The sequence below is a fragment of the Helianthus annuus genome, chromosome 2, assembly GCF_002127325.2.
Source record: "Helianthus annuus cultivar XRQ/B chromosome 2, HanXRQr2.0-SUNRISE, whole genome shotgun sequence".
Classification (NCBI taxonomy): Eukaryota; Viridiplantae; Streptophyta; class Magnoliopsida; order Asterales; family Asteraceae; genus Helianthus; species Helianthus annuus.
Window position 1 is genome coordinate 127,183,011 of NC_035434.2, and position 72,089 is coordinate 127,255,099.

The 72,089-nt window shown below is 38.1% G+C and overlaps 1 long non-coding RNA gene across 1 annotated transcript; it reads left to right on the forward strand.

Annotated features, from left to right (window-relative positions):
• Positions 1 to 34,853: 34,853 nt before the first annotated feature.
• LOC110921571 lies at positions 34,854 to 36,782 on the forward strand. The gene is made up of 2 exons (XR_002582464.2): positions 34,854 to 36,073; positions 36,198 to 36,782. It is a non-coding gene; the product is annotated as an uncharacterized LOC110921571 (long non-coding RNA).
• Positions 36,783 to 72,089: the final 35,307 nt, after the last annotated feature.

Consider the following 72,089-nt stretch of genomic DNA (forward strand, 5'->3'; position numbering starts at 1 on the left):
AAAATGATTGCACATAACCACACAACTTTTACAACACGTATAGCCAAAATTGTCGATTTCTCGACTTCCATTTTTTTATAAAATTATATTAGGCGTCAGTACACACTGTTTATCTTACAACGTTTTATTCCTGGGCTATTTTACAGAGTTATATTTTGTTACTACTGTTATTATACAAATACAGTCTCCCAACCCTCTATTCCTTTGTCAACTGGCATTTTAATAGCGACGTTCCCTTTCGTCGTATTTCCAGGAGATTTGTTCTCCCATTTCCCGGATCCTATTCCCTGTGCCTATCAGTTCTTCGCCAAACTGGCGGAGTTCAGCTAAGTTTTCGTTGCTCATTGGTGGGTTTGGTATAGGTTCTGGGTCGAACTGAGGGAGAAAGGTATAGGGACTATTTATTATGTTTTCAAAATGCAAGTCGTTAGTCCACCACTCGTCTATTCCTCCTAAAGGTTGAGTGTGGATTAGAGGGTCTGGAATAGCTGGTTCTAAATTCACTGGAAGTTGGGTTTGAGCAGATAAGAGTAGAGATTGTTGTTGATAGGTCTAATGAAATCACAACTTGCCAGTAGGCGATCTATTTCTTCTTGAAATGTTATTTCTTCAGTTTTCTTAGAACTTTCTTCGATTTCTATTTCCGTTTGCCTAGAATTTTCCCTGATTTCTATCCCTGCTGGCCTAGAACTCTCTCCGGTCTCGATCCCTTTTCCTTTATCCATAGGGTTTTCTATTTTGGGAAGTTTCCTAGTTGCTGGTTTCCTTCTGCGTACTTTCCTCCATCCTACATATCTTCTTCTTTTCTTAGGTTTTGCTTTTTCCGGAGGTGGAGCTTGAAATTCCATGGGTTCCTCCACATTAGCAAAGTAACCAGTAAAGTCGTTGGAGACTTCGATTGGTACTGGATAGAGATTGAGATTCTGAAAAGCTTCAGATAGCTCATTCATGCTGTTTAGCATATATGCAAAATGCAAAAATGCTAAGTTAAAATCTTATTAATAAAATTTGAAATAAATATTCAATTTTATTGTATACCGTAAGACTAATTTTATAAAAGATAACAGAAAATTAGAAAATACTAGGATTTATTTATTTATTTACTGGGAAATGGTTTTCTGGATAGGAGTGCTAATACTAGATCAGGATACTGGTAGTTTAAAGGTTCGCATTTACTGCTACAGTGGCTAACATGTAAAGATCTGCCCATTTTTCATCTAATTTGTCTTCCCAAGGTGGATTATTACCTATTTCCTGGGTTTCTGGATTAAACCTCACTTTCTTTGGTTGGTTTTCTTTCCTTTCTCCTGGCTTTTTCTAATAATCAAACTTCTTTTAGTGGGAGAAAGTGACTTTTCAAACTGGGCTTTACGGACAAATATTCCTTCATCCATATCTGCTGGGTATTTTGAGGAAATTCCTTTTTCTTTGGGTGGAGTATCTAATTTATGATAGATAGCCAAGAGTCTTTGTTTACCCATACTGTAACTAACAAATAATCAGTTAATAAAACACAAAATCACAGAATGAAAAATCAGAAATTTTAAATATTCCTTAAATACTTTAATAAGCTTAAATCAATGGGAAGCTTAAATCAGTGGCTCTGATACCACCTTTTTTTTCCTGTCACGGCCCTCGACCCCGGTTTGACCCGGTCCAGAGCCGTGGGGCAGGAAATCCTGTGGTATTTAATTTAAGCGACAGCGGAAGTTTTTAATACATGATCTTTTAATATTAAAAATTGCCCGTTACATAATCTAGGGATAAAATCCTGTAATTGACAATAAGGTGATGTAACACCTCGAATTTTTGTGTCCAATGATGTGTTAACACGTGTCATTTGATTACACGTGGCATCTATAATAAATAAAGGACTAATTTTGACAAACCTTGAAAGGATATAAATTCGAGGGTTATAAATGTCAACAAGGGTAAATATACTGTATAGTAACCCTAAATAAATGCTTGTACCTTCAAACGAATAAATCATAAATCATACGGAAGCGAAACGCGGAAGAAAGTGAGAGATTACGAGCTACAGGGGTTAACTGTGTCAACATGTTTAATTACACCTCTGAGTGACCCTTTAACGTTCCCAAGGCTTCGTAACAGTATTATACGCTCACTAGAACATACTGTATAAATTCCGCGAAGTTCCGTCTTAAAACGAAAGAGTTATACTCAAATTCGTATGAGAAGGGTTAAAAGCGTCAATAATGAAAGTTAAGGCTTTCTGTATAATTAATAAATAAACCGGGGACTTAACAACACGGGTAAATAACACGAGGCCCCTATCGGTAAATAACCGAGGGCCAAACCGCAAAGTTACCCTTTCAAACCCGAAAGGTCAGGTAAATCATTACGAAAGATTTCGTTATTAATTACCAGGATTTCGCAATCATGACAAAAGATTTAAAATTTCTGAAATCTTAACCTCTCGCGACCCGCGTGAAGGTTATGGTTAAGTTGAGGCGGGCCGCGAGCCTCCTGTATTACGCGTCTGATATTCAAATCCTAGGCGACCCGCATTAAAATGGCATGGAACTCCCATGCGGGCCGCGTGGGACTCCCAGATGCAGAAACATTGTAACTACTTGACCTTTGGACCCTTTGAACGACCAACAACCAATTAATGGGGCATGGGCACTCTATGCTCGACCCATAACACTTAGGGGACATCTGCCCATCATCCACACTCAGTGTAGCATGAGTTGTAATGATCTTGGAGCCTAAGTTTCACTATAAATAGCCACATTGGCTCATAACAATTCACACAACACAAATCAACTTCTCTGGTCATTCTAAAGAAGCTCCAAGCATCTTTCTCTGCTCTATAAGCAAGAACACACTTCTGTAAGTCGTTCATACTCAATTGGTCCTGCATTTCCATAGTTATAGTTCATAAACGCAACCGTCGTAACTAACGGTTGTCATTACCATAACTTGCAAATGGTTCAGTCTTATGACGAATCAAAAGTAGTTTTGAGAAGGTAATTATGTGGGTAATAAACCTCTAAAAAGGTTCCCCCTGATCACCACTCTAACTATGTCAAAAATCGAGTCAAACGTGCGGTTAAAAAGTCAACAGAAAGCTATTTTAGCGATTTATGCATAATCTGTAATGTATATGTTATGAAACCTGTTTTGACACTTATAAAACATGATATTAAGTATATAAACTTGTTTGCGCTCGTTTGAATCGATCATTTGCTATATTGACCCGGTTCGGAGCCGAATGTCGCAAAAGTTTGACTTTTGCTTTGACTTCAGTTCTGACCCGTTTTAGTGAGGTATAAACATACCTTAGGACTCTCTTAGGACCAGGTTACATGATGGTGTAAACCTCTGTGATCGGTTCATGAGTTATCCGAGTCTTTTGCGCATTTCTGTCATTCGCCTAAAAGTTGACCGTAACGGCCTTTATAAAATAAAACGAGTATTTCGGACACGTGAATGGACCATAACCTTGCTTATTAAATTATAAGCATGTCCTTAAAGTTTCACGTCAATCCGAGGTCTAGAATGAGAGTTATGCTAAAAGGCGCAATTTAAATAAACTTTAGTAATAAACGGCGCAATTAGCATAACACCTATCTAAACCAAGATTTTGTCACCAAAACTTTTACCCACTGTATTAAAATAATATTTTAGGAATTTTAAAGATTTTTAATAATTTTTGCCTCGCTCATAACCTGCGGTTATGGCTACGGTTCGGTAAATACCGAATATGCCCTTTTCGGCCAAAACATGAGTTCTACAAGGTCTTTTGACCCGATTCCAGTTGCTACTGGTTTTAAATAATAAATAAAGTATTTTAAGCTTTATAAGCTGTTCGGGAAACTCAGATTTCCTGTAGAACTCGAAAAGCCCTTTTAAAGTCTTTAAAATGACCGAAAAGTCCCTACGGGGCATAATACTAACTTAAACTCGTTACGGGCATCACGGAAGGTATCCTACTGATACCACAACCCATTTAAGGCATATTGACTTAGGAAATAAGAGTACGACTCTCATGGTTAACCGTTTCGCCTATTGCGCGCACGGTTCGGCTTATGAAACTAGTTTTCATAAATTAGCCGATACGGGTCAAATTATATTATTTGAACCCCAAAATTCAGAGCGTGAACCATAAACCCGTATAAAACAAGTCTCTAAACTTGTTGGGTCAGAATCACACTCCATTCTCGGTTTTCGCCTTTCACGCGATTAAACCATATATATATATATATCGGAACCAACCGGTCTAGGCTACGGCCATTATAACGACTCGTTAGGATTCTAAGAGGTTAATTAAAACCTTCGTTCCAGATTAGGAGCCCCAGTAAAAGCTATCGGTGATTTAATCCAAATTAAGGAAATATACTTGCAAAGGTAAATACTTTAACTTATTTCCCCTATATGGGCTTGGGTTACGGTATATTAATACCGCTTGATTGAGCATTATATAATTCCATCGCTTAGGTGGTTAATTGATTAAATATGATCGGCTCATTTAAACAGTTTTGTTGCTTATAAGCCTTTGGGGGGTTTAATGACCGTTGTCCCGGATATCCTTGGCATCATTTTACGAAATGGCCACGACCATCGACATCCCGGTGTAGGCGTACACCCGGTATAAAGTGTCGACATTAAAATTAAAAGACGTAGCCGTTGGTTTTTATACTACGGTTTTACGCAAACGTGGTGTGTCTATAAATCTTTAACCCGGCACGACCCGGGCTACTGAACGCATAAAAGAACATGTAAAACGTTCACAAGATTTTATTATAATTTTCCCAAGTTATAAAAGAGTTTGTGCCTTGTGCATTCAAATCAATTTTAATAAACATTTTCAAATGTGTCAGTTGAATGTATTTACCAGTGTAAACTGACGTATTTTCCCCAAAAAGATTAAGTGCAGGTACCTAAACGTAAATTGGCTGGTATTAGCTCCCTAGCGTCGTGATAAGTCTCGCAAGCTTGATTGCAGTATCTGATGGAACAATACTTTATGTTTATTTACGATCCGCTGTGGATATATTCAACTTCTGTAATACATTTGATATTACAACCAGAGGTTGAAGTTTATATATTTATCTTTAAGCTTCCGCTGTGCATTATATAATTGTGTGGTTTGACTATATTGTTGCCAACATCATCACGGTAATCCCCCACCGGGCCCACCGGTGAGACACGTGGAAATCGGGGTGTGACAGGTTGGTATCAGAGCCAACATTGAGTGAATTAAACACTACCCTATTGTGTTTAATCTCAATGACACAATTTGCACATACTTGAGTCTAGAAAATAACTTAGGACAAATTCGAATTGTTATTCCAATTTTGTCTTTTCTTTTATTATTTGTATTTAAAGTTTTATTAAGCAGGAAAATGCCACCTGTTATATTCCGAGGAAGAGGAAGGGGAAGAAGAGGCAGAGGAGAAGTCGTGACACATCACGATAAGGAAGCTGGACCATCTGGTACAAGACATCCTTCGATGACAAGGAGCGAAGAGCCACAACGACGAAGAGATCTTTACGAACCCGCGAGGCATTCCACTTCGCACAGCTCGACGCCATCCTACCGGCACTCCTTTGGGCCAAACTCAGAAAATGATCCCAACAACCCACAACCTTCCTTCATACCTCTACAACGTTCGGTATCGACCCGGAATTATGACGACCCTACTCCATACTACATAGGTCAGTTTAATCCGGCTGACTACATACAGGAACCTTCAGGATTTGTCCCACTAGGGCCACAAGACCACTTTTCTGAAGATCCCATGGAGGAAGATGAGGATCCTACTGAACCAGCTCGTGGTACGCCCACGCATCCGATAGAAGTCTCTGATGGGTCATCCTTCCATGGAACGCCCTATCAAGGACCAGACAGTTTCCAAGCGTTGTTTGACCGACATGAGTGGTACTACATGCCACCTCAACAGACAACTCAACAACCGCGACATCCACAGGATCCCTCTAAGGATTCACGCTTTGAGGCAGTTACGCCACCACCTCCGCCACCGGCGCAACCAGTAATACCTGATCCGCCAAGGCGTAGGAGGACAAATGCTCGTATGTCTACACGAGGAGGAGGGGGTATCCACTTCAGCACTCCTCGACATTCTAGTAGTAGCCACTATCCGCCACTACAAGAAGAAGGACCTTCAAGTCCTATACAGGAGGCGAACTCCGCACCAGCTGCACAAAATTCGCCACCGTTTGGGTATGACCAACCCATACCAGCTTACACGGGTCCAACGGCTTACAACCCGTTCGAACCGTCACAAGCACAATACAACTACGGCTATGAGCGCGACCCATATGTGGTGTCGGCAAGATATAATGCGCGCTACCCTGACGGAGCACATGGAAACATGGGACCACCGGACTACTCAGCTCATGGGTATCCAATACCTCCCAGACCTCCAGTTCCGCAACAAGCGCCACAACCACGATTCTCTCCTCCTGAACAGGAAGAAATACTCCATCGACTAGATCGTGTGGAGAGAGAGTTCGAAGAAGAGAAAAAGAGCCACCGAGGATTTCTCAAAGGCTTGGCAAACCTACTAAAGGGCAAAAAAAGAAACGTGATCATTAGCCCTTAATAGTTGTACTAATGTAATTTCTACTTTAAAATAAGTCCCTGTGTGGACAACTTATCGTATTTCAGTCCCTACGTGGACTTATCTTTAGTCCTTGCATGGACATCTATCTTGTATTAGTCCCTGCGTGGACTTGTCACTTATTTTTAAACCTCTATGGAGGTATGTACTATTTGAAAGACCCGTTTAGGGCAATATGTAATTGTATTTGAGATTTTAGAATGTATGTTATGAGTTTTGTTTTAATATGTATAAATAAATCAAAACCATTCCTTTTATATTGATCTGCCTAAATAAAGAATCTTAAAAGGTGAAACCTAGCTTGGTGTCTTCTAAGATCCAGTCAAGATGGTATGACCTAATTAAAAAGATTCTGATTCCCTGTTAACCTCTGTACGCATGTTAGCAATCATCGCAGATGTGATTCGTTAGAATCACGCACGTCATTCTTATACAATAATCCTTTAAGGATTTCAAAACCCAACTAAATGATTTATAAATCGTGGGTTAAATCACCAATAAAGGTGATTAATATTATAAAAACATCCATTAGTGATGTAGTGCCTACGGGCCAGTATTATAAAAACATCCATTAGTGATGTAGTGCCTACGGGCCAGTATTATAAAAACATCCATTAGTGATGTAATGCCTACGGGCCAGTATTATAAAACATCCATTGAGTGATGTAGTGCCTACGGGCCAACCATATTAAAACATCCATTAGAGATGTAGTGCCTACGGGCCAACTATATTAAAACATCCATTAGAGGTGTAGTGCCTATGGGCCATAATAATTGTCTTATAAAGACAAAAGGCAGTGGTAGTCTATGACTCTCTGTCAGAAAGAGGTAAAAAAAAAACTACGGTTCAAATCTCTATGCCTTTGATTCTCTGAAATCTCGGCTAATATTATAAAACATCATCATGATTAGGCTTTATGCCGCCAATACTATTTATATAGCTGAAATAGGATATATTCAAATCCTAATATGTAATGAAATAATAAGTTAACCAAATATGGTCTCTGTACCATGGTTGACAAATTGTCATAAAAAGACAATTGTATAATAATCTCCTGAATAAAATTTTGTTATCTTCTGTAACAGATTCAAGTTACAATGGCGGATCCCAATGGAGAGAACAGCCACACAAATGAAGATAACTATGACAATACGCCAGTGCATTTGACAGGCGCACAACTGAAGGCTCTAATTGACAATGCTGTTCAGGCAGCTATTGATCGTCAATATACTGAGTCCCAAGGCAGAACCGTGTCAAAACCACCCTCTAAACCAAAGACACACTCCAAACCACCCTCTGAACCCAAGAAAGATGACGACAAGCACTCGTCCACTGAGCACAGCGTTCATCGCGATAGAGAATATACTGATGCATCCAGTGCTAAGGGTTGCACCTACAAATACTTTGTATCATGTAAGCCCCGGGAATTTACAGGGGAGAAAGGTGCTGTTGATTGCATCACCTGGCTAGATGAGATGGACACTATTGTGGACATCAGCGGGTGTGCAGCGAGGGACGTGGTGAAGTATGTGTCCCAGTCTTTTAAGGGCGAGGCCCTGGCATGGTGGAGGGCGTTGGTGCAGGCATCTGGTAAGTCTGCTTTGTACAAAATGACATGGGAGGAATTTATTGCTCTCATTAAAGAAAACTACTGCCCTCAGCACGAGGTTGAGAAGATAGAGGCTGATTTTGTCTCTCTGGTGATGACGAACCTGGACTGCCAGGCGTATTTGACGAGTTTCAATACCATGTCTCGCCTAGTTCCATACCTGGTGACACCAGAACCCAGAAGAATCGCCCGTTTCATTGGGGGATTAGAGCCTGCAATAAAGGCTAGCGTAAAGGCTTCTCGGCCAACGACCTTCAGGTCAGTTACTGACCTCTCCTTGTCTCTTACACTTGATGCTGTCCGTCTGAGGACACAAAGGAGCAAGGAGGCTGAAAAGCGAAAACGTGAGGATGATACCTCACGAAAGTCTGGGAAAAAGCACCGTGGAAACGGTGAGGGCAAGAGAGGGTCGGAGGCAAAGAAGGAGGGGCAAGCTGATGGAAGACCTCACTGCAAGGTCTGCAAGAAACCTCACTCCGGGAAGTGTAGGTTTGCGTCTGGTTCACAGTCGCAACAAAAGACTCCATCCTGTGGGCTATGCAAGTCCAAGGATCATAAGACCGTGGAGTGCAAAAAGATAAAGGATGCAACCTGCTATGGTTGTAACGAGAAAGGGCACATAAAGAGTAATTGCCCTAAATATGCCAAGAAGGCGGAGGAGACTAAGAAGTCAAATGCGAGAGTTTTTCGCATGGATGCAAAGGAAGCGGTTAAGGACGACAATGTGCTTACAGGTACTTTTCTCGTAAATAATGTATTTGCAAGAGTACTATTCGATTCTGGCGCTGATAAATCCTTTGTAGACCAGAAATTTTGCCAACTACTAAATATGCCTATCAAAACCCTTGATATGAAATACGAAGTAGAGTTAGCAGACGGCACGATAGAAACCGTCTCTACTGTTCTAGAAGGATGTGAAATGTCCATTAAGAACCATTCTTTTCCTTTATCTCTACTTCCCTTCAAATTAGCAGGTTTTGACATTGTGCTAGGCATGGACTGGTTATCCCGTAATCAGGCCCAAATCATTTGCGGCAAAAGGCAGATAGTCTTAAAGACTCCGAGTGGTGAATCTCTTACCATTCGAGGGGATACGCAGTACGGATTGCCCGAAGACGTATCTATGCTGAAAGCTTCAAGGTGTTTAAACAGAGGCTGTGTAATTTACATGGCTCAGGTGATAATAGAAGAACCAAAGCCGAAGATCGAGGATCTTCCCGTCATTTCTGAATACCCCGAGGTTTTTCCCGAAGAACTACCTGGTTTGCCACCAGATAGACAAGTGGAGTTCAGAATAGACATTATTCCTGGAGCAGCTCCGATAGCAAGAGCACCTTACAGGATAGCTCCAACGGAAATGAAAGAACTGAGGACCCAGTTGGATGAACTGCTGGCGAAAGGTTTTATCGTACCTAGTTCATCTCCCTGGGGAGCTCCTGTCCTGTTTGTAAAGAAGAAGGACGGATCAATGCGGTTGTGCATTGATTACCGTGAGCTGAACAAAGTTACCATAAAGAATAGATATCCTTTACCAAGGATCGATGATCTGTTCGATCAGCTGCAAGGAGCGAGCTACTTCTCAAAGATCGACTTAAGGTCGGGCTATCATCAACTAAGGGTCAGAGATGAAGATGTACACAAGACAGCATTTAGGACTCGCTATGGTCATTACGAGTTCCTAGTGATGCCTTTTGGGCTCACAAATGCACCGGCTGCGTTCATGGATCTCATGAATCGCGTTTGCAAGCCGTACTTGGACAAATTCGTCATAGTCTTCATCGACGATATCCTTATCTATTCCAAGAAACAAGCTGACCACGAGAAGCACCTCCGTTGCATTCTCGAATTACTACAGCGTGAGAAACTCTACGCCAAATTCTCGAAATGTGAATTCTGGTTACGAGAGGTTCAATTTTTAGGACACGTTGTGAGTGAGCGTGGTATCCAAGTGGATCCCGCTAAGGTAGAGGCGGTCATAAACTGGCAAGAGCCAAAGACGCCTACCGAAATTCGTAGTTTCCTGGGGTTAGCAGGATACTACCGGAGGTTTATTGAAAATTTTTCGAGGATTGCTGCGCCCTTGACTTCCTTGACCAAGAAGAAAGAAAAGTACATTTGGGGCCCAAAGCAGCAAGAGTCCTTCGAAATACTGAAGCAAAAGCTAAGCAACGCACCTGTGCTGACATTGCTAGAAGGTACAGATGAATTCGTAGTTTACTGCGATGCATCACACACGGGCATGGGGTGTGTGCTTATGCAGAAGGGCAAGGTGATTGCCTATGCTTCAAGGCAATTAAAGGTGCACGAAAAGAATTACACCACCCATGATTTGGAGCTGGGTGCCGTTGTGTTTGCACTGAAGTTGTGGAGGCACTACCTTTATGGTATTAAATTTGTGATTTATTCTGATCACAAAAGCCTCCAGCACCTGTTCAACCAGAAGGAGTTGAATATGAGGCAGCGCCGTTGGATGGAGACCCTGAATGATTATGACTGTGAAATCAGGTACCATCCCGGCAAGGCGAATGTGGTCGCCGATGCCTTGAGCAGGAAGGAAAGGGTAAAACCCATTCGAATCAATGCCAAGAGCATTGAGGTTAAGAATAATTTGATGGAAAGGATATTAGCTGCGCAGCGTGAGGGTGTGCTGGAAGCTAATTATCCTAATGAAAAGCTGGGAGTAACTGAGGAGCAGTTGACTCTTAGCAAGGATGGAATTCTTAGGCTGAACGGACGTATATGGGTTCCGATTTATGGAGGACTACGAGATGTTGTTCTCCAGGAAGCCCATAGTTCCAAATACTCAGTCCATCCTGGTGCTGACAAGATGTACCAAGACTTAAAGGCAAATTATTGGTGGATAGGCTTGAAAAAGTCTGTAGCCGCCCACGTAGCAAAGTGCTTGACTTGTGCTCAAGTCAAAGCCGAGCACCAAAAGCCGTCTGGCTTGCTACAACAGCCTGAACTTCCCAAGTGGAAGTGGGAATGCGTAACTATGGACTTCATAACCAAGTTACCCAAAACCAGGAAAGGAAACGATACAATATGGGTCATAGTCGATAGGCTGACTAAATCAGCTCATTTTCTACCCATCAAGGAGACGTATAGCTCCGATATGTTAGCCCAACTTTATGTTGATAAGATTGTAGCCTTACACGGCATACCTGTGTCTATTATCTCCGACAGGGATACTAGATACACATCTCACTTCTGGAAAAGTTTCCAGCAATCTTTGGGCACGCGTCTAAACTTTAGTACGGCTTACCATCCACAGACGGACGGTCAAAGTGAGCGTACTATCCAAACGCTAGAAGACATGCTTCGTGCATGTGCGATCGATTTAGGCGGTAACTGGGATAAGAACCTACCCCTAATCGAATTCTCCTACAATAATAGCTACCACACCAGCATAAAGGCTGCGCCTTTCGAGGCATTATATGGTAGGAAATGCAGATCGCCTGTTTGTTGGGCGGAAGTAGGAGAGGTCCAACTATCGGGACCAGAGATTGTTTTCCAGATGACGGACAAGATTGTCCAGATCCAGGAGCGTCTCAAGGCTGCCCGTGATAGGCAGAAAAGCTACGCTGATCCAAAACGTAAGGATCTTCACTTCGAAGTAGGTGAAAAAGTGTTGCTTAAGGTATCACCCTGGAAGGGGGTGATGCGTTTCGGCAAGAAAGGCAAACTGAGTCCGAGATACATAGGACCTTTTGAGGTCGTTGAACGGGTCGGATCAGTTGCCTATAAGTTGAACTTGCCTGAAGAGCTCAATGGAATTCACAATGTGTTCCACATCTGCAATCTCAAAAAGTGCTTCGCCGATGAATCATTGGTGATTCCACACACAGATGTGCATATAGATGAGAGCTTAAAATTTATAGAAAAACCTTTGTCGATTGAAGATCGACAGGTGAAGAAGCTTCGCAGAAAGCACGTACCAATTGTAAAAGTCAAATGGGATGCTCGTAGAGGTCCTGAATATACGTGGGAAGTCGAAGCTACAATGAAAGAAAAGTACCCCTATTTATTTGAGTAAATCTCGGGTCGAGATTTATTTTAAGGGGGTGAGGATGTAACACCTCGAATTTTTGTGTCCAATGATGTGTTAACACGTGTCATTTGATTACACGTGGCATCTATAATAAATAAAGGACTAATTTTGACAAACCTTGAAAGGATATAAATTCGAGGGTTATAAATGTCAACAAGGGTAAATATACTGTATAGTAACCCTAAATAAATGCTTGTACCTTCAAACGAATAAATCATAAATCATACGGAAGCGAAACGCGGAAGAAAGTGAGAGATTACGAGCTACAGGGGTTAACTGTGTCAACATGTTTAATTATACCTCTGAGTGACCCTTTAACGTTCCCAAGGCTTCGTAACAGTATTATACGCTCACTAGAACATACTGTATAAATTCCGCGAAGTTCCGTCTTAAAACGAAAGAGTTATACTCAAATTCGTATGAGAAGGGTTAAAAGCGTCAATAATGAAAGTTAAGGCTTTCTGTATAATTAATAAATAAACCGGGGACTTAACAACACGGGTAAATAACACGAGGCCCCTATCGGTAAATAACCAAGGGCCAAACCGCAAAGTTACCCTTTCAAACCCGAAAGGTCAGGTAAATCATTACGAAAGATTTCGTTATTAATTACCAGGATTTCGCAATCATGACAAAAGATTTAAAATTTCTGAAATCTTAACCTCTCGCGACCCGCGTGAAGGTTATGGTTAAGTTGAGGCGGGCCGCGAGCCTCCTGTATTACGCGTCTGATATTCAAATCCTAGGCGACCCGCATTAAAATGGCATGGAACTCCCATGCGGGCCGCGTGGGACTCCCAGATGCAGAAACATTGTAACTACTTGACCTTTGGACCCTTTGAACGACCAACAACCAATTAATGGGGCATGGGCACTCTATGCTCGACCCATAACACTTAGGGGACATCTGCCCATCATCCACACTCAGTGTAGCATGAGTTGTAATGATCTTGGAGCCTAAGTTTCACTATAAATAGCCACATTGGCTCATAACAATTCACACAACACAAATCAACTTCTCTGGTCATTCTAAAGAAGCTCCAAGCATCTTTCTCTGCTCTATAAGCAAGAACACACTTCTGTAAGTCGTTCATACTCAATTGGTCCTGCATTTCCATAGTTATAGTTCATAAACGCAACCGTCGTAACTAACGGTTGTCATTACCATAACTTGCAAATGGTTCAGTCTTATGACGAATCAAAAGTAGTTTTGAGAAGGTAATTATGTGGGTAATAAACCTCTAAAAAGGTTCCCCCTGATCACCACTCTAACTATGTCAAAAATCGAGTCAAACGTGCGGTTAAAAAGTCAACAGAAAGCTATTTTAGCGATTTATGCATAATCTGTAATGTATATGTTATGAAACCTGTTTTGACACTTATAAAACATGATATTAAGTATATAAACTTGTTTGCGCTCGTTTGAATCGATCATTTGCTATATTGACCCGGTTCGGAGCCGAATGTCGCAAAAGTTTGACTTTTGCTTTGACTTCAGTTCTGACCCGTTTTAGTGAGGTATAAATATACCTTAGGACTCTCTTAGGACCAGGTTACATGATGGTGTAAACCTCTGTGATCGGTTCATGAGTTATCCGAGTCTTTTGCGCATTTCCGTCATTCGCCTAAAAGTTGACCGTAACGGCCTTTATAAAATAAAACGAGTATTTCGGACACGTGAACGGACCATAACCTTGCTTATTAAATTATAAGCATGTCCTTAAAGTTTCACGTCAATCCGAGGTCTAGAATGAGAGTTATGCTAAAAAGCGCAATTTAAATAAACTTTAGTAATAAACGGCGCAATTAGCATAACACCTATCTAAACCAAGATTTCGTCACCAAAACTTTTACCCACTGTATTAAAATAATATTTTGGGAATTTTAAAGATTTTTAATAATTTTTGCCTCGCTCATAACCTGCGGTTATGGCTACGGTTCGGTAAATACCGAATATGCCCTTTTCGGCCAAAACATGAGTTCTACAAGGTCTTTTGACCCGATTCCAGTTGCTACTGGTTTTAAATAATAAATAAAGTATTTTAAGCTTTATAAGCTGTTCGGGAAACTCAGATTTCCTGTAGAACTCGAAAAGCCCTTTTAAAGTCTTTAAAATGACCGAAAAGTCCCTACGGGGCATAATACTAACTTAAACTCGTTACGGGCATCACGGAAGGTATCCTACTGATACCACAACCCATTTAAGGCATATTGACTTAGGAAATAAGCGTACGACTCTCATGGTTAACCGTTTCGCCTATTGCGCGCACGGTTCGGCTTATGAAACTAGTTTTCATAAATTAGCCGATACGGGTCAAATTATATTATTTGAACCCCAAAATTCAGAGCGTGAACCATAAACCCGTATAAAACAAGTCTCTGAACTTGTTGGGTCAGAATCACACTCCATTCTCGGTTTTCGCCTTTCACGCGATTAAACCATATATATATATATCGGAACCAACCGGTCTAGGCTACGACCATTATAACGACTCGTTAGGATTCTAAGAGGTTAATTAAAACCTTCGTTCCAGATTAGGAGCCCCAGTAAAAGCTATCGGTGATTTAATCCAAATTAAGGAAATATACTTGCAAAGGTAAATACTTTAACTTATTTCCCCTATATGGGCTTGGGTTACGGTATATTAATACCGCTTGATTGAGCATTATATAATTCCATCGCTTAGGTGGTTAATTGATTAAATATGATCGGCTCATTTAAACAGTTTTGTTGCTTATAAGCCTTTGGGGGTTTAATGACCGTTGTCCCGGATATCCTTGGCATCATTTTACGAAATGGCCACGACCATCGACATCCCGGTGTAGGCGTACACCCGGTATAAAGTGTCGACATTAAAATTAAAAGACGTAGCCGTTGGTTTTTATACTACGGTTTTACGCAAACGTGGTGTGTCTATAAATCTTTAACCCGGCACGACCCGGGCTACTGAACGCATAAAAGAACATGTAAAACGTTCACAAGATTTTATTATAATTTTCCCAAGTTATAAAAGAGTTTGTGCCTTGTGCATTCAAATCAATTTTAATAAACATTTTCAAATGTGTCAGTTGAATGTATTTACCAGTGTAAACTGACGTATTTTCCCCAAAAAGATTAAGTGCAGGTACCTAAACGTAAATTGGCTGGTATTAGCTCCCTAGCGTCGTGATAAGTCTCGCAAGCTTGATTGCAGTATCTGATGGAACAATACTTTATGTTTATTTACGATCCGCTGTGGATATATTCAACTTCTGTAATACATTTGATATTACAACCAGAGGTTGAAGTTTATATATTTATCTTTAAGCTTCCGCTGTGCATTATATAATTGTGTGGTTTGACTATATTGTTGCCAACATCGTCACGGTAATCCCCCACCGGGCCCACCGGTGAGACACGTGGAAATCGGGGTGTGACAGGTGATTTCACTGGGAAATCTTTATTTTACAAACATGTTTCTTTTATTCATTTATATTGAGCCACTTCTCCAAGCTTGTAGTGCTTTACGGCACTTTTCTTGGATTACAACAGATCACCTGAAACATGTTTGAAAAAGGTTTTGTCAGCGGGGAAATACTGAAAACGACACATTTGTTATAATTCACAGTATTAAGAGAGATTACAATGTTTCTATGTCAACCAATTACCCATAGTATTTGTCACTCGACTCGCTTCGGTGACTGTGGTCATGTCACTGTTGGGTCCGTTCACCCAAAAGTGACGTGAATCCCTATTTAGGTGTGCTCATCAAAAAGGGTATCATGATTTAGGCTCGCCCACCTAATCTTGATAAAAACAGTAGTAATGTGCACAATACCCTACATACTGGCTGTAATTGAAGACTACATTAACTTAATCACTGTAATTATAACTTTGAAAATAGTTTGGAATATTGTAAAACAATAAAAAAAAGAGAATGACTCACATTGCAGATTTAACGAGCAGTGTATAAGCCTACCGATTAGCCTTGTTTAACCTAATTTAAATAACAATGCACACAAACTGGGTTAGTAACTAATACAGCAGTTACGACAATTCACGAGATTAAACCCTCACAATGATTGACAAAGTGCAATACTTGAACATCCAGCGGATTCACAACGAATGACAGAGTATAGCCCGAGTTCGGGCAGCACTTAAACATCCTGTTGAAATCACGATGAATAATAAAGTATAAACCCAATTTGAGCAGCACTTAAACAATCGTTGGATAGTTTCAATCGATCGGACGTTGTATCGTAATAGCGATCGAGTTATTACCCTGTTTATTGCGGCAGCGTCTCGTGCAGTGTGTGTTTTGTAGTAAACAGCTAATATCTCGTAGTATATATGGAATTTTAACGTCGAACAAGTGTCAGAATTCAAGTCCCAAGGCCCCTATTTATACCCGAAATTCGCACCTCCCGCGTGTCGCGGAAGAATCCACGACACCTGTCGCGTGTCGCGGGGCATGTCTACCTAGCCTAGGGTAGGCTTGTCACCTGGGTAGCCCTGCTGAGTTGACGGTTCATGAATTCACAATTTAGACAACGAGTTTCGGAGAATAATTATCAATTAGGGTTTACCCCCCCTGAGTTTTAGGGGCCCTGATCCTAATTCTGATTGTTCTGAAAATTTTAGGGTTTATGCAGAATTACTTGGGTTTCTTGATTAGGGTTTCCGTATTAAACAATTAACACAATAAGTATTGATTCTAGTGAGAGTTGTTACATTGGCCGTAGTCTAAGGTTTCACTCGTTTACTTCCAGACTAATTTTTCCAATTTTTATGACTCTTTACGTCATCTACACGTTGATTTGTTCTACGCTTGCCATTATCTGGTTCTTACATGTATTTCTTTGCAACCCTCTACCCGGATTCTTTTACCTTAGGGTTTTTAGCGCCCATATCCCCTTGCATAGGTTTATTAATATTTCGCGCTTTTATTTATTCGGTTCGCGCTTACTTTCATTAGCAAGCGTTATTCTTTATTTATTTTGTTTGACTTGTTCGTGTGAAATTTTATCACTTATGAATGTCAAACTTCATTCTTTGTTCGACCCGTTCAACTTTAAAATCGTTGAACAGAATTTATCAAAATTTCTATTTACATCATCTTGTCGTCTTTTAGTCATGACTCAAAACCCGAGTCTTTTGACTTTCCATTCGAGTACCCGCTTCTTGGTCTACGCATGTGCTTAAATCCTTAACCATCAACCGGGTGTTTTACCGAAGTTGTTATTATTGCAACCCTTCCGGTATGCATTAAGACTTCGCTTCGATTTATTTGGTCGTCTTAGCGAAATCCATCGCTTTTATTCGACCATGTCTTTTATTCTTTATATGACCATCCTTGACGGCCTTATTGATTATGAGTGACGATGATCATCATCATCCTTTCTTTACTATGTCCAAAGTTAACAACTTTGATTATCTTTTTCGTGTGGGCAATATCTTCGCTTTTATGATCCGGCGGATCATCTATACTTTGGTTTTACTTGCCCATTTTGTCAAGCATGGCTCTTTCGTCCCTTCTCTCGGGCTCATTATTCTAATGTAATACTCTTCTTTCACCCGGCTTGCGTTTACATTATTCTCAAGTATTTTGCTCATTTGATTCATTTGGGTACTTTTAATTTGTCCCATTTACCCTGTCCTTACTACATCGGATGTAAGTATGTCCATCATAAAAGTTCATGGTACCACGTGTTCACTATTACTTGGCCAGAGTAAGCGATCAAGACCTGATATACATGACCTTTTATAATTTTCACATTACACCCCATGTAAGTAACGCCTCTACTTAGTTTTCTTGGAAATAATATTATGGATAGGTATTCTATTCAGGTTTTCCAAGCTTTTAATTTATATGTGCAACAATCATTCTCTACATGTTTGTTGCATATTGCTATTTGTGCAATTAAATTTAAAATGTGCACCTGGTAATGCTTGCCCTAACGGGCTTCTTTTGCCGTTAACCTTGTTCGCGATCACTACGCAATTTAGATTCTTGATGAGTATGCTCTGCTTGTCATACATCGGATCGTTCCATCGTCATATCCGTAATTTGTCCAACTCTCATCATCTTCAGATGTGAGTGTCCTTCAATTAAAACATTCACAAAAGTTAGTAATGTGGACATCAATAATCGCCCGTATTATAATACAAGGCTTTTCCACTATACGTGTCAACACACGTAATTTTGTTGACTATATCTATCCTTTATCGATTTGATTGGTGTGACGTGTATTACACGATAACCCTATGTGTTGTTCTCAACACTTTAATCATACTAAACCATTACTATATACATGTACTTACCGGATTTGCGATCAAGCCTCGAACCAAACACTTTATTCTTTTAACCTTGAGCTCTGATTACCAACTTGTAACGCCCGTCTTAATGAATCAAGATTTTAATAATTAAAATACACATTTTAATGCTAAAATGTGACTTTACAAAAACTTGTCATACTTACATTCCCATATGTTTCCAACATTTCAAAAACATATTTCTAAGTGTTTACATAATTCACTTATAACAAAACAAATCCAGATTTGACGCGGAAGCTTCATTTAACGTGTGTTCGGTTCTTGCTCGACGCTTGATCTTCATCCGGGACTCTCGACATTCACCTATAATCAAAACCAACTTAGAAGTCAGTTTTGATAGTTAAATAACAAGTACAACAAGGTAATTGGGTCAAATAATCAAAATAAACAAAAATTTAATATTTTATCCCGTTGCCGTGCGCCACGGCAAATGCCTTTGGCCGTGGTGCGACGCCACAGCTTCAATTCGATAGAATGTGTGATGCTGGTGCTGCATATTTGCCCAGCTAAGTTTTAACAAAAACCTAACTTCAAAATGGCATAACTTTTGATCTAGACCTCCGTTTTACGTGATTCTTTTTCCCACGTGACCGTAATTCGATTCTCCATCATATGGAGTTATAATTCAACATTCAAACTAATAAAATTCCAACTTTTTAACAAAATCAACATTTTGACCCGTTTGTATTTAAAACCACCAACTTGTTTCTTAAACAACCAAATATATACATCAATGTATTTAACTCAAGATCTCTAGCTCGGGTTTATAATTCTTATGAATTATGCTATTAGTACGCAAGCTATGCGCATAAATCTGTTTTGACCCGTTTAGGGGATTTAAGCAATTTAGTAAAAAACTATCTCATTTCTTTTCACACTTCGCGATTTCATATTTGAAGTATCTACCTATATTCCTTAATCGCCATACAAGTTCCTAAATAACCCATATGGGTCATTTGCCTAATTTACCCATCAATGGCTTTTTGGTCAATTTTAGTCCTTCATTTATGACGAAGGACTTTCACTAATATTTGACCAAAATATCGCTTTTTAAGTATAATTCTAAATATGCGTACCTGGCCCGGGTCAACAAATAGACCAGATTTATACCTTGCTTTTATTATCACAAATTCTATGGCGACGCAATCATTTGAATTGCTAATCGTTCCTGTTAATCATAAGACTCGATAACCACATTAGTCGATATTGTCAAATGGTGTTACCACCACTATTTGGCCCGTTTGGCCTATATGGCCAAACCTTTACATGTGTAGCAAAAACATAGTTTTTAGTTACCAATTTGCCCATCCGACCCATTTCGGATTTTCCTTTCGTTAGATCCCTCTCCTTACTTATTTAGCCCATTTTGGCTTACGCCATGAGTACCTTTTTAACTTTGGTTTACATTAGTCAACACTTGACCAAATTCCATTTTTACCCTTTTTCTTAATGTTAGATTACACTACAAGGTAATCTTATCGAAAACTCATAATTACTTAGTCCTTTCATGACCAGTTTACCATTTCACCCTTTTTACCATAACCCATGGTTTTTATTGTTTATATTAGTCTGACCCGCATCAATTGCGTCGGAAATCGATGTTTCCCATATTATTTTTATCGTATTTATACTCATAAAATAAACAAATATTCTACAAGTGGCTGTAAGTTTCACTTACCTTGCATTCCGAAACACGCTTTTCCTTCGTACTTGATTCGTTTGACCCGCTTCCTTTCCAAGTCTCCACCTAGCTTGTTAAGCGTCAAACTATCATTATAATTCGCAAGACGGTTAGATTGGTCATCATCAATTATGACTACCCCACCTTACGGGTTTTATGTCAAATTTATCACTCGATCTAGTCATTGGTCAGTTTGACTTTTTAAAGGTCAATTGAGTTATCAACATATTCAAATGCATATTTGTTTCATTGAACTCACTTAGGAATTTCATCCGATTACTTAATGAAATCAAATTTTACTTACTAACTAGTAGGTAACATGATTTCAAACATCCACGACATGAATTTAGCACCAAATTTATTTTTGTTATACGAAAACCCTTCTTATGACAAGTATGTTTACATACTCGAATTCATAATTGTTCAAGTACTTCTCTATTACTACCATCCATGATGGTTTCGAACCCTAGTCTATTATAAACTTACTCAAATTGTCAAGTTTATCACCAATTTATCACTCTAATTCAAGACTTAATCATATTTTCATAAACCCATTTACCTCATACTAGGTAAATACTTCAATTACAAGTTTATGGCACAAATTTAACAAGTTTGCACCTAGGGTTTTGTTTCTAGACTTAAGCCCACATCAATTTCACTAAAACATTAAATTTTCATACAAGAATTTCATTCATGCATGATTATCAAAATTCCAAAATATCACCAAATCATAATTTTCGACATACTTTACGATCCCCTTGTCTTGGTGATCACGAATTTAGTAAAAGCCCCAAATTCCTAGATTGTTTTCCCTCTGATTTTGATCAAATTGTGAGTTTAGGGTTCAAAGAAGGAACCCCTTTCTTGCTCTGTGTAAACATCGACCAGAACACACACACACCTTGTGTGTGTTTTGAGTCAAATTTTCTTTTTTAGTAATTTCACTTTCAGTTTTGTCCATTATAGCCCCTCTATTTTCCAAAGTTTATAAAAAATAAGGTTAATTAGTCAAGTTCCTTTATTGTCTACAACATATAATTAACTAGGTTAATTATTCCTAGTTACCGAATGGGTTTGGGAAGTTATAACCCATTTTACTTTAAGTCCCGTTAACTCGGGCTTCTATATACTTTGTTTTTCCCAAAGTCTTTTCCCTCCTTTTAATTAACATCAAGTTTATTTATTCAAATTCTAATATTTACCGGGTTAATTGTTTTACCACTAACGGTATTTTACCCATCTTTACTATTGTTGTGGTTTGATTACCAAACCCGTTTTTGGGGTGTTACAGTATTTCCTTTGCATTTCTGATTCAAGCTCCCATGTGTATTCTGGTCCTCTTTTGGAATCCCATTTCACTTTGACCAGAATTAATCTCTTGTGCTTGAGGTTCTTAACTTTCCTATCTTCAATGTAAAGGCCTTTCTACAAACTTTAACTGCTCATTTACCTCTATGTCCTTAAGAGGTACCATCAGTTATTCATTAGCTAAGAATTTCTTGAGATTAGATACATGAAATACGTCATGTATTCCTGCCATTTTCTCTGGCAGTTGTAGCTGATAGGCTACAGGTCCTATTCTTCTAATAATCTCGAAAGGTCCAACGTACCTGGGACTTAGCTTTCCTCTTTGGATGAATCTTACCACTCCTTTCCAAGGAGAGACTTTCAATAACACTTTGTCTCCTACCTGAAATTCCAACAGTTTTCGTCTGTTATCAGCGTAACTCTTCTGTCGATCGCGTGCTGCTTTCAGTCGTTCCTTGACTTGAATGATCTTGTCGGTTGTTTCTTGCACTATTTCAGGTCCAGATAATTGCTTTTCTTCAATCTCTGCCCAACAGACTGGGGTTCGACACTTTCGTCCATAAAGTGTTTCGAATGGTGCAGCATTGATACTTATGTGATAACTGTTATTATAAGAAAATTCTATCAATGGTAAGTGATCGTCCCAATTACCTCCGAAATCAATTACACAAGCTCTAAGCATATCCTCCATTGTTTGAATTGTCCTTTTGCTTTGTCCGCCTGTTTCAGGATGATAGGCTGTGCTTAGATTCAACTTGGTTCCCATTGCTTTTTGGAAACTTGTCCAAAAATGAGAGGTAAAACGACTATCCCTATCAGACACAATTGATAAAGGAATTCCATGTAATGAAACTATTTCACTTACATACAACTTAGCTAACTGTTCCATATTGAAAATTTTCTTCATTGGTAGGAAATGAGCTGACTTAGTTAGCCTGTCTACAATCGCCCAGATTGTATCATTACCTTTTCTTGTTTTGGGTAATTTGGTAACAAAATCCATTGTTATCAATTCCCATTTCCAAACTGGCATCTCTAATGGCTGCAACAGACCTGAAGGTTTCTGATGTTCAGCTTTAACTTGTGAACAAGTTAAACACTTAGAATCATAAGACGCTATATCCGTTTTCATTCATATCCACCAAAAAATCTTTCTTAAGTCCTGATACATCTTATCACTTCCAGGATGCATCGTATACTTAGACTTATGGGCTTCTTCTAATATACGGTGGCGTAGGTTTCCTAATTTAGGTATCCACATTCTTTTCTTATGGAATCTCCAAATTCCATCTGTTCCTTGTTGTAATTCTTTAATCATTTCTTTTAATTTTTCAGTATCATCCTTGATTACTGATTCTTGTGCTTTTATAATCTGCTCATTCAAATCTACTTGTAGATTTAATTTAAGAGAACGTACCCTTTTTTTGCTTTTCATGATATTTTCGGCTTAAAGCATCTGCCACTACATTTGCCTTCCCTGCATGATACTGGATATTACAATCATAATCACTAAGTATCTCCATCCAGCGTCTTTGTCTCATATTCAACTCTTTTTGCCCGAAGACATACCTTAAACTCTTATGATCAATAAAAATACTAAACTTACTACCATAAAGGTAATGTCTCCAGATTTTCAGGGCAAAAATTATGGCTCCTAATTCTAAATCATGGGTTGAATAATTCTCTTCATGATTCTTAAGCTGTTTGGATGCATAAGCTATAACCTTTTGGCGTTGCATTAACACACATCTATAACCTAACTTAGAAGCGTCACAATAGACTACAAAGTTTTCAGTTCCTTCTGGTAACGCTAGTATGGGTGCGTTGGTTAGGGGCTGTTTGGCAACATCTGAACCAATAAGTGCTGAATGAATAAGAGGAATGGGTAAGAGGCTCTGAACCAATAAGTGCTGAACTAGTAAACTAATGTTTAGTTGCACCTCTGAATGACGGTGTAAAATGGCATTTTTACCCCTCTAAACTACTTTGTAAAAATCAATATACCAATCTAACCAAACAATTAACAATCCGTTTCTAATCATACCTATATAGAATATATATAAAAATAATTGCACATTATACACACTAGGACTTGAATCGATACTGTTATACAACGAAAATAACAACTCAAATTTAACATGGTTCACATTCCAATATCACCAATTTGCACGTTCCAACGACACATCAAAATTTTAAAAACAATGAAAAATTAGGGCTCACAACATAACCTGAACCTATTTTATATAAACATCATGTACCTGTGGAGGAGAGATGACGAGAACAGCAGTTACAGAGGAAGGCCGACGTGGTGGAGGAGAGGCGATGTAGAACAGTGGCTGCAGAAGAAGGCCGACATGGTGGGGGAGGCCGGTGGAGGGAGGAAGCCGGTGGATGGAGGAAGTAGTGGAGATGGTGGGCGGCGGAGGAGAACGGAGGCTGTAAGGGCGCTGCGATGGAGGACTGTTGCGACGTGGATAGAGAGCGGCGGAGGAGAGGAGGAGATGATGGCGGCTGTGAGGAGAAAGATGATGTCGGTTGTGGAGGAGAAAGATGATATCTCTGTGTATTGAGGAGAAGAGCGGCTGTTTTTTTGTTAGGGCAAGGGGTATGAGTGTCCAATGTTTCATTCAGATGTATTCAGATGTGAAAACTAGCTGAACCACTCAGAGCTGAATGGTTCCATTAAGAGGTGAAGTTTTTGTGAACCAAACAGCCTAGCCTTTGACTGATTTAGAGGCTTGCCTCTTAATAGAGCCATTCAGATGTAAACAAACAGCCCCTTAGTCTTTGCTTAAGGATTCTAAAGGCTTCTTCTTGTTTCGGTTCTCATTCAAACTTAATGGATTTATAGGTTAACTTAGTTAAGGGAATGGCTATTCTAGAAAAATCTCGAATAAATCTTCTATAATAACCGGGCAATCCTAAGAAACTTCTAACCTCGGTTGGTGACTCAGGGGTTTTCCATTTAGTAATTGCCTCGATCTTGGTAGGATCCACATGAATTCCTTCATGATCGACTAAGTGTCCAAGAAACTGTACCTGTTCTAACCAGAATTCACACTTCGAAAATTTAGCATATAGCTTTTCTTTCCTTAATAAACTTAGAAGTGCGTGCAAATGCTTTGCATGTTCTTCTTTACTCTTAGAGTAAATGAGAATAGCATCAATAAAAATAATTATGAACTTATCCAAATATGGCTTACATATTCAGTTCATCATGTCCATAAATGCAGCTGGGGCATTGGTTAAACCAAATGGCATAACAGTAAATTCATAATGGCCATACCTTGTTCTAAAGGCGGTTTTAGGAATGTCCTCTTCCTGTACCTTTAATTGATGATATCCCGACCTTAAATCGATTTTAGAGAAAAATCGAGCTCCTTGTAGTTGATCAAACAGATCATCGATTCTTTGTAATGGATACCGATTCTTAATCGTGACCTTGTTTAATTCTAGTCAATGCACATACGCATTGATCCGTCTTTCTTCTTGATGAATAAAATTGGCGCTCACCATGGCGATGAACTTGGCTGTATGAATCCTTTCTCCAACAATTCGTCTAATTGTTTCTTCAGTTCCTGCATTTCTGCGGGTGCTAAACGGTAAGGTGCTTTGGCAATTGGTGCTGTCCCAGGTAGCAGGTGAATTCTGAATTCAACTTCCCTGTCTGGTGGTAGTCCTAGTAATTCTTCTGGAAATACATCTGGAAACTGAGATACGGCTGGAATATCTTTTAATTCTTTTGCTTTAGTGTTTGTGATTATAGAAATCAAATACACTAATGACCCTTTTCTTATATAACTTGCTGTTTTCATCACAGAGATGAATTTTGTGGATTTAGATGGCTTATCTCCTTTAATTGTGATCTTTTCACCTTTTGGTGAATTTACTTGAATTGACTTTTGATCACATAAAATACTGGCTTTGTTGGCTATTAACCGATCCATTCCTAATACAACATCAAATCCTGCCAGATTCATTGGGTAAAGGTTTGCAATGAACTTTTGGTTTAAAAATTCTATTATGCTCCCTGTAAGATTTCAGAAATCCTAACGGTTTCTCCATTTGCTGTCTCTACTAGACATTTTTGTGGGAGTTTAGTTAATGATTGATTAAGAAGTTTGCAAAATGAAGTATTAATAAAACTTTGGTTCGCACCAGAGTCAAATAATATTTTAGCAAAAACATCATTAACTAAAAACGTACCGGCTATCACGTCTGGAATCATCTTAGCTTCATTTGCAGTCAGAACAAATGCTCTAGCATTTTTGGTAGTCTTATTGCCTATGGCTGGAACTAGTTTCGGACAATTGGGCTTGATGTGACCCTTTTCTCCACAGTTGAAACACATTCCATTATTAGGCTTCCTTCTGCAGTCTTCTTCCTTGTGTCCCGGTAACTTGCATAAATTGCAGTAAGTGGAGCATTTTCCCACATGCTTCTTCTTGCAAGCCTTGCAGTAGGGTGCCGAGGTAGAACCTACATTTTTCCCACGGTTGGGATTACCGTAGCGGAATCCCTGGGTAAGCCTTTGAGCTAGGTTTCTCCTCTGGTCTTCTTCTCGTGTACGGACTAATTCATCTGTCAAGGTATTTTCTAGTTCTACAACTTCTTCTATGGTTTGAGGTCTAGCGGCCTTGACTACATGCCTAATCTTCCCGATTAATCCCCAGATGTAACGGGAGATTAATACTAGTTCAAGTGATGCAAGGGTTGGTACTATTCTAGCATATTCAAAGAATGTAGTAGTATAACCCCTACTATCCACCCCAGTAATTCTAAGGTTTAGGAACTTGTTTGCTATTTGTTCTTTTTCATTGGGAGGGCAGAATTTCCTTTCTACCATGTTTTTAAATTCCTCCCATTCCATGTTGTAAACCCTATCACTTCCTCTAGACTGGAGGATAGTGTTCCACCATTCTAAGGCTGAAATCTTAAATAGATTGGAAGCAAACATTATCTTATCCTCTTCCGCAGACTTGCTTATTTTTAAGACAACCTCAGTCTTTTCTATCCAACGTAGAGCTGCAATGGGTCCTTCATTGCCCGAGAATTCTATTGGTTTGCAGGACCAGAATTCTTTGTAAGAACAACCATAAGATATGGTTCTTCTTCTTTTGGGAATGGGCACTTGAAGTACGGGTCCGTTGTTCATGCTATGTTCAGGTTCAGTTGGTCGCTTACTCCTATGTTTACTTTTATTATCAGCTTCCTTAACAGTTTGAATAATAAATGGACTTGCATCTATAATTCCTTGTGCCACTATGTGTTGGATGGCACTATTATCCACTTGGTTTCCATTGTTATTGTTGTTCGGATTCTCATTATTCGGGTTATTGTCATTCTGGTTTTCATTGTTCAGGTTTTCCTGGTTCACTTCGTTGTCCATCTGATTTTTGAACATTTACCAGATATTAATATCACAAAATAGTATTTAATATAGCCAATCACATGACACGCATATTGATCAAAAGCGTCGATCATTGCGACTTACTCTATTTTTATATAGTATGCATCTAATACAAACTAACACTGAAATTTAAAATTACAATACAACTGAAATTGCACTACTAGTAGTAGGCATCCGTAGTTTTTTTTTCATCCACACATATTATATATTATTATATTATATTATTATTATTACCACCTCTACCATCACCTTCACGGATACGGATTCATCCAGAAATCCATATTGTGCTCGTCGTACTTCCAGACGAGTCGCTCTCCGACCTGCCTCATTCTCTCGCTACTCTCTAAAATCTCTTCTCTGAAAGTTCGGAGCTCTTGCACATTTTCTGCACTCATTGGGGGTGCAGGTGTTGGGGCTGGGTTTGGGAACTGGGGTGCGGGTTCCTGGTACGGGTAAGGATTCTCTAAAATTTCCCTATTGTATTGATCGCTATCGTAGTAGGGATCTAGAGGGTCCAAACCTGGGTAAGCTCCTAGATTCGGCATGGGTTCATTTTTTGCTATTGGCTATCTTTGCACATAATCCCTATTGTCAACCCACCATGGGTCATAATCTGGGTCTAAGGGATTGGGTACTGGTACCCTAGGTATCTCCTCTGGGTTGAAATCATGCATTTCGACTTGATTTTCAGGGTTGTTTTCTATTTCCATTGGCTGTAATGGTTGGGGTGCTATCAGTTGCTCTGGATTAGGATCGGTAGCGGTGGTTGCTAGGATATGAAAATTTGCTAAACCCCTATTAAGCATATCCTGGGCGTCGGCATCTGTCTCTCGCTTAATAGCTGCTAGGGCTCACTGTTCTTGCAACTTTTTCATTCGTTTCCTACGTTCATGTGCTCCCCTACTGAACCATCCTCTCTTTTTAGGAGGGAATGGCTCTTCAGACTGAGCCTTAAACACAAATATCCCTTCTTCATTGTTAGTAGAATACCCTGAGAGGGCAGGCTGTGAAGAGGTGCCTTCGCTTCTAGGCGAACCGGACAACTGACGGTACGCGTCGGATGGTCCTTGGTCGCTCATACTGTAAACTAACAAATAGTCAAATAACACATAACAATAACATATAATTATGCACGTATTTCCGTAATTTATTTCCTAACAGGTTGAATTTTGGTGTCAGCAGAACACTTCTGTGGCTGAATTAGTGGCTTAGCTCTGATACCACCTTCTGTCGCAAACCCCGCCCCCTAACAAACCCGGGAACGGGTGGCCGCGGCCAGTCTGGGTGGTATCTGTGTTTTATCCATTTTGGCAGCGGAATTTACATCAGGACCGTAGTTAGGAAATATTTTATCAGAGTAAAATACCACCCTTTCATAATATTAAACACGTGGGAATAATCCCAAGTTTTAAGTACACACATTTTCATAGGGATAAACCCTATTTTATTTACTAAAACATCTATTACTTTATTGCCACTTTTCCAAGCCTTCAGTGCTGTCCAGCTGGCTTCTATTTGGTTTTCACATTTTGTTACCGGAAACGCGTTTAAAAACATTTTGTCAATGGGAAATAGTGGTGAGTGAATCCCAGTTTAATCAAGTTTAAGTAAAACTATTGTACAGTATTGAGGGCGGTCGCGCAATTACATTTGTTTCCATCTAATCAATTACCACCCACGGTACTGTCAACCCGACTTGTGCTCATGTTACTCCTCGCAAGGTAGTAACAAATTTTGTATACAAAACCCCAATATACCGACGATAATTGTAGAATACAAATACCCCATCACTGTTTAATGTAATTTAATTTAGGTGGGGTTTTGTAAAAACAATTTGCAAAAAGGAGATTACTCACATTGCTGTCTTAGGTTTTCTGTAAGGGTTTCCTGGTGATTATCTATAATTTACACAAATGCACACGTGTTAGCATAATAACCCTTAATATTTACATTAGTAATACCCTCCCTGAGACGGCATTCCAACGACTACGTCGGGCAGAACCATGACAGCCGTTACGGAACCCTGGATCAATTGGGCAACATATCTAATACGTAACCGGGGTTATGATACTTACAAAGGAGCAGAACTTAGTTATTTAGGGGGTATTATACCCGATTATAGTGCCTACTATTCAGAATTGAGAGAGAGATTTCGATTTTGAGCGACGGAAACTGACTGCCGAAGATCCAAATTTATATGAGCTGATTTCAAGTTTTTCGCGGCCCGCGTAAGATGTAGCCAAGGGCTACGCGGCCCGCGAGGGCAGCTAGGGTAGGCCCTAGCCTTGCTGCGTCGACACGTAGCTTCGACACACGCTTGACACGTGGCGGCACCGGGTGCAGCCTTGACCCGAAGCTGTCGCGGCCCGCGTAAGCAGTAGCCAAAGGCTACGCGCCCGGTGAGCGACACCAGAATTTTGTTTTAATTTATTTTTAGTTATGTATAGTATTCAGGGCTCGATTTTCACATACGGGGTATATTTTAGGACATATTGGGGTATTTTAATATATTTTAGGGCGTCGAAAAATATTTTGGAGGGTTGTTGTATCGGCTGCTGTGGTTGCTAGGATATGGAAATTGGCTAAACCCCAATTAAGCATATCCTGGGCGTGGGCATCTGTCTCTCTTTTAGCGGCTGCTAGGGCTCGCTGTTGTTGTAACTTTTTCATTCGTTTCCTACGTTCATGCGCTCCCCTACAGAACCATCCTCTCTTTTTAGGAGTGAATGACTCTTCAGACTGAGCCTTAAACACGAATATCCCATCTTCGTTATCAGCTGAATACCCTAAGAGGGCAGGCTGTGGAGAGGTGCCTTCGCTTCTAGGCGAGCTGGACAACTGACGATACGCGTCGGAAGGTCCTTAGTCGCTCATACCGTAAACTAACAAATAGTCAAATAACACATAACAATAAAATACAAATATGCACGTAGTTCCGTTGAAAATTTCCTAACACTTTAGATAACTTTTTGGTGTCAGCAGAACACTTTTGTGGCTAAATCAGTGGCTTAGCTCTGATACCATCTTCTGTCGCAACCCCCGTCCCCTAGCAACCTGGGAACGGGCGGCCGCGGCTAGTTTTGGTGGAATCGGTGTTGGTCATTTTGACAGCGGAATTTACATCAGGACCGTAGTTAGGAAAGATTTTATCAGAGTAAAATACCACGCTTTTATAATATTAAACATATGGGAAAATCCCGAGTTTCAAGTGCACACATTTTCATAGGGATAAAATTTAAATAAAACATCTCTTTATTTTAGGTAACTTTATAGCCACTTTTCCAAGCCTTCAGTGCTGTCTAGCTGGCTTCTATTTGGCTTTCACATTTTGTTACCTGAAGCGCGTTTAAAAACATTTTGTCAGTGGGAAATATTGGTGAGTAAATCTCAGTTTAATCAAGTTTAATAAAAACCATTGTACATTATTGAGGGCGGTTACACAATTACATTTGTTTCCATCTATTCAGTTACCACCCACGGTACTGTCAACCCGACTTGTGGTCGTGTTACTCCTCGTAAGGTAGTAACAAATTTTGTATACAAAACCCCAACATACCGATGATAATTGTAGAATACAAATACTCAATAACTGTTTAATATATTATTAATTGTGTGAGGTTTTGTAAAAACAGTTTGCAAAAAGGAGATTACCACATTGCTGTCTTAGGTTTTCTGTAAGAGTTTCCTGGTGATTATCTATAATTTACACAAATGCACACACGTTAGTATAATAACCCAAAATTTACATTAGTAATACCCTCCCCGAGACGACATTCCAACGACTACGTCGGGCAGAACCACGACAGCCGTTACGGAATCCTGGACCAATCGGGCAGCGTATCTAGTATGTAACCGGGGTTATGATACTTACAACGGGGCAGAACTTCGTTAATTAGGGGGTATTATATCCGAAAAGCACTTTAGCTATGTGAGAATTCGAGAGAGAGAAAAAGGAAATGAACGATCGGAACTGAAGGCCTGAGCTCCCAATTTATAGGAGCAGATTTGGGGTCCCTCGCGGCCCGCGTAGACTTAGAGGGAGTCTTACGCGGCCCGCGACATAGGGTGCCTAGGTAGTAGCCTTGTCCGGTCACGAGTATAGGTCCAACACGTTGCTGCCATGTGGCAGCTCAGGGCTGCGTCTCGACGACTGGCTGTCGCGCCCCGCGTAGGAAGTAGCCAAGGGCTACGCGCCCCGCGACAGCTCCTCAAATTTCGTTTTTATTTAATTCTACTAAAAATAAAGGTATTCGGGGCCATTTTCGCGTATGGGGTGTATTTTAGAACATATTGGGATATTTTAATTATATTTAGGGTGTCGAAAATATTCAGGAGGGTTGTTATAGTTTAGGTGATGAGTCTGGATGGGTTTGGATTAGTATAGGTATACCAAAGAAAAGGTTAGGATAAGTTTGGATCGGGATGAGTTTGGATCAAAATGAGTTTGGGTTAGGATGAGATGAAAAAACCAATTAAAAACAAAAAAATATATATCAATATAAATATAAAAAAATATAAAATTAAAAAAAAAATAAAAAAAGTAAACAATTTTTTTTTATATATGCATAAATTTAGAGTTAAATGCCATTTTAGTCCCTGTGGTTTGGTTCGTTTTGCCAGTTTAGTCCAAAGGTTTCATTTTTCGCCTGTGGATCCAAAAATATTTTACTGTTGCCAATTTAGTCTACTGGGTTAACTTCATCCATTATTTCTGTTAATGAGAGTGGCAATTCGGTCATTTTATATGCATGAAATGCCCTTCTAGTTAACAAAATTACATATAAAATGACCGAATTGCCCTTCTCGTTAACGGAAAAAATGGATGAAGTTAACCAAGTGGACTAAAATGGCAGTTGTGAAACCTTTTTGGACCCACAGGCGAAAAATGAAACCTTTGAACTAAACTGACAAAATGGCCCAAGCCACAGGGACTAAAATGACATTTAACTCCATAAGTTTATAAAAAATGTAAAAAGTACAAAAAATTAAAAAATTAAAAAATAATAATAACCGGAATATGTTTGGGTCACATTTAAAACTAGTCCAACCTTGTTCGGGTCAAAAACGGGTTTTAACCAAAATATGTTTGGGTTAAAACTGGTTCTAAGCAAAATATGTTCAGGTCACATTTAAAACTAGTCCAACTAGGTTCGGGTCAAAACAGGTCTAACCAAAATATGTTCGGGTTAAAACGGGTTCTAACCAGAATATGTTCGGGTCAAATTTAAAACTAGTCCAACCTGGTTTGGGTCAAAACGGGTTTTACGAAAATATAATCGGGTTAAAACGGGTTCCAACCATAATATGTTCAGGTCAGAACAGGTCGCTTTTAAATAGTATTATTATAATCTATAAAAAAAGAAGGTAAATTACACTAACAGACTGTTGTACACGTTTATTTCTTATAAGTTTGTAAACATTGCTAATCATTAACTTTCAATTTTACGAAACCTGAATTAACTCACATTTTTTAAAAACAACATTGCATAAAGACTTTCACTCCAAACAAATTAACATCAATACCACAAGCCCAACAAAATGTTTAATAATCAGTATCTTACTCCAAAACGAACAAATGTATGAGAACAAACATAAGAGTAACAAATAAACTGAAACAGCTACCAATAGAGGTAATAGAACCAAGGATAACAAAACTAAAAGCATCCATAACAACCGTTTATTAGTTATCGGACTTGGCAGCAGTGGCAGCGGCTTGACCCCTGAGCCGAGCTTAATCACGTCTGTAAGTAAATAATAAACGTGACATGCTCGGGGAGATTAAAAATTACACACAAGCCGAACTCGAGCTTTAGAAACAAAGCTCGAATCGAGCTGAGCTCCAGGACGGTCTTCGAAAATCATAAAAAAATTGGCCCTGTTCGAGATAAAAAATTTGGACCCTATTCACAAATATTCATATAATATAAACTCATCAATCACTCAATCAAATATATAAATACTAAAAACCTATAATACTACGATAATTATTATGAAATAGATAAAACAAATTAACAAAAATAGTGTAGCAAAAATGATCAAAGTATCGAACCTACTTTTTTTTTTTTGAACGGCCAACAAATCAATCCCGAGCACTCTCGGGGCACCTACTGGACAAACGGAGTACTCCGAGAGTAACCCGAGTGGTCCACCACCAATTCCAGAAAAAACCCGGTAACCCACCCGCCCGTAGGCATGACGGTAAATTACCAGTAAAACCTGTTTGGCTCAAGGATCGCACCCAGGTTTCCCTGGGTCTCCTATCACTACCCACCAGTGCCTCACTCCTTTTTTGCACCAAATGGGAATTGAACTTGAGTCTTCAAAGAATAACTCAAGTCCTCCTACCACTTGAGTTAAAGGTCATTGGCAAGTATCGAACCTACTTACTAAGCGAACAATGTGGTTCTCCTAGCGTTTTTTGAAGCAAAGCTCTCGATCAACTCTTTGTAATCCATAGTATCTAATATTTCACTTTCAATAGATATTGTCGCCAACCCGTTTAGCCTTTATTGTGACATTGTAGAACGTAAATAGGTATTCAAGAACTTCAACTTTGAGAAACTTCTTACTGCCGATGCCACGGTTACCGGAATCGTCAACAACACTTTATATGCATTTATAGCATTAGGATAAGTAGTATTGCGCTGGAAGATATAGTCTAAAACGTCAAAAGGATTGTCAACGTGTCTCGGTAAAAATGTATCAATCAACTTCAACTCCATATACAATTCTTTAGCATCAATATCGGACTCTCCTTCGTACTTCAATGCATCTTGAAGGCGATAACAACACGCCTTAAGCTTGGGTTCATCAAGAGTCTTCAACTTTTTAGGAAACAAAAACTCAAATATTTTTTTTGAATTTTGATATTGTTCAAATTTTGTTTCAAGTGAAAAAAATAGCTTGATCAACAATACATAAAAAATAATTTACTCTAAACTCCTCCTCTGCTGCGACTGCGATGATGATGATGATGGATGAAATTGAATCCCCAGGCCCAAGTCTTCAATTCAGTCGATGTGAGATGATGAACAACCATGAACGTGAATGTTTCCCAAGTGACGTTTTGTTTCCCACAATTGCCAATTGGGTTATAATTTTGTTTATTAGTCACTTGGACTTGTTAATTGGGTTTTAGAATTGAGTATAATGAAATCACGTAATCACGAAATGGGTATTTAAAATCATGTAGTCATTTAATAATACATAGTCAACTATTGTTACGTAATTAGGTAATCATTTAGTGGGGTTTCACATAAAATAGTATAATGAAATCAAGTAATCACATAATGGATATTCAAAATCACGTAGTCACTTACTTACCGGGTATTCAAAATCACGTAATCACATAATGGGTATTCAAAATGTTGCATTTTTTTAAGAAAAATATATCAATAAGTTGCTCGAATTAAAGAAAATGAAATGCTCGTTAATACAGTGTAATTTTTATAAAAAAAAATATCACCGTATGAAAAAGTTATAGCCATTTGAAAATCAAGGGGGAAGTGGGTTTATAAGTCAACAATATTGGATTTTACTATTTTACTCTTTTCCTCCACTTGTTCCGTTGTTTTTAGTCATGTGAATTCTATATTTGGGACCACTTAATCTCAACCATTGATCTTGCGAATCAAAGGCCAAACTTCTCTCCTTCACTTCGTACACTTCTTTCCTCTTGTACAATACCCTTTCTTGACTTATCCCTAACATCTAATTATTTGTAATTTTTAATTCACATTAATTTTACTAAGGAGTATTCTAGAACATGTCAACTATCGTAAATCGTGTATTGTTGGCGGACGAAATCTGTAAATATTCATTCTATAAATAAGCACACTTTCTCATCATCTTTCTCCACCCACATCTCTTTCTCTCTCTACAAAACCCTGAGCTTTCATTTCAATCAACAATGGCAACTAGGGGTATAAACGAGTCGGGTCGAGCCTGAGCTCGACTGGGCTCGAGCTCGGCTCGTCATGTTTTTATGAAGGTCGAGCTCGCCTCTGTTCGAGCCTACTTATTTGAGCTCGAGCTCGGTTCGCAAATGAAACCCAAAGCTCAAGATCGACTCGACTCGGATCGAGCTATTTTAAGAACAACCTCAAATGAGATAAAAGCTCGGCTTGAGCTCGCTTCAATATCGTTTAAACGCGCCAAAGCTCGGCTCGAGCTCGGCTCGCCAATGTTATAATCATTATTATTATATTATATAAAAAATAAATAAATTTTTGTTTGGGCTCGTAAACAAGTTTTGTATTTCAGGCTCGAGCTCAAGCTCGATAACTAAATGAGCTCTAATTTAGGCTTGAGCTAGGTCTCGGGATCGTTAAAGCTCGGCTCATTCGCTTTTAACCGAGCTGATAACGAGTAGCTTTCGAGCTTCTGGGCTTGTTTATAGCCCTAATGACAACAATGGTAGCAATATTTTAAGAAAATCAATCATTAACGTAGCTAAGGGATCATCAAAAGCCTTCAACTGTCGTGGAAATACTTCTATTTCCATGTTACATCACAAAAAAATCAGTCTTTTTACTAGACCCAACACCAAGCTAAGATATGGTTTTATTTCTACAGTAAACAATAAAACCTTTTCGTCTTTAGCTCCAAACTCTTAGAATTTGATGAATAATCAGCTTTTGGAGGCATTTATGGACCTTGTCACACATGAAAAAATCTTTGAAGGTCTCAGGCGTTCTTGGTGGTAAGACTTTTTTCATCTTATATATCTATGTGTATAGTTGAACATCTTAAGTAATTTGGTTTTTCTATTATTACTAGGTAGTGTTTTAGGAGTTGTTAACTTTGTTTCTTTTACTAGCATGATGTTGGCAAGGCTGGTATCTAAATACATATTTGTGGAACTTGCACCACAAGTGACTGGAAGAGAATTGAAAGTGGAGAATGTGAAAATGTTTTTTAGAAGCTTTCAAGGAGAATGTACATTTTCTTTTTTTTATAAAATTTTACGTAAATTATTTTGAATGCTAATATTGAGATTTGTGTTTTAAGAGATACTAGAAATTTATTTGTGTACTGAATTTTGGATGGGTGTCTTTTCTTTCTTGCAATTTACGACCCAGTGATGAAAGAAGGTTATAATAAACTTTGTACAAATTTAATTTATAATTTTATTAGCTGAACCTAATATTTTGTTTTGGTACAGCGTGTTTGATTATGTTTTTTTTTTTTTTGCCAAAACCTTCGTTTTGGCCTTAGATGCTACACGGATGAATGAAAAACATCGAGTCCCCGAGGTTATCGACACCGTTTTAGAGGGCGTCGAAAAACTCTACAGTGATTGAGAGGATGACAACTCAGAAAAATTTAAAATGGTAGTTTTGCAGTTCACGTTAGGCTTTGTGATTATCTTTTCACAAAAAAAAAAAAAAAAAAAAAAAAAAAAAAAAAACCATCTGTGAAGGTCGGTGGATTGATGTTGATGGGCACAGGTGTGGTAGTTGGACGGAAGAAGAGAGTTAACTTCAGATGTAACATTCCCTTGTTATCGTATGACAGTCTAGGCGCGGAAGGTCAACTAACAAGCAGAGAGCTTCATGTTATGATCCCATTGTTGGAGAAAGGAAAGAATGGGAAGTTTAGATTCAATGTTCCAGTACCGATAGGGCTTAGACTGAGTCGAGTTTTAGATGAATGAAATGTCACTGCAATATTGTGTTTTTATTTTAGGAAGGTAGTGATTATGATTAATTTAGGATTTTGTAATGATGTTATATCAATTACACTAAAAAGTGTAAACCTGTTTCTAATAGCGAATCAGAATGCACGAGCATATTGGTAAGACGCCTCTATATTATATTTAACTTCAGTCCCTCTTTATCACGACATAGTAACATTTAGCCCCTGTGTTTTTACTATGATGAGTGACAATATAAAGCACAAGATCAACATCCACATAGTAATTTAATGGATTATGTGCGCATCATAAATTTTGGTAAGTTATATAATAAAAGTATAAATTAATATTAATTCTCGACCAACCTTTTCCACGTGGATGTAAAAAGGAAATGGGAGGATGCCATTGGTCCCAAATTCCTTTTACATTCCTTACAACATCGGCACTTAAAAGTAAAAATACACACACAAAAAATTAAGGTGGTTTATTATGATAATCAGTGCCGCACCCATTCCTCAATAACTTAGAAACACGTACAACGAAACAATATTCCTCAAGAAATATTGTTGACGGTCCCCTAGTTTTAAACGAGGTAGTAAACCGGGCAAAAAGGGGTAAAAAAATCAATCTTTCTATTTAAGGCGGACATAGAAAAGGCGTATGATACACTAAATTGGAAATTTCTAATTTTTATGTTAACTTATATGGGTTTTCCAGCAAGGTGGCGCAACTGGATCATGGGAACTTTATTTTCAGGGAGGGCGTCAATTTTAGTTAATGGGTCTCCCTCCGGTGAATTTCAATACGAAAAGAGCCTAAGACAAGGTGACCCATTATCTTCGTTTTTGTTTGTAGTAGCTATGGAGGCTCTTCAAGTGTTGATGGTAAAGGCCAAGGTGTGTGAGTTGTTTTCGGGGGTGAAATTACCGAATGATGGACCATATATTTCACACATGTTCTTCGCCGATGACGCAATGTTCATGGGGAGTTGGGAAGAGGAAAATATAAAGAATCTTACGGCTCGTTTATATAGTTTCGGGCTTGAAGATAAATCAGAAAAAAGAGTCACACTTATGGTATTGGAAAGAGCGAGGCGGGCGTGATTCATATGGCAAATACGCTGAAGTGTAAGGTGGGGAGCTTACCGTTCGGTTACCTAGGCCTAAAGGTGGATGCCAATATGAATCGAGTAGCTAATTGGATTGAAGTTATAGACACGTTTAACAAAAGATTGGCATCATGGTAAGCGAAACTCCTCTCATTCGTCGGGAGACTAACTTTAGTGAAAGCGGTACTTGGTAGTTTGCCTAATTACTACTTATCTTTGTATAAGGCACCGGTCGTGGTTATAAATACGTTGGAGGGTATAAGAAGAAAGTTCTTATGGGGCGGGTGCGGCGCAAATAAAAAACTATGTGGGTTATGTAGGAGAAGATCGTAGCTTCGAAAAAACAAGGCAATCTAGGTGTAGGAGGAATCAAGGAGTTGAACTTGGCATTACTAGTAAAGTGGTGGCGGAGGATGAAAATCGAACCGGAGACACTGTGGGTAAAAGTGATAAAAGTGTTAGAAAAGAAAGAATATTATTGTAGAGAAAATCATGGATCAGTTTGACATCGTCTCCATATATATCAAAGGCCCGCATTCACTGCCAGCTCACAATTCTAGAAATTCAGCCTTCGAGAATATTTGTTTCCATTTACAGTTGTCTTGTAAAAAGTCTATTTATATAGGCTTTTCTTTCTTTTTAATTCATTAAAAAAATCAATACAAAAGTCAGCAATTCCCTCTGATTATCATTCTGAAATATGGTATCAGAGCAGTGAGAGATCCTCACAACCTGCTCATCATCTACCTTTCCTGGTCGCCATGTGTAACGACGGTGACGTGGTCATAAACGATGACCTCTCAACCCAAATAGCCAATCTTCTAAAAAACAGCCTTAACACCCAAACCTCAAACCACATTATCTGAAAGCCTACAGATCAGTATTAAACTAAACAACCAAAATTATGCCCTCTGCCAAGAATGACCCATGTTGCCATTGGCGAAAAATCAAAAGCCCTACTAAATCACCTTTCTGGAAACCCACCAAACCAATCAGATGAGAAGTATGAACAATGGGAACAAGATGACCTGGTAGTGTTTTCTTGGCTCATCCAAAACATTGAACCCTCGCTAGCCAGCAACCTTACCGAGTTCCCAATAGCGAAAACGCTATGGGATGCTCTGGTGGTCACGTATAGTAGTGGGAAAGACAAGTTGCAGACTTTCGACTTACACGTCAAAGCTAATGATTTTAAACAAAACGGCATACCACTTGAAGATTTCTAGATTGTGATGCAAGGAATCTTGTGTAAGATTGAAAGACGAGACCCAAATCCGATGACCTGCGCCACCAACATTACCGCCTACAACACCATTAGGGAAGAACAGAAACTGTTCCAATTCTTGAATGCCCTAGATCAGAAGTTCGATCCCAGAAAAAGGGAGATCCTTATATGGGATCCATTACCAACGGCAGAGGCGCCCTACGCCGCTGTTCGGAAAGAAACGGCTCACCAAAATATTCTCGGGGCTATTTCTTCACCGTCACAGGGTATCGCCGCCAGTCTTGTCACCACTGAGGAAGAATGGGTCGGATACATCATGCGACGCAGGCCGAATCCAAGCTTCAAATCATCTGGAACTTCAACAAGGATTGGCAAATCAAAGCTAAAGTGAACTCATTGCAACATGACGAAACATACAAAGGAGCAGTGCTTCCGGTTAGTGGGTTATCCGGAGTGGTGGGGTGACGGTCACAAGAAAGGGAAGAAAGAAGAAGAGGAGGCGGCTACCGCTGTGGGCAACCCGAAGGCTACCATGTAACACCCCGAAAACGGGTTTGGTAATCAAACCATGTTAATACTAAAAGACGGGTAAAGTACCGTTAGAGGTAAAATTTACCCGGTGCATATTAAGTTTTTTTTTATAAATAAATCAAATGTTAAATAAAAAGGGGGAGAAGGAATGTTTACGAGAAAATAAAATTTTGAGAGGCCCGAGTTAACGGGATTTAGAATGGAACGGGTTATAACCCCCGGAACCCACCAAGTTAACTAGGAATATTGAACCTAGTTAATAATAGAGAATATTGTTAAAAATAAGTAGGATGTGGCCTACTAAATAACGAACCAAACATGAGGGGTTAAATTTGGATAACTTAATAAAGTTATTTAATAAAAGAAAAATCAAAAACAAAACACACACTTGAAGTGTGTGTTCTGCGATCGAACAGGGGCGACACCAGGAGCCAAACCCTAAACTCTCAAAAATCTCTCAAATCGAAGGTCCAAATCAAGCCAAAATCAAAATCCGAGTACGAATTAGTGATCTCCACTGAAAAAGAAGTCACGAGGTATGTAAATTTCATGAGAAATCTCTAGTTGAATTTCTAAGCAAACCTAGAGAATCCGAATTAGATGATTTGCATGCTTGTTATATGATGAAATAGGAACATTGTAGTGTCTAGGAGTAAACCCTAGACAAGTATATGATGAAGTAAGGCCTAATTCTTGTGAATTCATGATCACCATTGAAGGTGATAAGTGGGTTTTTGTATGAACATGTTAAACACTAGAAATTTGATAGTTGTTCTAGTGTAATTTAAATTTTCATAAGTAAATTCTGATGTAGTATATGCGAAAATTGATATGAGCATGTTAATTGATGTTAAAAATTGGTTAAAACAATAACCATGAACTTGATAATAGAAGAATACAAATTATGCACATTAGGTGTTTGTTAAAATGCCTAAATGATAAATAAAGTGTTGATATTTAGAGTGAAAACGCGTATTTGAATGATATGTCAATTACGCGTAATACGAAGTAATAAGGGTTCTAAATGTTATGTTGATTTAGACTTAATGTTGTAAACTATGTGATTGAAAATAGTTAACTTTGATAAACTAAGTTAACCAATCATGAAGTCGAATAGTAGCTTCGACATAGAAAATAAGTGAGGTGGAATAGTCGTGATTGTTAATGACTAATTTAACCTCGTTGTAAATGATTGACAATAGTTTGAAGCTTAAATGAGCTAGGTGGAGGCTTGGGAAAGAAGCGGTCAAATAAATCAAGTACGAGAAGGGAAGCGTAAACCGGATGCGAGATAAGTAGAACTTACAGTTTTTGTAGAATACGTGTTTATTCTAAAAGTTTCTTATACAATTAAGATGATATTCAAGACATGATTCCATTCCGAAACGATACGGGTCGGAGCACACCTGATGATGAAAAACCATATTTAATGATAAAAGAGGCAAAATGGTAATTTGGTCATGAAGTGACATAAATAAAAGGTATTTTCGAATGGCTACTTTATAATTAAGCCTAAACAAATAAAAAGGGGTGATTTAGTCACGTATAAATGGATAAAAGTCGGAGCTTAAAAACGATACCCAAGTGGCTTAAGCTACATTGGGTTAAACGCGTAAGAGAGGGGGTAGTAGATGTGACTAAATGGTAAGAAATCTAAATGTTAAATAAATTCATTTAATGATAAGCGCAAAATGTTTGGTCGTCTAGAACAAACGGGTCAAATGGTAATGAGATACCATTTGACAAAATAATGACTAATAAGCACTTGTCGAGTCTTATGCTTACAGGATAAAGTGGCTTATGGTTTAGCGTTGTTATGAATTTGAAATATCGAGACAAAGTATTAAAACGGGTCAGTGTGTTGATCCGAGCTAGGTACGTGCAAATATGATTGTAGTTAACGTACAAATTTGGTCAAATAAGTGGCGAAAGTCCTTCCTCGCAAAATGAGGGGCTAAGTTGACCAAAACGCCCTTGTTTTATAAACCGGGCAAACTACCTTCAAAGGTTGTTTAGAATTAAGCGTTATGATTAATTGGATTCTTAATATTAATGTATAAAGGAATGATACGGAACTTTAGTGTTTAATGAACTGATATGATAATTTTCCATAAAATGATTACCGAGGGGTAAAACTCGGAATAAACGAGTTACTACACTAATTCCACCATGATTATAATGTGATGAATGACGATTCGATACTTAAAGTGGGGATAGGATGTAAGCCAAGGAAAAGCATGATTTAACCTTAAAAGTGTTAAAATGCCCCTAACGGGTCAAAAGGAGTTATATTTGAATTTCAAGACGAGAGCTTGAAATCTAAGAAATTACGAATTCAGATGTTGGATTTTAACTCCATGGGATGGAGAATCAAATTTCGATCGCGTGGGATAAAGAATCACGCAAAACGGACTTGTGTAGCAAAAGTTATGCAGGTTTGAAGTTGTTATATGTAAATTTTCGTAGCTGGGCAAGTGCAGCAACAAGGAAAATGAACCTGCTGTGAAAATCAGGCCGTCGCGCTACGCGACGGCATATCAACATTATGGTCGCGCGGCGCGGCCCTTGTTGCGGGGCGCGACCGCCTATTATTTCAGAAATTTTATTTCTTTTATATTGTTGGGCCATAGAACTTGTTTATACGTGATTAAACAGGTCAAAACTAACTATTTACGTGGTTTTGACCATAGGTGATTGCCAAGTGTGCCCGGATGAAGATCAAGCTCGAAGTGGAACCTAACACTTTCAATATACAAGCTTCCGCACGTTGTTACATCGTCGTTTTAAATTGACGAATTTATTCATATTACATTGTACAGATAACCTTTGTAAAAGTTTTAATAAACCCACATTTTTATATGAATGTGTAAGTGTGAATATACATTTAATCGTTGATTATAGTGAGGAAATCATTAATTAATGATAAGGGTCTTACAAGTTGGTAATCAGAGCTCAAGGTTAAAAGAATAAAGTGTTCGGTTCGAGGCTTGATCGAAAATCCGGTAAGTACATGTATATCAATGGTTTAGTATGATTAAAGTGTTGAGAACAACACATATGGTTATCGTGTAATACACGTTATACCAATAAAAACGATATAGAGTAGATATAGTCAACGAAATTACACGCATTGATGCGTATAGTAGAAAAGCCTTGTACTATAATACGGGCATCCATTAATGTCGAAATTACTAAGTGTTGTAAATGTTTTAGTTGAAGGACACTCGCATATGAAGATAGCGAGAGTTTAACAAATCGCGGATTTGATAGAGGAACGGTCCAAAGAGTATGCTCATCAAGGACCTAAATCGCGTAACGATCGCGAACAAGGCTAATGGCAAGAGAAGCCCGTTAGGGCAAGCATTACCAGGTGCACATTTTAAATTTAATTGCACAAATAGTAATATGCAACAAATATGTAGAGATTGAAAGCTGCATATGTAGATTAAAAAACTTGGAAAAACCCGAATAGAAAATCTATCCGAGATATTGATTCCTAAGAGAAACAAATAGAGGCATTACTTACATGGGGTGTAATGTGAAAATTATAAAAAGGTCATGTATACCAGGTATTGATCGCTTACTATGGCCAAGTAAGTGGTGAGCACGTGGTACCATGAACTTTTTATGATGGACATGCTTACATCCGATATAGTAAGGACGGGGTGAGTGGGACAAATTAAAAAGTACCCAAATGAATCAAATGAGCAAAATATTTGATAATAATGTAAACGCACAGCTGGGTGACGAAAGCGTATTACATTAGGATAATGAGCCCGAGTGAAGGGACAAAGATTAACGTAAAGTGATTAAGATATGCATTGGGAGGGGGTGTACTTACACTCGAACCTAGAGAATGCAAACATGTAAAATGATTAAGATATGCATTGGGAGGGGGTGTACTTACACTCGATCCCGAAGAATGTAAACATGTAAAATGATTAAGATATGCATTGGGAGGGGGTGTACTTACACTCGAACCCGGAGAATGCAAACATGTAAAATGATTAAGATATGCATTGGGAGGGGGTGTACTTACACTCAAACCCGGAGAATGCAAATATGTCTCTTAACGAGCCGTTTTTGTAAAACGTCAAACTTGAGGACAAAGTCGGAATATAAAAGTGAAACGAAGTCTTAATGCATACCGGGAGGGTTGCAATAATAACGACTTCGGTAAAACACCCGGTTGATGGGTAAGGATTTAAACACATGTGTAGACCGAGAAACGGGAACTCGTATGGAAAGTTAAAAGACTCGGGTTTTGAGTCATGACTAAAAGACGACAAGATGATGTAAATAGAAATTTTGATAAATTATGTTCAACCATTTTAAAGTTGAACGGGTCGAACAAAGAATGAAGTTGACATCCATAAATGATAAAATTTCACATGAATAAGTCAAACAAGTCGAATATAATATAATGCCGGATGGCATGAGTAAGCGCAAGCGGGATAACAATAGCGTTAAAAGCAAAAGAATAATGAGCCCGGTAATGGGAAACAATCAAATACGAATATATGTAAACTGGATAATGGTGAGCATAAGATGAACCGACGCACAAATGACATGAGAAGTCATAAAGTCGGAAAATTTGTCCGAAAGAAAACAAATGTAGCCTTAGACTACGGTCAAGGTCAAGGGAAATACCAAGGCGAAAATAAATGATTTGGAACATAAAAAGGGTGCCTTAATGCCATATACATATATAGGGTGGGAGTTGGCTACAAAGTCCATTTTTTCTACAAAGTGTACAAAGTCATAAAACACTACAATTTCAGCCATAAAACACACTCAAACCCTACAACTAACAAAGTGAAGATTACTAAAATGCCATATTTGTGGGTTTTGTGTTGTGTTTTAGATTATAAGGCTTTGATTTTCGAATGACTAACATTAGTGTGCTTTATGATGATCGTCATGTTGTGTTTTATATTCATAGTTCTACGATGGTGTGTATGAAGTTTTTATGGAATGTTAGGGTTTGGATATTGTGTTTTAGTGATCTTCACTTTGTTATTTGTGAGTTTTGAGTGTGTTTTATGGTTGAAATTGTGCTGTTTTATGACTTTGTACACTTTGTAGGAAAAATAGACTTTGTAGCCGAACCCCACCCTACATATATAAATGTATATACATTTGAATAAAGACTTGAATAAAAGATGATCTACCGGATTATCATAACCTACAAGATTATAAATGAGGCTAAGGTCTATGTGACCAAAAAGACCTTCGGGTCCCAAATAGAAAGAAACGAATTGTTAGGGTCTCACCTTAATAAGGTGAAAATGTGAAAATATAAAGAAATAGCATACGAGGCTAAGCGAAAGAACCTACGGGTCAATAGTTTAAAACAAGGAAACTGGCTATAACTTCCCGCATAAAATAATAACGGGAGATAAAGTTAGCATAAAAGCGATAGGTTTCGCTAAGTTAACTAAATGGATTAAAAGCAAAGAGATTGTAAAAGGTCTGGTTGACAAAAGTGAAAAATTTCACTAAAACATTTAAACGGGCAAAAAAATGACAAAAGAGTTCACAATTATTTAAATTGTGCTACGTCACAAAAGTGAGCGAAGTCATTACCGAAATGAAAACGGAAGGGGATAAATCCTTGGACGTAAATTCCTTGGAATTGACATGAGCTAAAAAGAAAACGTTAAACTAAAAATTCAATTTTTGGTAAGAAACAACGTTTTAACACGTTTGAATAATATGAGACGAATTCGGAATTGAGTAAATCAAAGAATGTGGGTGTTAACACCGATGGGTGCGAGACGATACGTCCGAAAAGAAGAAGCATGATAAAGAAAAGTCGAATTAGACTTAAACGTGACGTGACACGCTCACAGACAAGAAAAGAAATATAGAAAATGATATAGAATACAGTCAAGTTGTAACGTGCGTTACGAGATATGAAAATCAGAAAACACGCAAAAGGCCAGGTTGGCAATAAGATATACCCGAATGACGGGGAATAAAGTGACGTCGACTAATCAGTCTAGCCGGTAAAACCTTTCAAAGTCAGATTAGTGTTACGACTTATACAAAGCACTTGTCGATCTGAGATTAGCTTGAAGTAAGCATGCTGAAAATAAATATAACCAAGTGATCAGATGACAACTCGGCCGAATAAGTGACCAGATTAAGAAATACAAGATGAAAGTATCGGTCTATGAGGCCATACACGTAAAAGACGCATATGCTATGAAACCAAAAAGACATTACCATACTTCCCTGGTAAGAGTATTATGTGTGGGCAATGCTCAAGAGAACACCGAGACTAAGGTTCGAATGATCTAAGCTGATAAAGTACATGAGAAAGGTTTCGGGTTAGTAATCAAACCACGTTAATACTAAAAGACGGGTAAAGTACCGTTAGAGGTAAAATTTACCCGGTGCATATTAAGTTTTTTTTTATAAATAAATCAAATGTTAAATAAAAAGGGGGAGAAGGAATGTTTATGAGAAAATAAAATTTTGAGAGGCCCGAGTTAACGGGATTTAGAATGGAACGGGTTATAACCCCCGGAACCCACCAAGTTAACTAGGAATATTGAACCTAGTTAATAATAGAGAATATTGTTAAAAATAAGTAGGATGTGGCCTACTAGATAACAAACCAAACATGAGGGGTTAAATTTGGATAACTTAATAAAGTTATTTAATAAAAGAAAAATCAAAAACAAAACACACACTTGAAGTGTGTGTTCTGCGATCGAACAGGGGCGACACCAGGAGCCAAACCCTAAACTCTCACAAATCTCTCAAATTGAACTAAATCAAAATCTGAGCACGAATTAGTGATCTCCACTAAAAAGGAGTCACGAGGTATGTAAATTTCATGAGAAATCTCTAGTTGAATTTCTGAGCAAACCTAGAGAATCCGAATTAGATGATTTGCATGCTTGTTATATGATGAAATAGGAACATTATAGTGTCTAGGAGTAAACCCTAGACAAGTATATGATGAAGTAAGGCCTAATTCTTGTGAATTCATGATCACCATTGAAGGTGATAAGTGGGTTTTTGTATGAACATGTTAAACACTAGAAATTTGATAGTTGTTCTAGTGTAATTTAAATTTTCGTAAGTAAATTCTGATGTAGTAGATGCGAAAATTGATATGAACATGTTAATTGATGTTAAAAGTTCGTTAGAACAATAACCATGAACTTGATAATAGAAGAATACAAATTATGCACATTAGGTGTTTGTTAAAATGCCTAAATGGGAACTAAAGTGTTGAAATTTAGAGTGAAAACGCGTATTTGAATGATATGTCAATTACGCGTAATATGAAGTAATAAGGGTTCTAAATGTTATGTTGATTTACACTTAATGTTGTAACTATGTGATTGAAAATAGTTAACTTTGATAAACTAAGTTAACCAATCATGAAGTCGAATAGTAGCTTCGACATAGAAAATAAGTGAGGTGGAATAGTCGTGATTGTTAATAACTAATTTAACCGCCTTGTAAATGATTGACAATAGTTTGACGCTTAAACGAGCTAGGTGGAGGCTTGGGAAAGAAGCGGTCAAATAAATCAAGTATGAGAAGGGAAGCGTAAACCGGATGCGAGATAAATGGAACTTACACTTTTTGTAGAATACGTGTTTATTCTAAAGGTTTCTTATACAATTAAGATGATATTCAAGACATGATTCCGTTCCAAAACGATACGGGTCAGAGCACACCTGATGATGAAAAACCATATTTAATGATAAAAGAGGCAAAATGGTAATTTGGTCATGAAGTGACATAAATAAAAGGTGTTTTCGAATGGCTACTTTATTAGTAAGCCTAAACGAATAAAAATGGGTAAAAAGGGGTGATTTAGTCACGTATAAATGGATAAAAGTCGGGGCTTAAAAACGATACCCAAGTGGCTTAAGCTACATTGGGTTAAAGCATAAGAGATGGAGTAGTAGACGTGACTAAATGGTAAGAAATCTGAATGTTAAATAAATTCATTTAATGATAAGCTCAAAATGTTTGGCCGTCTAGACCAAACGGGCCAAATGGTAATGAGATACCATTTGACAAAATAATGACTAATAAGCACTTGCCGAGTCTTATGCTTACAGGATAAAGTGGCTTATGGTTTAGCGTTGCTATGAATTAGCCGAAATATCGAGACAAAGTATTAAAACCAGTCAGTGTGTTGATCTGATCCAGGTACGTGCAAATATGATTGTAGTTAACATACAAATTTGGTCAAATAAGTGGCAAAAGTCCTTCTTCGCAAAATGAGGGGCTAAGTTGACCAAAACGCCCTTGTTTTATAAACCGGGCAAACTACCTTCAAAGGTTGTTTAGAATTAAGCGTTATTAATTGGATTCTTAAGATCAATGTAAAAAGGAATGATACGGAACTTTAGTGTTTAATGAATTGATATGAGAATTTTCCGTAAAATGATTACCGAGGGGTAAAACTCGGAGTAAACGAGTTACTACACTAAATCCACCACGATTATAATGTGATGAATGACGATTCGATACTTAAAGTGGGGATAGGATGTAAGCCAAGGAAAAGCATGATTTAACCTTAAAAGTGTTAAAATGCCCCTAACGGGTCAAAAGGAGTTATATTTGAATTTCAAGCCGAGAGCTTGAAATCTAAGAAATTACGAATTCAGATGTTGGATTTTAACTCCATGGGATGGAGAATCAAATTTCGATCGCGTGGGATAAAGAATCACGCAAAACGGACTTGTGTAGCAAAAGTTATGCAGGTTTGAAGTTGTTATATGTAAATTTTCGTAGCTGGGCAAGTGCAGCAACAAGGAAAATAAACATGTTGTGAAAATCAGACCGTCGCGCTATGCGACGGCATATCAACATTATGGTCGCGCGGCGCGACCCTTGTCGCGGGCTGCGAAGGATGAACTGAGAACGTTCGCGGGGCGCGACCGCCTATTGTTTTAGAAATTTTGTTTCTTTTATATTGTTGGGCCTTAGAACTTGTTTATACGTGATTAAACAGGTCAAAACTAACTATTTACGTGGTTTTGACCATAGGTGATTTCCAAGTGTGCCCGGATGAAGATCAAGCTCGAAGTGGAACCGAACACTTTCAATATACAAGCTTCCGCACGTTCTTACATCGTCGTTTTTAATTGACGAATTTATTCATATTACATTGTACAAATAACCTTTGTAAAAGTTTTAATAAACCCACATTTTTATATGAATCTATAAGTATGAATATACATTTAATCGTTGATTATAGTGAGGAAATCATTAATTAATGACAAGGGTCTTACATACCAGTAGCGATAGATAGAATCTCACCAGAGCATTTGTGGCAGTGGCTGAATCAGGTGTTATAACCAATGGAGATAAGGGAGCCCCTTTTAACCTTTTTCAATCTCTACCCTTACAATCTTATTTTTCTTCTTACATTACACCTCAAGTTATTTATCTTAAAACACCCATTGAAAATAACACAAAACTTGGAATGGCCAATATGGCAGTTAACGATGGGAAATCCGGGCCTTGGATTTTCGATCGTGTTGCCGCCGACACCATGATATACGATCCTTCTGATATTTGTGTTACCTCCAAACCCCAAAGAAAATACATACAAACTGCAAATAGCGAGATTATGCCAGTAAAAGGAGGGGGTACAATAGAATTGTCACCAACATTGAGATTGCCGAATTGCCTTTATATATCATCCCTGTCTCATCAACTATTGTCTATAAGTCATGTGACGAAGGAATTGAATTGCACGCTTCTAATGCATCCCACTTTCTGTATATTGTAGGACATTAGGACGGGAACAATTATTGGACGTGGCACTGAGCAGCAAGGATTGTATTACGTAAATGAAGTGACCCAGCAAGGCACTGCAATGTTGGGTCATGGAACAACAAATAGAGAGGCATGGTTATGGCATAGAAGACTCAGACACCCTTCTTCTAGTTATTTACATCATTTGTTTCCAAAACTTTTTCGTTCAAATGAACCTCTAAACTGTGAAACGTGTGTCTTGGCCAAGAGTCATAGACACACCTTCAAACCAAGTAATACTAAAGCTGATTACCCATTTGATTTAATTCATTCTGATGTATGGGGTCCTGCACCAGTTAATGGGGGGGGGGCAGGCAATCTTTGATATTTTATTTTATTTGTTGATGATTTCACTTGTATGTCTTGGATTTATTTCTTAAAAATAAATCCGAAATGTTTGATAAATTCATTATTTTTCATGCCATGATCAAAACTCAATTTCAACGAGACATCAAAATTCTTCAGCCCGATACTGGGGGAGAATTTGTTAACACCTCCATGAAACATTTTTTTTCAAACAACAGGGATGGTTCATCAAACCTCTTGTTCACATACCCCGGAACAAAATGGTGTTACCGAACGGAAAAATCGCATCCTTTTAGAAATGACCCGAGCTCTCATAATCAAATCATAAGTCCCAAAAACATTCTAGCCTGAAGCTCTTACCACAACTACTTATCTCATCAATCATCTACCTACAATGATTCTGAAGTTTAGAACACCGTTACAAACCCTATCCGAATTTACTAAATCCCTCTCATCCTCACCCTTGAGCCTCGCGTTTTTGGAAGTACTGTCTTCGTTCACATACCAAAGACTAACATACAAAAATTGATCCTTGTGCTGAGAAATGCGTATTTGTGGGATATGGTGTTGATAAGAAAGGGTACCGAGGTTACAACCCAAAGAGACGCCACATGTACACTACAACACACTATGACTTTCTTGAAACCGAGTATTTTACCTCACCCAACACACTGGTCAGGGGGAGAGAGAGAGTAGTGACACACTGAGTTGGCTAAGGTGGGTACCATCATTAGAGGAATTCAGTCATAGTTAGGGCTGTAAACGAACCGAACGTTCAGCGAACAGTTCGTGAACCGTTCGGCGGGAAGTTCGTTTATGTTCGTTCGTTTAGTAAACGAACGAACATGAACAAGAAATTTCGTTCGATTAGTTAAATGAACGAACATGAACATAAGTCTCGTTCGTTCGATTGTGTTCGTGAACGTTCGATAAGGTGTTTGTGAACGTGTTCGTGAACATTCGTTGATTTGCATTCGTTTATATTTGTATGTTTGTGTTTTAATTGAAGATCTTTGTAATTTCTTATATTTTATTTGTACTTTTTATATTATTAAACTTTTATTTATTTTATTACCTAACAATTAAACTAGGAAACCCATTTTTACCTTGTTTATGTATCATTTCCCTTTCATTTCTCATTATTTACATCGGTGAATACGATCGACCTCAGTTCGACAATAAGGGATTCAAGTTCGAGTGCTACTCTCTGGGCCATCTATCTTTATGTTCGTGCTCGTTTGTGTTCGTGAACGATTCGCGAACACGCTCATTTCCTTAATGAACGAAAACAAACATAAAATCTCGTTCGGTAAGTGTTCATGAACCGTTCGTGAACATATTTATTTCCTTAACGAACAAACACGAACTAGGCCTTGTTCGTGTTCGTGTTCGTTCAGTTCGTTTACAACCCTAGTCATAGTACCCAAGTTGAGTCACCTCCATCTACGACACCTACAATCAGTGCCACCGAACATGATCTTCCCAGCCAGATGTCTGAGGTAAGTACTTCTCAACCTGATGTTCAAGACAGTATTTTCAATGATAATGATGCTAGTAATGTAGAAAACCTTGTTGGTCATGGTAATCATGAAGGATCAACTGATTCATTACAAGAGGAACAACTTCCAGATGAAAATGAAGAAGCACCACAGAGATATGTCCTTCCACAAAGGGTTAACAGAGGTGTTCCTCCAAAAAGGTTCTCCCCTAAAAAAGAAAGTCAGATTTCCAGATATCCCATGGCAAACATTTCCAAAGGAAACTTGTCAGAAGAAGCCAAAGGTTTTGTATCTGCTATTTCCTCTAAAGAAACCCCAACCTCTATCAAGGAGGCATTGGAATCGAAACACTGGAGAGATGCAATAAAAACAGAGATGGATGCTCTAAAGAAAAATGAAACGTGGAAGAAATGTGTCCTTCCTCCTGGAAAAAAACCAATGGGATGTCTCTGGGTATTTACCACTAAATATAAGCCACATGGAACAATTGAACGGTACAAAGCCCGGTTAGTGGCTAAGGGGTATACTCAGACATACGGGATCGATTATTCTGAGACTTTTTCTCCTGTTGCCAAAATTGACACAATCAGAGTTCTCTTCTCAATAGCTGCTAATGAAGATTGGCCTCTCCATCAACTTGATGTCAAGAATGCCTTCTTGCATGGGGAACTAAAAGAAGAGGTATATATGGAGCCCCCTCCTTGGTTTGCAGACGACTTTGGGAAAGGCGAAGTTTGCCATCTTAAGAAGTCTCTCTATGGGCAAAAGCAATCTCCTAGAGCTTGGTTTGGGAGGTTTACTGTAGCCATGAAGAAATATGGCTTCAAATAAAGTAATTCTGATCACACTCTGTTTCTTAAACGAAGAGGTAAGTTCATAAAATGTCTGATTATTTATGTTGATGACATGATTATCACTGGGAATGATGAAGAAGAAATGAAGAAGTTAAAAGAAATTTGGGAAGACTTAAGTATTTCTTGGGAATTGAAGTTCTTAGGTCTAAAAAGGGAATTTTCATTTGCCATAAAAAATACATTCTTGACTTATTGGCAGAAACAGGGATGATCGACTGTAAACCTATGGATACCCCGATGGTAGCGAATTTGAAACTTCACATGGAAGAAGGAGCTCGACTAGCCGAAAGAGAAAAATATTAGCGGTTAGTGGGAAAACTAATATATTTGTCCCACACCCGTCCTAACATCGCATATGCAATAACAACCCTAAAGTAAACCGACACCCTCGATTATTTTTCCGACACCCTAATATAACTTAAAATGTCCCAATATGTCTTATATTACATCCCGTATGTGAAAACCGAGCTCAAAATAGATCATAACATATAAAATAAATTAAAAACAAGTTTATTAAAGTTGAGGCGGGCCGCGTAGGACCTCACCTCCACCTTACGGGGGCGGTATCAAGGCTCATAGCTTAATTCAGTGAAACTTAAGTTCAGGCGGGCCGCGTAAGACCCTGTTTAAGTGTACGCGGGCCGCGAGAGACCTACAACGCGGCAGAACCCGGTGCTGACACATGTCCCCTACGTGTTGAACCTAGGTGGTGACCCGGACCAGCTACGGCCTAAACCCCCTACGACGCGGGCCGCGTAAGGCTTTGCCTCACCTTTACGCGGGCCGCGAGAAAGTCCAGTATCAGCCCTATAAATAGAACGCATCGGATTTCATTTCCGTTCGCTCACAATTCAATGTCAAATCACAATTTCTGTAGGAAAGTTATAATACTCGGGTATTATACCCCCCTAAATAGCGAGGTTCTGCTACGATGTAAGTATTATAGCCCCTGGAGACGTATTAGATACTCTGCCCGATTGATCTAGGGTTCCGTAACGGCTGTCGTGTTTCTGCCCGACGTAGTCGTTGGAATGCCGTCTCGGGGAGGGTATTACTAATGTTAAAATGGGTTATTATACTAACACACGTGCATTTGTGTAATTTATAGATTATTCCCAGGAAATCATTACTGAAAACCCTAAGACAGCAACGTGAGTAATCCTCTTTTTGTTAACTGTTTTTACAAAACCTTAAATATCTTTCCATGCGAATAACAGTTATTGAGTATTTGTAAGAATACAATTACAGTCGGTAAATTTGGGGTTTTGTATACAAAATTTGTTACCACCTGGTAAAGGAGTAACATGACCATAAGTCGGAACGACATTACCGTGTGGTGGTAATTGACATAACTTGGAAACAAATGTAATTGCGGATGCGCCCTCAATACTGTTCATTGTGACTTTTTATTTAAACTTGATTAAACTGGGATTCACTCACCAGTATTTCCCACTGACAAAATGATTTTAAAACGCGTTTCAGGTAACAATATGTGAAAGCCAAATAGAAGCCAGCTGGACAGCACTGAAGGCTTGGAAAAGTGGCAATAAAGTTACCTAGAATAAAATAGACGTTTTATTTAAATAAAATAGGATTTATTCCTATGAAATTATGTACTGAAAACTTGGGTTTTACCTATGTACTTAATATTATAAATGTGGTGGTTTACTCTGATAAAATATTTCCTAACTACGGTCCTGATGAAAATTTCCGCTGCCAAATTGAATAAATAAATATGATACCACCGAAACTGGCTCGCGGCCGCCCGTTCCCGGGAATCAGGGATCGGGGGCTGTGACAGAAGGTGGTATCAGAGCTACGCCACTGATTCAACCACAGAAGTGTTCCGCTGACATCAAAATTCAAAGTGTTAGGAAATAAATTACGGAAATACGTACATAATTGTATTTTCTTGTTATGTGTTATCTGACTATCTGTTAGTTTACAGTATGAGCGACCAAGGACCATCTGAAGCGTATCGTCAATTGTCTGGTTCGCCTAGGAGCGAAGGCACCTCCTCTTCTCAGCCTGCCCTCTCAGGGTACTCTGCTGATATGGAAGAAGGAATCTTTGTGTTTAAGGCTCAATCTGATGAGCCATTTCCTCAGAAAAAGATGGGATGGTTCAGTAGGGGAGCACACGAGCGTAGGAAACGTATGAAAAAGTTGCAGGAACAGCGAGTGTTAGCCGCAGCTAAAAGAGAAACTGATGCCTATGCCCAGGATATGCTCAATAGGGGTATAGCTAATATCCATATTTTAGCAACCACTGCAGCTGACCCAAACCTAGAGCAAATGCTAGCACCCCAACCACAACTACCGATTCCTAACCAACCCTGGGAGCTAGAAAACCCTGAAAACCAAATAGAAATGCCTGATTACAACCCGGAAGAGATACCTAGGGTACCTGCACCAAATCCTCTAGACCCAAACAATTACGACCCCTGGTGGGACGATGTTAGGGATTATGTGCAACAAAACCCAATACAGGAAAATGTGCCAATACCCAACTTAGGAGCCTACCAAGGGTTAGATCCTCAAGATCCCTATTACATTAATGATGCATACATTAGAGAGATCTTAGAGAACCCTTACCCATACCAGGCCCCGTACCAGGAACCCGCACCCCAGATTCCAAACCCAGTCCTAGAACCTGCACCCCCAATGAGTACAGAAAACGTACAAGAACTTAGGACTTTCGGTGAAGAAATTTTAAAAAGCAGTGAGAGAATGAGACAGGTGGGAGAGCGTCTCGTATGGAAATACGATGAGCGCAATATGGATTTTTGGATGAATCCATATCCGTGAATGTTGTGGTGGGTACGGTAGTAATAAGTAATAATAACAATAATAATAATAATAATAATAATAATAATAATAATAATAATAATAATATAATAATATATGTGTGTATGTGCTAGAAAAAAAAAACTACGGATGCATACTATTAGTATTGTAGCTTTACATTTCAGTCGGTATTGTAATTTTAATTTCCGTACTGGTGTGTAATAGATGCATAATATATGAATAGAGTAAAAGTCGCAATGCTCGACGCTTTTGACCAAAAGTGTGTGTCATGTGATTGGCTATATTCAAATATTAATTGTGATATTAATATTTGGTAAATGTTTAAAATTCAGATGGACAACGAAGTGAATTAGGAAAACCAGAATGATAATATCCAGAACGACAACCACTCGAATAATAATAATCTGAATAATGAGAATCCGAATAACAATGGAAATCAAATGGATAATAGTGCCGTTCAGCACACAGTGGCACAAGGAATTATAGATGCAATGCCATTTATTATTCAAACAGTTCAAGAAGCGAATAATAAAAGTAAGCATAGCAGTAAACGACCAACTGAACCAGAACACAGCGTGAACAATGGACCCGTGCTTCAAGCACCCATTCCTAAAAGAAGAAGAACCATGTCATATGGTTGTTCTTACAAAGAATTATGGTCCTGTAAACCAATAGAATTCTCGGGCAATGAAGGACCCATTGCAGCCCTACGCTGGATAGAAAAGACTGAAGCTGTTTTGAAAATAAGCAAATGTGCTGAAGAAGATAAGATAATGTTTGCTTCGAATTTGTTTAAGAATGCAGCCCTAGAATGGTGGAACACTATCCTCCAGTCAAGAGGAAGTGATAGGGTTTATAACATGGAATGGGAAGAATTTAAAAACATGGTAGAAAGGAAATTCTGCCCTCCCAATGAAAAGGAACAGATAGCAAATAAGTTTCTGAATCTTAGAATGACCGGAGTAGATAGTAAGGGTTACACTACCACATTCTTTGAATATGCTAGGATAGTACCAACCCTTGCATCACCTGAACCGGTGTTAATCTCCCGTTACATCTGGGGATTAATTGGAGAGATTAGACATGTAGTCAAGGCAGCTAGACCTCAAACCATAGAAGAAGCTGTAGAACTAGCCAATACCTTGACTGATGAATTAGTGCGAACTAGAGAAGAAGACCAGAGGAGAAACCTATCCCAAAGGCTTACTCAATAATTCCGTTCTGGGAATTCCAACCGTAGGAACATAGGTTCTACTTCTGCACCATACTGTAAAACCTGCAGAAAGAAACATTCTGGAAGATGCTCTACTTACTGCAATTTCTACAAACCACCAGGACATAAGGAAGAAACTTGTAGAAGGAAACCATCCAATGGAATGTGCTTCAATTGTGGAGAAAAATGTCATATCAAGCCAAACTGTCCGAAGTTAGCTCCAACTGCAAACAACAAGAAACCTAAAAATGCTAGAGCATTTGTTCTAACTGCAGATGAAGCCAAGATGATTCCGGACGTCATTGCTGGTACGTTTTTAGTTAATGATATTTTTGCTAAAGTATTATTTGACTCTGGTGCAAACCAAAGTTTTATTAATACTTCGTTTTGCAAACTCCTAAATCAATTATTAACTAAACTACCACAAGAATGTCTAGTAGAGACCGCAAATGGAGAAACCATTAGAATTTCTGAAATCTTGCAGGGAGCAAGAATAGAAATTTTTAATCAAAAGTTTATTGCAAACCTTTATCCAATGAATCTGGTAGGATTTGATGTTGTATTAGGAATGGATTGGTTAATAACCAATAAAGCTAATATTTTATGTGATCAAAAGTCAATTCAAGTAAAATCACCAAGGGGTGAAAAGATCACAACTAAAGGGAATAAACCATCTAGATCCACTAAATTCATCTCTATGATGAAAACTGCAAGTTATATAAGAAAAGGATCTATAGTGTATTTGATTTCTATAATCACTAACACTAAAGGAAAAGAACTAAAAGACATTCCAGTAGTGTCCCAGTTTTCAGATATCTTTCCAGAAGAATTGCCAGGACTACCGCCAGACAGGGAAGTTGAATTTAGAATCCACCTACTACCAGGGACAGCACCGATTGCCAAAGCACCTTACCGTTTGGCACCCGCCAAAATGCTGGAACTAAAGAAACAATTAGACGAATTATTGGAGAAAGGATTCATACAGCCAAGCTCATCGCCATGGGGAGCACCGATATTGTTTGTTAAAAAGAAGGACGAATCAATGCGTATGTGCATTGACTACCGTGAATTGAACAAGGTCACGATTAAAAATCGGTATCCATTACCGAGGATCGATGATCTGTTTGATCAACTTCAAGGAGCTCGATTTTTCTCAAAAATCGATTTAAGATCAGGATATCATCAATTAAATGTACAGGAAGAGGACATTCCTAAAACCGCATTTAGAACAAGGTATGGTCATTATGAATTTACTGTCATGCCATTTGGTTTAACCAATGCCCCAGCTGCATTTATGGACATGATGAACCGAATATGTAAGCCATATTTGGATCAATTCATAATTGTCTTCATAGATGATATTCTAATTTACTCTAAAAGTAAAGAGGAGCATGCAAAGCACTTGTACTTACTTTTAAGTTTGTTAAGAAAAGAAAAGCTTTATGCTAAGTTTTCAAAGTGCGAGTTTTGGTTAGAGCAAGTACAATTTCTTGGACATTTAGTGAATCATGAAGGAATTCATGTAGATCCAACAAAGATCGAGGCGATTACCAAATGGAAAACCCCTGAATCACCAACCGAGGTTAGAAGTTTCTTAGGATTGGCCGGTTATTATAGAAGATTTATTCGAGATTTTTCTAGAATAGCCATTCCTTTAACTAAGTTAACCTGTAAATCTGTTAAGTTTGAATGGGGACCAAAACAAGAAGAAGCTTTTAGAATCCTTAAGCAAAATTGACCCATGCACCCATACTAGCGTTACCAGAAGGAACTGAAGATTTTGTAGTCTATTGTGATGCTTCTAAGTTAGGTTATGGATGTGTGTTGATGCAACGACAAAAGGTTATAGCTTACGCCTCTAGACAGCTTAAGAATCATGAAGAGAATTATTCAACCCATGATTTAGAATTAGGAGCCATAATTTTTGCACTTAAGATTTAGAGACATTATCTTTATGGTAGTAAGTTTACCATATTCACAGATCATAAGAGCTTAAGATATGTTTTCGGACAAAAGGAGCTGAATATGAGACAAAGACGTTGGATGGAAATGCTTAGTGATTATGATTGTGATATCCAGTATCACGCAGGAAAAGCAAATGTAGTGGCAGATGCTTTAAGTCGAAAGTATCATGAAAAGCCAAAAAGGGTACGTTCTCTTAAATTAAATCTACAAGTAGATTTAAATGATCAGATTAGAAAAGCACAAGAATCAGTAATCAAGGAAGATACTAAAAAATTAAAAGGAATGATTAAGGAATTAGAACAAGGAATAGATGGAATTTGGAGATTTCATAAAAAGAGAATGTGGATACCTAAATTAGGAAATTTACGCCACCGTATCTTAGAAGAAGCCCATAGATCTACATATACGATGCATCCAGGAAATGATAAAATGTACCAGGATTTAAGGAAAAAATTCTGGTGGATAGGAATGAAAAAGGACATAGCAGCTTATGTTTCCAAATGTTTAACTTGCTCACAAGTTAAAGCTGAACATCAGAAACCCGCATGTTTGTTATAACAATTAGAAATGGCAGTTTGGAAATGGGAATTAATAACAATGCATTTTGTTACCAAATTACCCAAAACAAGAAAAGGTAATGATACAATCTGGGTGATTGTAGATAGACTAACCAAGTCAGCCCATTCCTTACCAATGAAGGAAACTTTTAGTATGGAACAATTAGCCAAATTGTATGTAAATGAAATTGTTTCATTACATGGAATACCTTTATCGATTGTTTTCGATAGGGATAGCCGTTTTACCTCTCATTTTTGGACAAGTTTCCAAAAAGCAATGGGAACCAAGTTGAATCTAAGCACGGCTTATCATCCTCAAACGGACGGACAAAGCGAAAGGACAATTCAGACAATGGAAGACATGCTTAGAGCTTGTGTAATTGATTTCGGAGGTAATTGGGATAATTACTTACCTTTGATAGAATTTTCTTATAATAACAGCTATCACACAAGTATCAATGCCGCACCATTCGAAGCACTTTATGGACGAAAGTGCAGAACCCCAGTCTGTTGGGCAGAAATTGGGGAAAAGCAACTATCTGGACCTGAGATAGTACAAGAAACAACTGACAAAATCATTCAAGTCAAAGAACGAATGAAAACAGCACGCGATAGGCAGAAGAGCTACGCTGATAACAGACGTAAGCCGTTAGAATTCCAAGTAGGTGATAAAGTATTGTTAAAAGTCTCTCCCTGGAAAGGAGTAGTAAGATTCATCAAAAGAGGAAAGCTAAGTCCCAGGTATATTGGACCTTTCGAGATTATTAGAAGAATAGGACCTGTAGCCTATCAGCTACAACTGCCAGAGGAAATGGCAGGAATACATGACATATTTCATGTATCTAGTCTCAAGAAATGCTTAGCTGATGAATTACTCGTAGTACCTCTCAAGGATATAGAGGTAAATGAACAACTTAAGTTTGTAGAGAAGCCTCTACAAATTGAAGATAGGAAAATCAAGAACCTCAAGCATAAGAGATTAGTTCTGGTCAAAGTGAAGTGGGACTCCAAAAGAGGACCTGAGTACACATGGGAGCTTGAATCAGAAATGCAAAGGAAATATCCACACTTGTTCCAGTAGATCTCGAGGACGAGCTCTAAAACAAGGTGGGGAGGATATAACAACCCTAACGTAAACCGACACCCTCGATTATTTTTCCAACACCCTAATATAACTTAAAATGTCCTAATATGTCTTATATTACATCCCGTATGTGAAAACCGAGCCCAAAATAGATCATAACATATAAAATAACTTAAAAACAAGTTTATTAAAGTTGAGGCGGGCCGCGTAGGACCTCACCTCCACCTTACGCAGGCGGTATCAAGGCTCATAGCTGAATTCAGTGAAACTTAAGTTCAGGCGGGCCGCGTAAGACCCTGTTTAAGTGTACGCGGGCCGCGAGAGACCTACAACGCAGCAGAACCCGATGCTGACACGCGTCCCCTGCGTGTTGAACCTAGGTGGTGACCCGGACCAGCTACGGCCTAAACCCCCTACGACGCGAGCCACGTAAGGCTTTGCCTTACCTTTACGCGGGCCGCGAGAAAGTCCAGTATCAGCCCTATAAATAGAACGCATCGGATTTCATTTTCGTTCGCTCACAATTCAATCTCAAATCACAATTTCTGTAGGAAAGTTATAATACTCGGGTATTATACCCCCCCCCTAAATAGCGAGGTTTTGCTATGATGTAAGTATTATAACCCCTGGAGACGTATTGGATACTATGCCCGATTGATCTAGGGTTCCGTAACGGCTGTCGTATTTCTGCCCGACGTAGTCGTTAGAATGCCATCTCGGGGAGGGTATTACTAATGTTAAAATGGGTTATTATACTAACACACGTGCATTTTTGTAATTTATAGATTATTCCCAGGAAATCATTACTGAAAACCCTAAGACAGCAACGTGAGTAATCCTCTTTTTGTTAACTGTTTTTATAAAACCTTAAATATCTTTCCATGCGAATAACAGTTATTGAGTATTTGTAAGAATACAATTACAGTCGGTAAATTTGGGGTTTTGAATACAAAATTTGTTACCACCTGGTAAAGGAGTAACATGACCATAAGTCGGAACGACATTACCGTGTGGTGGTAATTGACATAACTTGGAAACAAATGTAATTGCGGATGCGCCCTCAATACTGTTCACTGTGACTTTTTATTTAAACTTGATTAAACTAGGATTCACTCACCAGTATTTCCCACTGACAAAATGATTTTAAAACGCGTTTCAGGTAACAATATGTGAAAGCCAAATAGAAGCCAGCTGGACAGCACTGGAGGCTTGGAAAAGTGGCAATAAATGTTACGGCCCCTGACCCAGTTTGACCTGTTTCAGGAGCCGCGGGACAGAAATCCTGCGGTATTTAAATTTTAGGCGATAGCGGAAGTCTTTTTAAAACAGGATCTTTTTAATAATTCAAACTGCCCGTTTTATAACTGAGGGATAAAATCCCATAATTTACAATAATGTGATTTCTCCGGGAAATCTTTATTTTCAAAACATGTTTATTTTATTTATTTACACTAAGCCACTTTTCTAAGCTGGGAGTGCTTCACGACACTTCTCTTTCTTTGCTCACAACATATCACCTGAAACATGTTTGAAAAAGGTTTTGTCAGCGGGGAAATACTGAGTGAATCATTCATTTTACTAAAACGACACATTAGTTATAATTCACAGTATTAAGAGCGATTACAATGTTTCTGATTATCAAACCAACTACCCACGGTACTTTACCACTCGACCCACTGGCCCACCTGTCCAGTGGTGTCTGTGATTATGGTCATATCACCCATTGGCTGCCCCAATGTTGAAGATTATCAAGTAATGTATACAAAACCCCACATACCGGCTGTAATATGGTGATTACAAAGACTTAATCCCTGTAATTATAACTTTGAAAATAATTTGGAGTTTTGTAAAACAGTTGATAAAAAGAGAATGACTCACTTTGCAGATTTTACGAGCAGAGTTTAAGCCTTACTGATTTGCCTGTGATTAACCTAATTTAAATAAAATGCACACACACAAACGGGTTAGTAACTAATTCAGCAGTTACGTCAATTCACGAGATTAAACCCTCACAACAATTAATAAGTGCAATACTTAATAATTCACTGGATTCACAACGAATGACAGAGCATAGTCCGAATTCGAACAGCACTCAAACATTCAAGTCAAAATCACAATGAATAACAAAGTATCAGCTCAAATTGAGCAGCACCCAGACAATCGTTGGATAGTTATAATCGATCGGACGTTGAATCGTAATAGCGATCGAGTTATTACCCTGATTGCGGCAGCACCTCGTGATCGTGTGTGTGTTTATTGTACTGTTTTCGAAATAAGTCGACGTACACAGAGAGTTTGTGCGTCGTTTTCAATTCTCTGTTCAAGTCCCAATGTCTGCTATTTATACTAATTTTTGGGACTCCCTTACGGACCGTATGCCTGACCCCTTACGGTCCGTAAGCTAAGCAGTCTAATTATAGGCTGCCTAGGCTCGGGACTAGGCTTGCTGAATCAACTAATTTAACAAATCAGATTGTCCCAACGTTTTATTTAGATAAATGTCCAACTAGGGTTTGCCCCCCTTGAGTTTTAGGGGCCCTGATCCTGATTCCGATTGTTCTGAAAGTTTTAGGGCTAATGCAGAATTACTTGGGTGTCTCAATTAAGGTTTTCTTTTTGACTAATTATCGTCCTAATTATTGATTTTAGTGACAGTTGTTACATTCTCCCCACTTTAAGAAAAATCTCGTCCTCGAGATTTACTGAAATAGATGAGGATACTTTCGCTTCATTTCTGATTCTAGCTCCCAAGTATATTCTGGTCCTCTCTTTGAATTCCATTTGACTTTGACTAGCACGAGTCGTTTATGCTTGAGAAACTTGACTTTTCTATCTTCGATTTGTAATGGTTTCTCTACGAATTTCAGCTTTTCGTTTACCTCTATATCTTGAAGAGGTACTACCAGGGATTTGTTGGATAAACAGTTCTTGAGATTGGATACATGAAATACATCATGTACTCCAGCTAGCTCTTCTGGTAGTTGTAGACGATAGGCTACTAGTCCTATACGTTGAATTATCGGAATGGCCCAACGTACCTTGGACTCAGTTTTCCTTTCTTACCGAATCGTACTACTCTTTTCCAAGGAGAAATTTTCAGAAAGTACTTTATCTCCGATTTGGAATTCTAATGGCTTGCGGAGTTTGTCTGCTTAGCTTTTCTGGTTTTGGGTAACTTGGTAACAAAATCCATTGTTATGCGTTCCCCTTTTCCATACAGGCATTTCTCATTGTTGTAGTAGTCCTGAAGGCTTTTGGTGTTCTACCTTAACTTGTGAACAAGTAAGATACTTAGATACATAACTAGCTATGTCCTTTTTCATTCTTATCCACCAGAAATTGTTTCTTAAATCTTAGTATATCTTATTGTTTCCAGGGTGCCTAGATTTATGGACTTTCTCTAAAATCTTATTTCTTAATTCTCCCTGTTTAGGTATCCGAATTCTTTTCTTGTGGGATTTCCAAATTCCATTACTTCCTTGTTTCAATTCTTTTGTTCGTCCTTTCATTCCTTCAGCATCATCCTTGATTGCTGTTGGTTGAACATTCTTTAATTGTTCTGTTAAATCTAAATGTAGATTTAATCTAAGGGCACGAATTCGCTTTTACTTTTCATGATATTTACAACTTAAGGCATCTGTATTACATTTGCCTTTCCCTCGCGATATTGAATATCACGGTCGTAATCACTTTAGAGTTTTCATCTATCTTCTTTGTCTCATGTTCAATTCTTTTTTTTTTTGCCTAATATGTACTTTAAGCTTTTATGATCTGTATAGACTGTAAATTTATTTCCCTACAGATAATGTCTCCAAATCTTAAGGGCAAAAATTACTGCTCCTAATTCTAAGTCATGAGTCGTATAGTTTTTCCTTATGTTGTTTCAATTGCCTTGAGGCATACGCAATTACCTTTTTGCGTTGCATTGGCACACATCCTAATCTTAGCTTAAAAGCATCACAATATACTTTAAACTCTTCCGTTCCTTCTGGAAGTACTAAGATTGGAGTATTGGTTAATCTTTGCTTTAGAATCCTGAAGGCTTCTTCTTGTCTAGGTCCTTATTTAAACTGAACTATTTTACATGTTAGCTTAGTTAAAGGTACGATTATTTTAGAAAATCTTTAATAAAATGCCTATAATATTCTAATCTTAGAAAACTCCTAACTTCTGCTGCTAATTGCGGGGCCTTCCATTTGGTGATTGCTTCAATTTTGTGAATGTCTTCATGATTTCTCATGTGTCCTAAGAATTGCACTTTTTGAAGCCGAAGTTCACATTTTGAGAATTTGGCATGCAGCTTTTCTTTTCTTAACAAGGTTAAGAGTGCATGCAAATGCTTATAATAGTCCTCCTGAGTAAATAAGTATATCGTCGATGAACACGATTACAAATTTATCCAAGTATGGTTTACAGATTCTATTCATCATGTCCATAAATGCGGCTGGATCATTTGTTAATCCGAAGGGCATGACTGTAAACTCATAATGGCCATACCTAATTCTGAAAGCAGTTTTAGGTATGTCATCCTCTTGTACTTTCAACTGATGGTATCCAGATCTTAAATATATTTTAGAGAAATACCTAGCTCCTTGTAATTGATCAAAAAGATCATAAATCCTAGGTAGTGGGTATCGATTCTTGATTGTAACCTTATTCAATTCCCTATAATCGATACACATTCTCATGGACCCATCTTTCTTTTTTATAAACAACACTGGAGCATCCCCACGGGGAGGAACTTGGTCGTATAAATCCTTTACTTAGTAATTTATCTAGTTGTTTCTTTAATTCTAACATTTCAGTAAGTGCTAACTGATAGGGTGCCTTGGCTACCGGTACAGTTCCTGGAATTAGAAGAATTCTAAATTCTATTTCTCTATTGGGTGGTAATCCTGGTAGGTCTTGGGGGAAAATATCAGGATGTTCCGATATAATTGGAATGTCTTCTATCTTCTTATCTTTGGTATCAACAATTATCAATACCATATATGCTATTCCTTGTTTCTTTGAATAATTGGCCAACTTCATTACTGAAATAAAATTTCAGTGACTTTTGTGGTTTATCTCCGGTTATTATTACTAATTCTCTTGAGGTTTGTATGGATTTCTATGGGACTTTTATTATAGAGAATTCAAGCATGGTTGGCTATTAACTAATCTATTCCTAATATAACATCGAATCCAGCTAAATTTATTAGTAACAAGTTTTGCAGAAAATTTATATCCTAATTCTATCTTTGCTTCTCTCAAAATCTTATTTATTCTAACGGTAATTCCCATCTGCTGTTTCAATCGTAAAAGTCTGCCTAAGGTTGGTTAAGGGTAATTTAAGGGCTTGTCAGAATGAAGTATTTATAAACTTTGGTTTGCACCAGAGTCAAATAATACTTGCATAAACGTTTGTGAACTAAAACGTACCAACTATGATGTCAGGAATTAGTTCAGCTTCCTGAGTGGTTAATTGAAAAGCTCTTGCGTTTTTCTTGGTAGTCCCTTCTGCAGGTTTCGTCTTTTCGTTTGCTGGGTTGCCTAGGTTCGGACAGTTTGTTCTGAAATGTCCGGTTTCTCCACAATTATAGCAGGTTATTGCCTTCTTTTTCCTGCAATCCTCTTCTCGATGTCCTGGAATTTTGCAGTAATTGCAGCATCCTTTGCACTTTCCAAAATGCTTTCCCTTGCAGGTAGTGCAAAATGGGATAGTGGAAAATCGTTCGGTTCCTCTTTTTTTTGAAATTGCTACTATTACCCATATGGAATTCTTGGGAAATTTTCTGGGCTAAATCCTTCCTTCTATTTTCTTCTCAAGTGCGTACCAGTCCGTCAGTTAGAGTGTTGGCTAACTCTACCGCATCGTCAATTGTGCGGGGTCTCGCAGCTTTGACAATGTCACGAATCTCACTAATCAAACCCCAGATATAGCGAGAGATAAGTACCGGTTCCGGCGAAGCCATGGTAGGTACAATTCTGGCATACTCAAAGAATTTTGAAGTATACCCTCGACAATCTACATCCACCATTCGGTGACTTAAAAACTTATTTGCCATTTGCTCTTTCTCATATTCGGGACAGAATTTTCTTTCTATTAATTGCTTAAATTCTTCCCAACTCATGGCATAGGCCACGCCACTTCCTTTAGCTTGTAATACTGTATTCCACCATTCTAACGCTTCTTCTTTGAAAAGGTGCGAAGCGTACATAACCTCATCTTCCTCAACACATTTACTTATTCTGATTACTGCCTCGGTTTTCTCTAACCAACGCAGTGCCGCAGTTGCCCCTTTATTGCCTGCGAACACTACAGGTTTACAGGCAAGGAACTTCTTGTAAGTGCAACCAAGCGTTGCAGCTTTCCTTTTCTTAGGGAGCGGAGCTTGTCGCGGTTCCTCATTATGATTAACATAATTATTGCCTCTGTTTACGCTATTACTGAAGTTATCTTCAGAAATACGTTTGCTAGGAATGATTTGCTGTGGTTCTATCGAATTTTTAAGAGCAGCAATGATTGCTGGAATAGCGTTGGCTATCCCTTGAGCAATTATTGTTGGAATAGTGTTGGCTATCCCTTAAGCAACGATATTTTCTATATCCTGTCTAGTCATATATTGATCCCCTGATTGTTGCTCAGACTGATTAACTTCGTTAACTGGTTCATTATTAGCGTTTTCCATTGGATAACTAATTTTATAGATAAATAATTAGTATACTGGAAGTAATCCAATGTTACCCTTAATTGCACGTCATTACGTAAACAAACAAAATTTCTAGAATTTTATTATACCATGCTTCTATATACAACCGTTTTATTATTTATTTTACACATACTGATTTTACTATTATTACAACCAAAATTTCATAAATCCCCTATCCTTTTGTCAGATGATATTCTAGTAATGGTGTTCCCTCTAATCGTATTTCCAGGAGATCTGTTTCCCAATCTCTTGGATCCTATTCCCAACATTCATTAGTTCTTAGTCAAAGTGGCAGAGTCTAGCTATATTCTCGTTACTTATTGGTGGATTTGGTTCTGGATCGAACTGGGGAAAAAGCTTATAGGGATTGTTTTGGATCTGTATTTCATTAGTCAACCATTCGTCTATTCCTAAAGGTTGCAAGTGGATCGAAGGGTTTGGAATAGCTGGTTCTACGTTAATTGGTAGTTGTGTTTCATTAACAGTCTTGATAGTATTATAATCTATCAATATAAAATCTAACTCTTCCTGAGATGGTAACCCCTCAATTTGCCTAGAGGTTTCCCCAATTTCTATTTTCTTAGGCGTGGGTTTTTTTTGAAAGGTACAGCATCGAATTCTATAGGTTCCTCTGTGTCTGGTATATATCTATTGAAATCTCTGGAAACTTCTATTCTTACTGGATAGATATTTAAATTCTGAAGGGCATCAGATAAGTCACTCATGCTGTTTAGCAACATACACACAATTACTACGTCAGAATTTATAACAAATTTGATAGAAAACTTTGAAATACTATTTCATACTGTTTAACTACCAAAACAACTGAAATTTAAAATACCCTAGGTTTTATTTATAAGTTTATTTAACTGAATAAGATAAAGGTGCTAAAACTTAGGTCAGGAATTACTTTATTTGCTACATTGGCTAGCCTATAAGGATCTTCTCATCCTATATTCAATTAATCAGATAATAAAACATATATTCATAGAATGACAGTTAGAAAATTTAAATAAATACGTAATAGGCTTAAATCAGTGGCTTGATCAGTGGCTCTGATACCACCTTTTTCTGTCACGGCCCCCGACCCGGTTTGACCCGTTTCAGGAGCCGCGGGACAGAAATCCTGCGGTATTTAAATTTTAGGCGACAGCGGAAGTCTTTTTAAAACAGGATCTTTTTAATAATTCAAACTGCCCGTTTTATAACTGAGGGATAAAATCCCATAATTTACAATAATGTGATTTCTCCAGGAAATCTTTATTTTCAAAACATGTTTCTTTTATTTATTTACACTGAGCCACTTTTCTAAGCTGGGAGTGCTTCACGGCACTTCTCTTTCTTTGCTCACAACATATCACCTGAAACATGTTTGAAAAAGGTTTTGTCAGCGGGGAAATACTGAGTGAATCATTCATTTTACTAAAACGACACATTAGTTATAATTCATAGTATTAAGAGCGATTACAATGTTTCTGATTATCAAACCAACTACCCACGATACTTTACCACTCGACCCACTGGCCCACCTGTCCAGTGGTGTCTGTGATTATGGTCATATCACCCATTGGCTGCCCCAATGTTGAAGATTATCAAGTAATGTATACAAAACCCCACATACCGGCTGTAATATGGTGATTACAAAGACTTAATCCCTGTAATTATAACTTTGAAAATAATTTGGAGTTTTGTAAAACAGTTGATAAAAAGAGAATGACTCACTTTGCAGATTTTACGAGCAGAGTTTAAGCCTTACTGATTTGCCTGTGATTAACCTAATTTAAATAAAATGCACACACACAAACGGGTTAGTAACTAATTCAGCAGTTACGTCAATTCACGAGATTAAACCCTCACAACAATTAATAAGTGCAATACTTAATAATTCACTGGATTCACAACGAATGACAGAGCATAGTCCGAATTCGAACAGCACTCAAACATTCAAGTCAAAATCACAATGAATAACAAAGTATCATCTCAAATTGAGCAACACCCAGACAATCGTTGGATAGTTATAATCGATCGGACGTTGAATCGTAATAGCGATCGAGTTATTACCCTGATTGCGGCAGCACCTCGTGATCGTGTGTGTGTTTATTGTACTGTTTTCGAAATAAGTCGACGTACACAGAGAGTTTGTGCGTCGTTTTCAATTCTCTGTTTAAGTCCCAATGTCTGCAATTTATACTAATTTTTGGGACTCCCTTACGGACCGTATGCCTGATCCCTTACAGTCCGTAAGCTAAGCAGTCTAATTATAGGCTGCCTAGGCTCGGGACTAGGCTTGCTGAATCAACTAATTTAACAAATCAGATTGTCCCAACGTTTTATTTAGATAAATGTCCAACTAGGGTTTGCCCCCCTTGAGTTTTAGGGGCCCTGATCCTGATTCCGATTGTTCTGAAAATTTTAGGGCTAATGCAGAATTACTTGGGTGTCTCAATTAGGGTTTTCTTTTTGACTAATTATCGTCCTAATTATTGATTTTAGTGACAGTTGTTACAATAAAGTTACCTAAGAATAAATAGACACTTTATTTAAATAAAATAGGATTTATTCCTATGAAATTATGTACTGAAAACTTGGGTTTTACCTATGTACTTAATATTATAAATGTGGTGGTTTACTCTGATAAAATATTTCCTAACTACGGTCCTGATGAAAATTTCCGCTGCCAAATTGAATAAATAAATATTATACCACCAAAACTGGCTCGCAGCCGCCCGTTCCCGGGAATCAGGGATCGGGGGCTATGACATATGCAGTGGGGGTGGTAAGCCAATTCATGCATCAACCGCAAACCTCCTATATGGAAGCGGTACGAAGGATCGTAAGATACCTTAAGGGGACAGTTGGCCATGGAGTCTTGTTCAAATCAAATGGGCACCTAAAGGTCCAGGCATACACTGATACAGACTAGGCAGGAGATAAAGAAAAACGAAGGTCAACCGCAAGATAGTCGGAGGGAATCTCGTCACATGGAGAAGTAAGAAACAAAAGGTGGTTGCCCTTTCAAGTGCTGAGACTGAATTCCGAGGGATTGCACGAGGTCTAGGAGAGGTACTTTGGATATGTAAACTTTTAAATGAAATTGGTTTCATACCAAGTAAAGCAACCAAGATCATTGGTGATAATGAAGCAGCTATACAGATCTTTGAGAACCCAGTACAACATGATAGAACCAAGCATGTGGAGGTAGACAGACATTTCATTAAAGAAAAGTTGGAGGCAAAGGTCATAAAACTCCCCTTCATATGATCTGAAGATCAGCTCGCTGACATTTTAACAAAGGCCACAAATGGAAGAATATTTGCACATTGTTTGGACAAGTTAAATTTTGGTGATCCCACTATTCAACTTAAGGGGAGTGTTAGAAAAGAAAGAAGATTATTGTAGAGAAAATCATGGATCAGTTTGACATCATCTCCATATTTATCAAAGGTCCACATTCACTGCTAGCCCACTATTCTAAAATTCAGCCTTCGAGAATATTTGTTTCCATTTACAGTTGTCTTATAAAAAGTCTATTTATACAGGCTTTTCTTTCTTTGTAATTCATTAAAAAAATAATTAATACAAAAGTCAGCAATTCCCTCTGAATATCATTATGAAATAAAAGCGCTACACCATAATTCCAGGAGGGTTGCTTCGTTTCCGTTAATGAAAGCAAACTCGGGAGTATCGAAAGTGATCATAGGTATGGATAAGGAATGTGTTAAGTTTGGCGTAAACATGCATGGAAGTTTAAATAGTAAAGTGGGTATTAGGGATAAAAAAATGTTCTGGTGCAATAAATGGATCGGTGGGGGTACATTACGAGATTAGTTCCTATTATTATATATAACAACTCTCCTAGAACCCTTAATATGACCCTAAAACATTCCTTATATACCCCGTATACGAGAAACGAGCCCGAAATACCTTTGTACTTGTGAAAAACTGTCACACCCGCTCGTAGCGAAAGCGCGAGGTGTGATCTGATCGGTTCTCATTGCATAATAATATCAGTGAACATACTAAATGAATAAAACATACTCCAATGCCATTGCCATAATTGTTTCAAAAGAACGCAACATAAGTTAAATGTATTGGTTACAAACCATCAAATGAAAATAAGTTGTCATTGTTTCATACATCAAAATGTAAGTCTTAAAATGTCAAGGCTTTGACCACTATATCACCGCAAAGAGGCGGTATATTCAAAAGGTGGCATGGAGTCTTGATACTTGCTTTCTTGAACTGAAATATCTGCATGGCCCACTAATTCTCTGAAATACATGTTAAGTTTGAAAACATCAACAAAAGTTGGCGAGTTCATGTAGTTTAGTTGTATAATATGTATCTGTAAAATGTGAGATGTATTTGTATCAAAACTGTATGTAAAGAAGTATCCGTAAAATGTGAGATGTATTTGTATCAAAACTGTATGTAAAGATGTATCCGTAAAATGTGAGGTGTATTTGTATCAAAACTGTATGTAAAGATATATCCGTAAAATGTGAGTTGTATTTAGATGAAAACCAGTATATAAGATGTAGTATGTAAAGCGTCAATGAAATCGTTAATCATTAATGTTTCGTGAGGACATTAATATGTGTGACGAAATAGGAAGCAATCCAAACCTAGACGATTTTGTGTCGACTACTATCGACTGGGACACAAACACACTCTTCTGTATGGGTCCACGACCAAGAGTGGGGCTCGCCAAAACCCATTAGATCTAACCCTCTGTACCTAGGTCCAAACTGGATTAATGGTGCTAAGATGTATAACCCTAATCGCACATGATCTAAGGTGTATCATTCCATGACTTAACATATGATTGATCATGTATTTCCCCGATAGTTGTAAAGTTGTAAAGCATTTAAAATGAATAGGGGACATGAACTCACAGAATTGCGTCCCTGAATGGTAAGTAACTGTGATCTAACGTACGGTCGTCCTGAATAGTGTCACGACCTACAAACATTCTATATTTGTTAGACACTTCGGTCTTGTAATGACTTGAGTGCAAGTCTTTTATCTGAATATGTGTTAAGACTTGTATGTCTTTGTTATTCATTGAACTGTGTCTTAGATGTATTAACTGATAAATGTTTAGTGTGTATATTTCGCCAAACATATATTCTGGTATCTCGTGAGTTGTATCGTAGTTGCATAAATGTGTGTTCACCAAGTGTTAGGTGATGTAAATGTGTATATCGTTGTACGTATAGGCATACGTATATTCTCGTGTTTGTTATATGTGATCTTGTATTCTTAGAATATATATACTTATATATTCTAAGATATATTTCAGAAAAATATATATGTTATACTTGGTAAAAAGGTATAGAAAATATCTTAAAAGTAATCTATTTTTAAGATTGGTTCTAAAAATATTTTTTCACTAAAACAATATATTTTAGATGGTAAGAAATATATATGTATATTTATATATTTCAGAAACAATACATTTTTAATATAAATCATAAGTAATATATTTTGTATATAGTAGAAAATATATGGTTACTTATTCGGTTTAGAAAATATAGTTTACCAAGTCGTCGATATATTGTGTATTATAGTCCGTATATTTGTCCGTAAGTCCGATTTGTCCATAAGTTATGTCCGAAGGCTCGGATCGTCCGTAAGTTGTTTTTAAGGTGTCTTTATATGTAGTCTTGTAAGACTTTAGTTGTAATGTGTCTTGTGTTTATTTGTACCATTGTATTCAAGTTACTAGTTTTCAAGTATATAACTAATACAAACAAATAACACTTAGCACATAAGTTGTTAAGATAACTAAATATATATTTTCTCAAAAATATATATTTATATGTAGTTTTTGCT